We start from the raw sequence: 72,089 nt of genomic DNA, 5'->3' as shown, positions 1-72,089 counted from the left end.
CTCAGCAATAAAAAGGAACAAATTATTGGTAAACGCAACACCTTGGATGGATCTCAAAGGTATTATGCTGAGTGAAAAAAGCCAGTCTCAAAAGGCCACATACTGTCTGATTGTGTTTCTACAATCTTACGAAAATGACGCAATTACAGAAATGGAGAACAGATAAGCAGTTAGAGTTGGTGGGGACGGGCAGGTCTGACTATCCAGGGGTGGCATGAGGAAGATCTTTGGGGGGATGAGATAGTTCCATGTTTTGATTATGGTTATGTTTACATGGATCTGCACATATAGTAAAATGACATAGAACTATACATACTTTATACCGTGTTGATTTTCTGGTGTGATACTGTACTATGATTATATTAGATGTAGCCATTGAAAGAAACTGAGTAAAAGGGACCAGGGACCTCTCTGAACTATCTTTGAACTTCCTATTAATCAATAATTATTTCAAAATTTAAAAAAACCAGGCAGTCTGATTCTTTATCCATCAAATTAGAAAACACTTTAAAACCTGATTCCATTACGTTTTGGCAAAGTTCTAGAGAACAAGGATAGTCATTTTGAAGGGAAGTTGATAGTGTTTATTACAACTTAACACATGCACAGTCTTCCAAGAGATTCTAGGAGTTCTGTCTGAAAAAAACGTCCATGTACACTGGAGAGACACATGCAAGACTAGTCATTGTGGCATTGCTTGTAAGAGTGAAAAAATTAAAATAGCCAAAAAGTCCATCAAAAGAATAAACAAATTATGATATATTCATATAATAAAATATGGCAATTAAAAGGAGTTAATTAGATACACATAGCAGCATGACTGGATTTCAAAAACATAGTGTCGCATGAAAAAACAAGATATGGAATGATGCGTGAGAGGTACTACTTTTAGAACAAACACATAAAGTAGCAGTCTTCTATAGGTAAATATATACGAATTATAGAAATGTCAAGATCAAAGGTGTAAACACTTCACACAGAAGCCTAACCATGCTCACGTCTGGTCAGAAGAAGAGGGGACCATGAGATGAATATATTCATTAAGTATTATTTTGATGTTAAAAATTATTATGATCCTGCAGTTATTTTTAAAAGTTTATTTTATTTTATTTTATTTTATTTTATTTTATTTATTTATTTTTTTTGAGACGGAGTTTTGCTCTTGTTACCCAGGCTGGAGTGCAATGGCACGATATCGGCTCACGGCAACCTCCGCCTCTTGGGTTCAGGCAATTCTCCTGCCTCAGCCTCCCGAGTAGCTGGGACTACAGGCACGCGCCACCATGTCCAACTAATTTTTTGTATTTTTAGTAGAGACGGGGTTTCACCATGTTGACCAGGATGGTCTCGATCTCTTGACCTCGTGATCCACCCGCCTCGGCCTATTTTATTTTTTGTATGTACAAGTGGTTCATTTGAAATTAGCGACTATTAATATGTGGATATTTTCCCTTTGCTTTTCTTCTTGTTCACACTTTGATGTGTGTGTGTGTATGGAGGTTTGAATGCAACATTTTTAGAAACTTAAAGGTATAAAAGCTGAAAAGATATTATAATAACATCTCCATTTATTGAGCACCTACTATTTGCCAGGCTAGTGACCTATGTGTATTACAGACGTTACTCCTAAATCTCACTACAATCCTGTAAGTTACTGTTCCTTCCATTTTACATGGACAAACTGAAGATAAAACTAAGAATAGAAGAGGTGAAGCAATTTGCTCAAGGTCACAAATTTGGCCAGAGCAAAGAGCCTGGACCTGTCTCCAGGTGAGGCGCCTTCACAGCGCATGCTACTGCTCCAGCTGAGTCTAGCAGCCTTCGCCCTGTGCCGATATTTTGACAAACATTAAAGCTGGAAAATTACCACAAAGCAAATTGCAGAAATTCCCATGATTCCCTGCCAATTAGACAATAAGGCTGGATAAATAGCATTCTCCTAAAGCATCCATGAGTGCACAGCTTACCTCAGGAGAGAGCTGAAGGAAATGGCGGATGCTTCCTGAGAGGAGACCACGTCCAAGAGAGAATCTGGAAGAGCTTCTATTGACAGGCGCCGCTCAGAGATGCTTAATGAATAGTCTTGTGTCACTGTCCAAGTCCTTGGCCTAATGACAGCAGTGGCAGCAGCAACGATCCAGTGAATACTCACACACTGCCCACATGTGCCAAGCAAAGTTCAAAACAGTTATGTCAACTCATTTAATTCTCCATCATCCGACTTAGAGAAAGCATTAAAAGAGACAAAATGAGGCAGTAATTCATATGTAGTGAGGTACTGTCAGAAGCAAGGACTCAATCTCCAGAGGCAGGCATAATTTTTTTTTTTTTTTTTTGAGATGGAGTCTCGCTCTGTCACCCAAGCTGGAGTGCAAAGGCAGGATCTCTGCTCATTGCAACCGCTGCCTCCAGGGTTCAAGCAATTTTGCTGCCTCAGCCTCCTGAGTAGCTGGGATTATAAGCATCCGCCACCACATTCTGCTAATGTATTTTTAGTAGAGATGGGGTTTCACTCTTGACCTTGTGATCTGCCTGCCTCAGTCTCCCAAAGTAAGCCACTGCACCCAGTCTGGCATAAATTTTAAAAATGGGCCAGATTCTTTTTTTTTTTTTTTGAGATGTAGTCTTGCTCTGCTGCCCAGTCTGGAGTGCAGTGGTGCTATCTTGGTTCACTGCAACTTCCACCTCCTGGGTTCAGGCGATTCTCCTGCCTCAGCCTCCCAAGTAGCTGGGACTACAGTCGCCCACCACCATGCCCAGCTAATTTTTTGTATTTTTGGTAGAGATGGGGTTTCACCATGTTGGCCAGGCTGGTCTCGAACTCCTGGCCTCAAGTAATCTGCCTGCCTCGGTCTCTCAAAGTGCTGGGATTACAGGCATGAGCCACTGCGCCCGGCTGACCACATTCTTTTATTAGCTCAGTGACTCTGTCCAGAGTTCTACACAGCCAACAGTGATCCACAGCTCTATGAAGTTTGGGGGAGCTGGTGGGAGAAATAATGACACTGGTTTTCGAATGTGTGACTCCAGTGGTGTCATCTCTGCCTGACAGGGGCCTGTGCTGAGTCCCAGTCTGTGGAGGCTGACAAGCAGACATGATATTAATATTTACTGCCCCACTTGACATTTCAGCCAGGATGGCAATTCTGAATGATCTTTAACTGGGACACAGATAAATTGCTGATCTTTAGGCCGGGGTCAGTCCTGTGGGTACATGCGGTGCCTCTACACTGAGTGGGGGAAACTGGCCAATCTAATACTGCATGTCTTATCTACTGTATTTATGATTCAACTCCACACAAGTGCTGACTATTAGCAATGTGCTCCTTGCCCTGAAGAAATAATTATGCAAAAAGAGAGAGAAGGAGAAAGCAAAAGTACTCTTTCCATCTCTCCTGTCGTCTTACAGAAAATAAAAATGTATTTTCTATGCTTTGGGGGTAATTTTCTATTTCCCAGTCGTAGTTGACCCATAGTCGGTCCATTTATTTGGAGGGAATGTTAAATATTATGTGTTTTTCCCTCTTAACAAATGAGAATCTTACTGGCGTGACCTCCCTTATACAATGAAAAGTCAGCTCGGGTAGGTCATTGACCCCAAAACCAGATCTTTTCAGCTAAAGTTACGTGCAAAGTTGAGCAACGATCTAGCTTGAATTGGTACTATGCAGGCAGCCAGTACAGGTCACTGGAGCCAGAACTCCATCAGGATGAGAATTCCACCGGAACCTCAATCCCTGCATCCCTCTAAATGCTCCAGAAGAGTGATTTGAACTCCAGAAGATGGCTTACTTTGGGGACTAGGTATATCAGAATCTCTGGGAAAGGGAGAAAGTTTGAAAATGTAAGTCAATTTCATGATGCAATTGTATACATGAAAACGGAAAGAACATGCCTGTTGATTTCATACATAAAGATAAGTAATCAAAGTCAAAATCTCTTTGAGGATAGCAGGACATTTTTGTTTTCTCAAAAGGGGGAGTTTCTGATTTGAGAAATGTTTCTATAAAGTTTAAACTTTCCAGTCTAGATTGAACGCAGTGTGTAGGAAGCATAGAGATTAGGCGTGCATGCTTTGGAGCCAGGCTGTCTGGGTTCAAGTCCTGGCTCTACTGTCTGTGACATTGGCAATTTGCCTTAAACTTTCTAAACCTCCATTTCCTCACTTGTAAAGTAAAGATGCTGTAATAAGACCTCATTATAAGGTATCGTGGGAATTAAATGATATAATTTATGTTAAGTAGAAAAGTGTTGGACACATAGGAAATGTGTAATGATGGTAGCTATTATTGAACACCATTCTTGATTTTCCACTTTTTCCTTGTTCTATTAAATCTTTCTAGGAACTTCAGGTCCTTGGCACTTCAAGGTCTTATAAAATGTTCAGTGATATTCAAAATGTGTTTTCTCTAGTTTCTTTTCTTTTTTTTTTTTTAAGAGATGTGGTTTCACTGTGTTGCCCAGGATGATCTTGAACTCTTGGACTCAAGCAATCAATCTTCTCACTTCTGCCTCCCAAGTAGCTGGAACTATGGACACATGTCACCAAATTGTCCTTAATTCTAACGAATATTTAAAATTGTAAAGTCCCTCAGACAAAATTCTGGAGATCTAATAATATATCTTATATTCTCTGAACCTCCTCCCTATTTATAATGAACAAATATTTGGAGCAAAAAAATGTTTAGTTCATCACCATGGAGTACATACAGTTAGTCGCCTATCCAACATGCATCCAATCCCTACCCTTCTTAATGGAAACTCTGATCTTCCTCCCATTGCTGTGTACTTCAGGGAAAACTGAAACTCATCCTCGCTATAGGGAATGAATTCTGGGTAGTTTAAGCCAATCATGGTAAACCCATTTCCCATGCTGATTATTGGTTTAGAAACAGACATGTAACATGCTAAGAAGTTATCTGGATCTTCTACTTTCTTCACTTCTAAGAGAGGTACATTGGATGGGACGCCATTTCTTCATTGCTTTGTTTGTGTGTGACACCTAGAACTGCTGTTGCCATCTTGAAACCATGAAGATAGACCATGTTGTCAGGGCAAAACTGAGGGATGCCTAGTGGGAGGATGTCACAAACCTGGGTCCTTGGTGACATGTGAAGCTCCTGATTGCTCCAGCATAAAGCCCAGGCCCACTGCCAGATTGATTCCTGTTCTAGATCACAAATTTCCAACTATTTAAGCCAGCTTGAGTTGGGCTCTGTATTATTTACAGCCCAAAGTGTACTAATACACAGCGTTTAAAATCCACATTAAAATGCCTTAAAGTAAACTAGGAAAAGATAAGTCTCTTTTGTGGTCCCAACATCACCCTTAACTTCCCTCAATAACTTCCTCTCTTTACCTCAACTCTAAAGTAATCCTATCAGCTCTACTTTCAAAATATCTCTGAATCCAAATACTTCTTCCCATCCCTGCTGCTGTCGCCCAAATCCAAGCCACCATCATTCTCTCCTGCACCAAGCAATAGCCTCACAGCTAAACTACCTGCCTTCATGCTTACCTGAACTTCCACAGTCTATTCTTAATCTAAATTAAGACAACATTTACATAAGATAAAATTTATCATTTAAATCACTTTAAGGTGTATAATTCAGTGCTTATTAGCACATTGCCAGTGTTCCACAACCATCACCACTACCGACTTCTAGAATGTGATCATCACCCCTGCAAAACCCCATATCCAGTAAATGATCACTTCTCATTTCTTCCTCTCTCCAGCCTCAGACAACCAGTAATATAATCTATTCTGAGCACAGTAGCTGAAGAAATATTTTTCAAAGATAGATCATGCCACTTCTCTGCTTAAAACTCTCCAATGACTTTGAATAACATTTAAATTCCTTAGCCTGACCTAGAAAATCATCCACAATTTAGTCCATGTTTACCTCTTCAGTGCCGTCTTGTGCCATTCTCCCACTTGCTTTCAAGATTCTGTCCACACCAGACTTCCGTGTGTTTCTTGGACACAACAGCTCATTCCTCCTTCAGGGCCTTTGCCACGTGTTCCCATTCCTCAGATGCTGTTTCCTGCTTGGCAGATTGGTGCCTTCTCATCATTCAACTTGCACCTCAGCTGTCCCGTCCTCAGCGAGGCTTCCCTGGCCAAGACAGCCCTCCCCAACATTGTTGCTCCTTAGCTGACTTCTTCTTACTTTCCTTACCACATTGATCACTATCGGACACATTCGGTTTTTAAAATTTAATGAAAGTCCATAGTTGACTCAGATTTCCTTTGTTTTTACCCAATGTCCTTTTCTCTTCCAGAATCCCATCCAGGATACTACATGACACGTACTTGTCTTGGCTCCTTAGCACCTTCTGGGCTGTGACAGTTTCTCCAACTTTCTTTGTTTTTGAGGACCTTGATGGTTTTGAGAAGTACTGGTCAAATATTTTCTCCTCTATTGGAATTTGTCTGATATTTTTTCATGATTACACTGGAGCTGTGTGTTTCCTGGAGATAGAGCACAGAGGTAAAGTGCCATTTCCTTGCATCATATCAAGGTGAAACATTCATTTTTTTTTAGTTGCTTACCTGTCTCTCCTACTGTTAGAATATTAAGTTCCATGAAAGTAGGAACATTGTGTGCTCTGCTCATAGCTTTATTCCCAGAACCTAGAATAGCGTCCAGCACAGAGCCTCATTAATTATCAGTTGATTGAAATCATGAATAAACTAGAAAACAAATGACCAACATACTGCCTACTCTTTTTGCATGTGAAATGAAATATGGGTCAAAAGGATTCATTGAGCATAGGTCAAAGGCACTAAAACCCTTTCAAATAATCTGGCATGTCCATGAGATAAATCTAAACCCTCAAGCAAATAAATAATTAACCCAAGGCCAATAGCACATTCAAAATCATTAATGAAAATTGATTTTCCTTCTCTTTGGGGCTGCATCTGTCTGCTACAACACAATCGCATTTGCAGACTCAGCCAGGATGCATTGTGTTTCATTTTATTTCTACCCAGGGTCTTCTATTTCCTGAATGGGGCTAGCCTCTATGAACTTTTTTTCTTTTTAAATATTTGGCTTGGTCAGCCTATGCATGAAGAGGGTACAAGTGACTTTATGTAGGTAAGCTTTGGAAGATAGCAAGCCCCTTCAGAACAAGGAGTTAACACACAAGGAAAAGCCAGGCTTGTTCAGGAGAGAATGCAGGGAGGGTGACCGGGCCCTGGGGCTGAATGGAGGGCTCTGCCAACTGACTTCAGGGTACAGGGGACCAGGGGGAGGAGTCTGCTAGCAGCCGGCTAAATGCCTTTCCAGGAACATGATGGAAACTGATTAAATATAGATGCAATCACATGAATTGAAAGAGGGAACCTAGGGGATGTCTCCAGCCATTAGAACACCAAACACCAATGGGAGCTCCCTAGCGGTCATGGAGGAAGTTCGTTTTCTGGCATGAGCTCCCAGAGAATGAAGTCCCTGGAAGGAAGAACTATTTGTATTCCACTCAGATTTCATGTAACCTTTTCTTTTGGAAGCTTCAGTAAGCAGAGGCACATTTGTCAAGGCTTCAGGATGAATGCGGAAAGCTTTTCAGCACTGAACTTGGAGATATTCAGAAAGGCTTACTGGAAGGCCTCCCTGGGCTGGGAGCAGGGAGACATCCACTCCAGCTGGCCAGGCAGTGTGGACCTCAGCTGTGATCACCTCCAATGAGCCAATTTCCTGACTGTGTGTAACCTCCCAATCAATGTATTTGAACATGAGTTTCCCTCGGTAATGAGCTGCATTGTGTATCATTGGTCAGAGTATTTACCTTTCCTAGCATGCATCAGAGTAAGTGACTTACAGGTCAAATACCATAAGGTTACATGAGAAGTTTAACCAGCATGTCTCATTTCATTCATCAATACTATCATGACACATTTTGTGTTTCCTTGAGCCTATGGTGCCATTGATGGCAGCACTACGGATTGAATGCATAGAGTTTTGGGGACAAAGAAAACAATCACAACAAGGCATGTTCTAATTTCAGAAAAGGAATGTGTGGAAAATTTTACAAGATGGAGCTGAGGAAATTCGGGATGTCAAACACCAAGTGAGTGCTGGTAGACACTGAGAATTCCCTGGTGACTTCGTGGGACAGAGCCCATTAATCTCACCAGTCCCTACAATGCTTCGTGGACGCTGGCATTAGTGTTTCGAGTTCCAGCTTTCCCAGGACTCCTGCACGTGAGCTGGTTTGAGGAAGCCTGAAAGACCCCTGGGCTTCACCCTGCCTCTGGCCCCTTTGCTTGTTCAGTCTGGGAAGTGGTGGTGGTCCACTACCCACTCCTCCCTTCTGAGATAGGGTTTCGAGAGGACACATGAATTCTATCCTGCTGCCCTGCTGGGCAAACATTTCTGTTCCCATCTGTCAGGGTTGCCATCTGGGCCAACATCAGTTCCCACCCCCATGAATTCCCAAATTCCCAAAGGTCCCCTGGGCCTGTTCAGTCCTCAATCCCGACCATTCTTTTTTTTTTTTTTTTAGACAGAGTCTTGCTCTGTCACCAGGCTGGAATGTGGTGGCGTGATCTTAGCTCACTACAACTTCCGCTCCTGGGTTTAAGCGATTCTCCTGCCTCAGCCTCCTAAGTAGCTGGAACTACAGGCACATGCCACCATGCCCAGCTATTTTTTGTATTTTTAGTACAGACAAGGTTTCACCATGTTGGCCAGGATGGTCTCGATCTCTTGACCTTGTGATTCACCCACCTCAGCCTCCCAAAGTGTTGGGATTACAGGCGTGAGCCATCGTGCCCAGCCCCCTCCGTTCTTTATATTCAGTCCTGTACTCTCCTCTTATTACACTTAATATTGACTTGAGATATGCATTGTTCCTGTTACCACCAAAGAAGAACTGGGTTTTTCTGTGTTTGGTCCTGTATTCTAAAACACCACTAACACCACCTCATCAACAACTAGCACTTAGTGAGCACTTCCTGTATGCCAGGCTGAGCCACACTCACACACAATGCCATGTTCATATAATCTCATAATCTGCCACAACCACCTCTGGGGCAGGTATGATTATTATCCTCTCTTACAAGTGAGGCAGATGAAGCCCAATGCTCGTTGATCAAGCTACAAAAGGAAGAGCCAAGACTCCGCAAGGCCTGCATGGCCTCAGCGCACAAGCTCACGGCCAGTGCTAGTGAGGCCTCTCCTTTGGTGAGAGGTGCAGAGCTGCTATACAAGTCACCACCACGAGTGGCCTCCTTCGTTGGATGGAGGGGTGAAAAGGAGGGAGACAATGAGGATGAATCCCAGGTTCCCAGCTTGGATCACTGGGTAGACAGTGGTACCTCTCACCCATGTTGGCCACACGGGAGAAGAAGCTGTGGCGACTTTGGCAGCAGCCTTCTGCACCTTGTATCCTGTCATCTTGAAGAACATCAAAGGCCAATGCACAGATGGGCCCAACACTCCAGCCAGTATTTTATTGGCTCCCTCTACTCCAGTGGCCTTTGCTTGGATTCCATTTCAGCCAGCCACCCTCTTGGCTATGCTTGTTCCACGCATTCCCCAAAACTCCTCCATGTGAGAATTCTCACGTTCAAATGACCACTTTCTGTCTGCACTGGGCCTGTTGGACTCCTGCTCCAGTTATTTGCACCATGTGTTTTCCTGCCTCCATAAGATTCCCAAGCCTTCAGCCTGTCTTCCCAGCCACCAGTGTATATACTCCATCCTGTCCTTGCTCTTTTGCAAGCCTGCTTGCCTCCATGAACTATGACCTGTGTTTACCTCTGCAGCCCCCCTCCTGCCACAGCCTGGTCTCTCTTTGCTCCTTGTTCCAGGAAAAACCATGACCAAATATTTCCCTGATTCTAAGATCCCATTGGTTGAAGATTCTAAGATCCCATTTTGTTGAAGAGGCAATAATGTTTAATAACAGGTTTCTAGAAGAAAGAAAACACTACCACATTAAATGTATGCAGTTATTGGGAGAAATATTTGTATTTAAGAAATGATACAAGTGCAGACAAGTCTGCTTTAGGATGGTGCAATTACGCCACTATCAGTTCTTCAGTCTCTCATCCCCAGGTCATGGGCACACAGTTTCCTCTGACCAGAATAGAAATAGTATCCCATTTAACTTTTAAACAATGCTGCAAACTAGGTATGCTCATCACCCTTTTATAAACTGGAAACACTTTTAGAAATGTAAAGTTACTTTCTCTAAGAAGGTTACACAGGTAATAAGGGAGAAAAATTATATTAGTCTTCTTAGGCAACCGTAACAAAATACCATGGCCTGGGCAGCTTACACAACACACATTTGTTTTTTCACGGTTCTGAGGGCTGGAAGTTTGAGATCTGGGAGCCAGCAGGGTTGGGTGCTGGGGAGGGCTCTCTCCCAGGCTTGCAGATGGCCGCCTTCTTGCTGCATCCTCACATGACCCTTCCTCAGTGGGTGCTTCCTCTTCTTGTAAAGCCGCAAATCCCACCACGCAGTACCCAGCCTCAAGACCTAATGTAACTCTCAACACATCCCAAAGGTCCCATCTCCAAGGAGTCATTACCTCTCAAGTTCTCATCACATTGGTGGTTAGGGCTTCAACATATGTATTTGATGAGTGAGGGATACAAATGTTCAGCCCATAACAATAATCAATTCTTAAACATAGCTCTTCTCACTTCAATTTCCATTTTCCTTTTATCCTGCTATATTATAGCTGGATTCATTACTTCCTACTTGCCCTCTGAAACACAGTCAGTGTGACCACCGTGAAAAGCCCTGCTTGACCCTGTCTTCCAGGGCTGGGCTGGGCTCAGTGCTCTCATCTGGGCTTCCCTCGGGTCCTGTGCATTCCTTTAGTCCTTCCCACCATGTTAGGGAACAACGGACAGGTCAGGCCTTAGTAACTTTCTATCTGTAGAACCAACGAGACTTGTTCCATGGTGGCACCACCAACAATATTTGTTCTCTTTCCTCAGAGCAATTTGACATAGCCCATCGGGCACTGGAAATGGCTTGATCTGTTTTTGGACCATTAGAATTTCAAGAATCACACAAATGTTATTGGTTTTTTTTAATACCTTCAGAAACTCCCAAGCCTATGCTTTCAGGAGGTCTTAGATTTTCATCTTAGAAAATTCTAATTAGTATTGCAAATTAAATGTATGCTCTTCTGGTCTGGCTATAATACAAATGGAGGTGTTTTTTTCAGTTGTTTTAAGACAGGGTCTCACTTTGTCATCCAGGCTGGAGTGCAGTGGCGTGATCATGCCTCACTGCAGCCTCGACTTCCTGGGCTCAAGTGATCCTTGTAAGAGTTATTGCCGAGCTTAAAATGAGGAAACTGAGGCCGGTATAAGAAAATTAAATGCCAATTTATTCAGCTCCCGGGCGAGGTTCCATGGTCCCACGGAAAGGGGCCAGGGAAGTCACGCCTGATTTCGCGAGGCCTGGGGTTTTTATAGCGAGTGAGGGAGCCTTGATTGGCTATGAGGGAACAGGACGTCGATGGGGCAAGCTGCTCTTGGTAGGTAGGTGGGATTTCTGACACAAGCCGCCCAGGGGGAGTGGGACCTGGATGGGGCAAAATGCTATCGGGCAGGTTTTGGCGGGGCTTCTTTCAAATTTTGGTGGGGTTTTCCAACAGCGGGCTAGGTGCCCAGTGCAGAGTCTAGTGTTGAGTGCAGATTCGGGTGCGGAGTGCAGAAGTGGGCGTTGGGGAAGCTACCTGGCGGAGCTAGATGCTGAGTGCAGGGCTTGATGTCGAGTGGGGACTGGTGAAGCAGTTTTCAGGCGCGGAGAGGGATGGGCGTGTCCGAGCTCCCTGCGAGGCAACCGGCCTTACAATCCTCCCACCTCAGCCTCCGGAGTAGCGGGGACCACAGGCATGCACCACCACACCCCAAATGGAGATGTTTGTTTGTTTGTTTAGACGGAGCCTTACTCTACCGACCAGGCTGGAGTGCAGTGATACGATCTTGGCTCATTGCAACCTCTGCCTTTTGGGTTCAAACAATTCTCCTGTCTCAGTCTCCTGAGTAGCTGGGATTACAGCCATGCACCACCATGCCAAGCTAATTTTTGTATTTTTAGTAGAGACGGGGTTTCGTCATATTGGCCAGGCTGGTCTCAAACTCCTGACCTCAGGTGATCTGCCTGCCTCAGCCTCCCAAAGTGCTGGGATTACAGGTGGGGGCCATCGTGCCTGGCCCCAAATGGAGGTTGGTTTTTGTTCACACCAGACCTGAAAACCCATTTGTTGGGGAGAATCGGAACATCTAAGTTGTTTGATGTTTGGCTCAGACTTTTAGAAAATCACACAAGTAAATTTTACTTGGTAGGAGCAGTGGGAATCAAACTCATCTCTTTGAAAGGCTTGATGATAGCAAAGTCTCCTGAGACACAAGTAGTGATATGGGAGATGGAACAAAAGAACTTAATCCATATCTTTCTTCCTTAAAAGAATTGGCCGAGGAACGGCTTGGATGACTCATTGATCTCTGCCTGTGACCTGTGCCAGAGCCTTGCCTGCTGGGTTCTCTGGGCTTCTGGTGAAGCATTCAGGACTCCATGCAGGAAGTGAGGTCATGATTGTTTTGGCAGTTTGGGTGGCGTTTATCCTTTGGTAGCAGCTGAAGTTTATCAGTAGGTTTAGCCTTTGCACTTTGAGAAACCAACTATTATCTCACTCACAATTCAGAATAATAAAAAGTCCATGGCAGAAAAACGTGCAGTAAGTACAGATAAAGGATAAACGAGGGAGGACCTGGTGTTCCTGTCCACATCAGCCCCCAGGGCACACAGTCTATCTGCGTTCTGATAGAGTCAGTGAGAAGGCGCCACCGGCGTTCTTGCCTTTTCTAGCTGGTATTAGCTGCAAGTGAAGACATTTCTTGGAGAGCAGTTGGGAGTAGAGAAAACACGTTAGATCTTTAGTTAATTTGGGTTCAGTTGCATCCTGAAGTGACCTGTAAGGAGGACACTTAGGTTTAGGAGGACTACACATTCCTCCTCTTAAAGGTTTGTCTCCTCCCTGGAAGCTGTAATTAGAGCAGTTAAAAGATGGGCTAGGCTAAGCCTCCGCTGTTTGTTGTCAGAAGTGGGTGAGAAGGATCTGGTGACTGCTGTCAGGAACCCTGCCTGGAGGCTTCCTGCACCCCACGGGACACCGACCAGATTTCCAGTGTGGTTCTAAGTCTGAGATGCTACAAGCTTATGCATTTACAATTACACAGAGAAACAGGGTTCTTCTGTAATACTTTGGCCATGAGGACCATCCCAAAGACTAAAAAGTACGGAACTGCAAAAACAAACGAACAAGCAACTTTGTAAATCTTGCTTTAAATATTCAAAGCAGGAGAAAAGTAACACGTCACCATTGAAATGATCTTAGCTTATATCTGAGCTGCTACACTATTACTAACTGGGAAAAAAAAACAAAACACCTGGATGAAGATGTTGAATAATTCCATAATTCACTATCCTTCATCAAGCAAGTAAGAGACTTTTTATGCAAATACAGATTCTGGCTTGACTTCTTCAAATGTTTTTCTTAAGTTTTGTTTCTTATATATGGAAGGTGCTGTAGGACTTTGAACAGATGGCTATAATCCCAAAGCATATATATATATATATATATGCATTTATAGTTTTTAGGAGCTAAAAACGATAATTAAAAATGATTGCATGCACACAGCGCTGAAAGATTTTTAAAACAGAAAGAAATGTGGACCTTCTAAGCCACCCTGTTACTTGACACTCTGTAGACATGCTCTGGGTGACAGGATCATACCTCACAGTGGGATCGGCATACCCCAAAGGGAGACTGAGTCTTGTAGTTGGATCAGTTTGGCCTGGTTCACACTTGGAACTCTCCCTGCTGGTTTCAGTTACATAGACTGGAGTTTGCACATTACCCAGAGGTAGAAGGGAAGCTGCAGTGTCTGTGGATGTGTATAGTGGTGCCTGAAGCGCTAGATTTAGAGTCAGACAAAGCAAGTTAAAATCTCCAATCTGCTTCTTATTAGCTATATGACCTTGGGCAAGTTAATCTCTTTAATCCCCGGTTACAATGTGGGATAATTGTGAGTTTTAAAGGTACCCACAGATGGCCACTTCACTAACTCCCTAACTCCTATTACCCATCAGGCCCCATGTTCTCTTATCCTTCCTTTTATGGCTTAATTTGGTTGACTCCATCTTTACAAGCAGCCTTAAAGCTCTCTTCCTTCTCTCCCTCCACTGTACTGACCTGGAAAACCCGCAGCCTGAGATGGATCCACCAAGCCACTCCTCTGGAAGAGAAATCGTTCATGCCAACAAGATCCCAAAACACACTTTTCCACCCACATCTGCCTTGCACTCACAGTGCCGTTTGACCGAGTTGGCCCCCATCTTCTTGGCTTCTTAACACCACCGCAACTTCTTAGCACTTCTTGGCTTCTTTTTTTTTTTTTTTTTTTAATCTTTGGTAAATGAAAAGCAAACTTCTTTATTAATGCAGCTTGGGAGGATGCACACAGCCCTGCGCAGGGGAAAGTATTTCAAATCAACTGGCAGGTTAAAGTCTTTTTGCACTGTAGACTTTCCACACTCTGGAAAAGCAGACAAACAAACCCCAAAGAAGCTCCCCCAAAAACAAAAACCATCCGGGAGGTGCATGAGTCCAATGGGAATGCAACAGAGATGCCACTGTCCTGTGTCCGGTGACAGCACGGGCCACATAGCTACAGCAGGAGAGGGGTAGCTCAGCCTACAGAGGATTATTCTCATATTGCTAAAACAGCATAAAGCCATTCAAAAAAAAATCCAAACCAGGATAAGTAAAGAAAGAAAAACCAAATCTATACAGCATTTCCAACAAATAAATCTCTAGCCGGCTGGGGGTAAAATATGCATCTATGCATAGAGTGTAGGTTAAGAAAGCTATAAATATGGTTTAGAAAGTCCTTGATTTGAGTACTCTAATCAAAGCACTTCTTGGCTTTTTAACACCACTTTGAGATGTACCTTAAAGTTCTTTGCTTTATTGTTTAGATTAAAATTTGAGGGATTTTTTTCTTGTTCAAAGGACTGCAATAATACTTTTTATAGAAGCTGGACACACTGATTTTACTGAAGAGACTCCAACCCTGTCTCTAATCAGAGGACCTAAATGATCACCGCAAATCCTGGAGCCCTGGAGCTGTGTTCCCTGAACACCTAAAGGCAGAGGGGTGAGGCCAGCAGTCTCCTTAACCCTTTGGGTTAGCCTCAGAGAAGGCCATCAGCTGACTCCTCTTTTTTATTCTTCTAGGGTTGAGAGTTGAAGAGAGAAGTCAATTGATGCCACCGCTGAGTTTTAGTACTTCAAAAAGAAATGTATAAATAGCTGTTTGGTTTTCTTCTAGTTTCCACTGAGATCTAAGTGGTTGGGGTGAGGCAGGGTGTTGATGGACAGGGAGCAGCCATGATTCACGGGCCTCTCCCTTCGGGTAGAGAAGCTCACTGGGCTATCGCTGGCCTGCACTTTCACAAATGCTCCTCTGGTGCACTTTCCCGCAGTAAATGACTGCCTTCACTTGGAGAATTACCTTTTCTCAGTGTCTTTCACAGCTTTTGTAACTTCTAGCTCTAGGAAAGGGTATGAGGAGTTCATGTCTTTGTCAGTCATCCTGGAAGAAAGCAAACTAGTCCTCAAAAATGTGTTACTCACCATGTGAATTCATTGGGTAAATAAAGGCTGAATAATGGGAAGAGTTACTCATATACCGTAACAGACACTCACGGCCATCTGGCTGTCTGGCCTCCTTTTCATACCCACATTACTCCTTACTCTAAATGAGGTTAATGGGAATTAATACATATGTATTAGGGAAAAGAGACATCCTTGGGGACCTGAGCTCGTGCTCATCAGTATAGTGCTCCTCTCAAGGTAGACAACAGAGTACTTGGGGAAACACTTAGTAATGGTTGAAAGATAAATTACATATAGCCTAGTCAATATCTTGCCAATTAAGCTTACTGTATTCCTGAATATAACATTTCTGAGAAAAACACTGGCATCTAAGCAGTTCAAACGGTTGCATTTTATTGTCCTGTTTCATGGGGCAATCTTTCTACATTGACTTTCATACACATAAACAGTGGAAACAGTTTTTTCTAAGCTTACAAATAAAATACTTCAAAATTGTATGTGTACAACTAGCAGTCACTGAGAAGAAAAACTCGCCATTCCACAAGACAATGCTTGATAAAAAGAATCTCTAAAACATTGATGTGCTTGGTGAAACATCCTACCCCACTCGGTAGAGTGGAGTATTCGAGAAGACTTTCTTGCATGCTGTCTCTCTCCTTCCTATCAGTGCTATCTCTAGTCCACACTATTAATTATTTATATAATGCCCATATTGTGAAATATATAGCATGCATTATGAACATTAGACAGTGCTTCTCTGTGGCTTGTATCATGGTATTCTATCAGCCCACTGCATAAACAACCTCTCTCATATGTAGGCTGCATGATTGTCCTGATGAATTGATCTTGTTCAGATCTTGTGTACATATTACGACAGTGTTTTATCACTACATAGATATACACACACACACTCAATAGTCACTGGCGTTAAAATAAATATTGTGACTTTGTGGAGAGAATGACCTCGCTGAATAACTGGCGGCATCAGATGGTCTTTATCAGTCATGCAGATAGGAGCGTGCCGGCTCATAGCTTGGTTGTCTTGTTGTTTGGGGTGATTCTCCTTTTCATCTATCCCAGGGAAGGGTTCTGTTCTTCATCATAGCAATCCCATGGGATGGTCTAATTCTGTGTGTACAGGATAAATCTAAAAGCACCCTGTTGAATCAATCAGTCTAGTTTCACTGAAGGTTTTACTCAACTGAGTAGCATTTATTGACTACTTAGCAGTGTATTCTGAGCACTATGTGAAATAAAAAAGAATAATGAACCTCACACCTGTAATCCCAGCACTTTGGGAGGCCGAGGCAGGTGGATCATGAGATCACGAGTTTAAGACCAGCCTGGCCAAGATAAAATCCCGTCTCTACTAAAAATACGAAAAATTAGCCTGGCTTGGTGGCGGGCACCTGTAATCCCAGCTACTCAGGTGGCTGAGGCCGAGAATTGCTTGAACCCGGGAGGCAGAGTTTTGTGGTGAGCCAAGATCGTGCCACTGTACTCCAGCCTGGTGACAGAGCCAGACTCTGTCTCAAAAAAATGGAAGAATCCTTTAAAGAATGTAAGCATGAGTGGCTTAAGATCAAAATTGTTCTTTTTTAGCAGCTTTAATAAGTTATAATTAACATATCATACAATTCATGCATTTAAAGTGTACAATTCAATGGTGTTTAGTGTATTCAGAATTGTACTATGAATCTGTTTTCTATCTTATGGATTTGCATAATCTGTACATTGCCTATAAATGAGATTATACAATATGTGGTCATTCAGTGGCTTCTTTCACTGGACATAATGTTTTGTTCATTGATGATAAGGCATGTATCAGTATTTTATTCCATGTTATTGCTGAATAACATTTCATTGCATGGATATACAACAATTTATTTATCCATTCATCAATTGATGGTCATTTGGGCTGTGTGTTATTATGAATAATGGTGCTGTGAACATTTATGTATAAGTTTTTGTATACATGTATTTTTCATTTTTCTTGCATGTGTATTCAGGAGCAGCATTGCTGGGTCACATGGTAATTCTATGCCTATCTCTTAGCACTTTCCAAAGTGGCTGCACTATTTTTCATTATCATTAGCCATATATACAAGGGCTCTAATTTCTCTACATCCTTATCAACATTTGCTATTATTTGTATTTTTTATTTAATTATAGCCATTTCTGTGGATATGAAGTGTTATTTTATTGTGGTTTCGATTTGCATTTCTCTTATGACTAAGAATGTTGACTATCTTTTCACGTATTTAACAGCCATTTGTATATCACCTTTGAAGGGATGTCTACTCAGATTCATTGTCCATTTTTCACCTGGGTTATTTTTTCTTTTTATTATTGAGTTGTAAGTGTTCCTTACGTATTGTAAATACAAGTCCTTTATCGGATATATGATTTGCAAACATTTTCTCCCATTGTGCAGGTTGTATTTTCACTTTCTTGATGGTCTTCTTGAAACAATAAAGTTTTTAATTTTTATGAAACCTAATTTGCATTGTTTTGGCATAGTCCTATTTATTTTTCTTCTTCTTCTTGTTTTTTTAAACACATATATTTTATTGCACTTTAGGTTCTGGGGTACATGGGAAGAACATGCAAGATTGTTGCATAGGTAAATACATGGCAATGTGGTTTGCTGCCTCCATCCCCGTGTCACCTATATCTGGCATGTCTCCCCATGTTATCCCTATCCAACCTCCCTACCCCCCGCTGTCCTTTCCCTAGTCCCCCACAACAGACCCCAGTGTGTGATGCTCCCCTCCGTTTCTACATGTGTCCTCATTGTTCAACATCCACCTATGGGTGAGAATATGCAGTGTTTGATTTTCTGTTCTTGTGTCAGTTTGCTGAGAATGATGGTTTCCAGGTTCAGCCATGTCCCTAGAAAGGACACGAACTCATCGTTTTTTATGGCTGCATAGTATTCCGTGGGGTATATGTGTCACATTTTCCCTGTCCAGTCTATTATTGATGGGCATTTGGGTTGGTTCCAGGTCTTTGCTATTGTAAACAGTGCTGCAATGAACATACGTGTGCATGTGTCTTTATAATAGAACAATGTATAATCCTTTGGATATATAACCAGTAATGGGATTGCTGGGTCAAATGGAATTTCTATTTCTAGGTCCTTGAGGAGTCACCACACTGTCTTCCACAATGGTTGAGCTAATTTTCACTTCCACCAACAGTGTAAAAGTGTTCCTATTTCTCCATATCCTCTCCAGCATCTGTTGTCTCCAGATTTTTTAATGATCACTATTCTAATTGGCATGGGATGGTATCTCAATGTGGTTTTGATTTGCATTTCTCTAATGACCAGTGATGATGAGCATTTTTTCATATGTTTGTTGGCCTCATATACGTCTTTTTTTGTAAAGTGTCTGTTCATATCCTTTGCCCACTTTTGAATGGGTTTGTTTATTTCTTGTAAATTGATTTTAGTTCTTTGTAGATTCTGGACATTAGCCCTTTGTCAGATGAGTAGATTGCAAAAATTTTTTCCCATTCTGTTGGTTGCCGGTTCACTCTAATGGTTGTTTCTTTTGCTGTGCAGAAGCTCTGGAGTTTAATTAGATCCCATTTGTCTATTTTGGCTCTTGTTGCCAATGCTTTTGGTGTTTTAGTCATGAAGTCCTTGCCTATGCTTATGTCCTGAATGGTTTTGCCTAGGTTTTCTTCTAGGGTGCCTTTTTTTGGTCACTTGTGGTTTTAGTGTCTTAAATAAGAAGGTTTTGCCTAACCTCAAGTCATTAAGATTCACTCACTTTGTTGTCTCTAGTAACAATTTTTGTTTTAAAGTCTGTCTTGTCTAATATTAGCATAGCCACTCTAGTTTTTTATGGCTACTGTTTGTATGATATATTATGATATATCTTTTTTCATCCTTTTACTTTGCATCCTAAATATATACAAGATATTTACAAAACAATCAGAAAATGGCAAACAACCAATATGCATTGGTTAAGAGCAATTCTATTCCTAAGTATATACCCAACAGAGATATGTGTGTGTATTTCAAGAAAAAGCATGTACTAGAATGTTCATAGAAGCAGAATTTGTAATAGCCTCATGCTGAAAACAATCCAAATGCCCATTAATAGCAGAATGAAGAAGTAATTTTTTTGTATGTTCATACAATAGGATATTATATTTCAAAGAGAATGAGTTATATACAGTCACACACAATAATATGACTGAATCTCACAAACATAATATTGAGTTAAAGAAAACCACAGGAGAATATGTATGTATGAGTCCTTTTAGATAAAATATAAAAACAGATAAAATTAGCCTATTCTGTTGAAAATAAGAGTAGTGGTTACCTTTTCGGGGGATAGGTAGCAAAAGAGGGAGTGTTGGAGATACTTGTTACTCAGCTGTGTTTACTTTGTGAAAATTAGTTGATATATATATTTTTCTATACACATATCAGACCAACTAAAAACTTGTAAAGAGCACTAAAATTTAAGTAAAATATGGAATTCTTTACATTTTCTTTAAAAAGCTAGCATATAGTGAAACCTGACAAAGATGGCATAAAACATTTTTGACCAAGTCTGCTTATGACTACAGACACAAAATATTTTTAAAAAACACTAGCAAATCTAATTTGGCATTATGTTAAAAGATTAATGCTCTAGAAAACCATGAATGACTCAATACTAGAAAATCTAAAAATGTCATTGATTACATCAATAGGCCAAAAGAAATAAACTTTATGTTCACTTTAATAAATGTTAAAAGACATTTAACAAAATTCAACATCCGTTTCTGATAAAAGTTAAACAAATTACATATAGAATAGTCCCTCAAAATGATTAAAATTATCTCAATCCAGTAGCTTACATCATATTTAAAAGCAGAACAATAGAGTAGTGTTTTCCAAATTTAGTTTGTCAAGGTACATAACTTAAATTATAATGTGCTGAACAGCTACCAGTAGGACCTCATGACATATATATAATACTATGTGAAGATGGGACTTTCCTGTTGACTCAGAGTTTCAGCTGAGGCCCCCAAACCTGAGGACAAATACAATAGTTGTTTAATATCTCCACATCCTGTACCTCTTGGTTGGTACTAGACTGTCTATGCAGGACAGGCTAACAAATTGTGAAACCCTCTGACACCATTGACCCATCACTCCCCTCTAGGATATGAAAGAGAAGACAAAGAATTCACTGTAATTGAAGAGGTCTGTGTTGAGGTTTTTTCTTTTCTTTTCTGTTTAAAGAATGGCTAATAAGCCATGTATTTCACCTATGGAAGAGAGAGAAAGTCTTCGAATTAAGAAGTAGGGTTTTAAGAGTACCATTTGAAAAGCTTGACATGGGTCCTCTGGTTAGAGAGAGACAGGACTGGTATCTGATCCATCCCTGAAAAATTAAAGGCAAGAGGCTATGACCAGCCAGGAGCTCCAAGATAACAAAGCCAAGGGAAGAAGTTGGTTAGAAAAGCTTGACTTCCTCAGTTGGGCAGGGGAAAGAATGTGTAAATTTCCTATGGGCCAAATATTGGACCCAAAGAATGAAGCTGAATTACATCATTTAGAGGGGGGACTCTGACCAATGTGACTCCTAACAGAGAGACAAACTCTTGGAAATCATGGTGCTGGTCATTAGCAGCCAGTAGGAGGAGCATTGCCTATATGAAGGTAGCTGTAGGTAAGGGATACTAGCCAATAGCCAAGGAGGATTACAGAGGAGAGGACCCTAAGGACCTCATGGAAATACCCCCCAAAAGAGTGCATCTTCATAAGAAGTCTACCATATGCAGAGGGCATCTACTCCAGGTTACAACTGCACCAACCAGGTAAGACCTTTCTGTCCTGTAGCTGTCCTTGCTATTTCTACTTTTCCCCCAACTCCCAGCTGGTGCCCAACTTTGGAGATGTTTAAAACAATAGCTTGCAAATAGGTGAGTTGGTGGAGCCAGACATGGGAAAAGAAATTGGCCAAAACACCTGTTTCCACTGCAGGTTTCCAAACCATGGGGAAGGAGACGTGTGTTAGGCCATTCTTGCATTGCTATAAATACCCGAGGCTGGGGTAATTTATACAAAAAAGAGATTTAATTGGCTCACGGTTCTGTAAGCTCTATAGAAAGCATTGTGATAGCACTTGCTCAACTTCTGGGGAGACCTTAGGAGCTTTCACTCATGGTGGAAACCAAAGGGAGAGCCAGTAGTACCTCACAAAGCAGAGCAGGAGCCAGGAGAGAGAGTGGGGGGTGGGGCACACACTTTTAAGCCACCAGATCTCATGTGAACTCAGAGCAAAAGCTCACTCATCATCAAGGGGATGGCCCAAGCTATTCATAAAGAATACACCCCCATGATCCAAACACTTCCTACAATGGGGATGTGGGAGTTGGGGCACCACCTCCAACATTGGGAATTACATTTCAACATCAGATCCGGGCAGGGACAAATACCCAAACTATATCAACATGTTTTTGATTAGGTAACAAATTGAAGCTATGCAATTATTATAGAGGGCTGAACTTTTATTATCTAAAAAATGACCAGATAAACTATAGATGTGCTTGTAATTAAGCTAGCAATGGGGAAAAACAAGTCAAAAGAATAGATCTGAAGGGCCTGTTGTGGGAAAGAATAAGGTGGCATTCTAATTCATTTGACAAATTCAACACATATACATGTACATATTTATGCACAAACAAGGCCTCAGCCTCATTAGTGCCACATTACTCATGCCACCCCTGGTTATTTTTTGCCCACCAGCAAAGTGAACTTTTTTGAAAAGCAAATCTTATCAAGTGATCCCTGCCTAAAATCCCCCAATGGCTCCTTATCATTCCTAGATTAAAGACCCACACCCATATGGTTAGACTATCCTTACCAAGTTCAACCTGTATCATGCTCCTTCTCATTCTATGTGCTCACATTCTTTTTCCAGAGACTTGTACTGCTTTCCTATCTCACCTTTGCATATAACTCTTTCCTCTGCCTGGAATATAGTTTTCTCTCTTTGAAGTCTGATCCTTCAGATGTCAGTTGTCATTTCCTCAGAGAAATCTGTCTTTACCTTCCTAGGTCAAATTTCCTTATTATATAATCTTATAGTACTATTTAATTCTCCTTTACAGCTTATATCACAGTTAAGTTTTACATTATGTGATGTTTGTTAGTATGCACATCCTCCACTTGACTGTAAATTCTATAAGGGCAGTTACCAAATCTATTTTTGTTTCCCATAGAATTACCAATACCTGCTACCAAAAGAAGGCCTGCTGCCAGGTAGACTATTAAGTATTTGAAGAGTGAATGTGTGGCAGCCAAAATATATAATGCACCTATGCGTAAGTAAAGAAATGTGTCCATATGAGAAAAACCTCAAGAATTTGCTGAGGAAAATAAAAGAAATGCTTAGGTATGAATTTAGCAAAAATGTTTGTTATGTATATGAGAAAAAAACTTTGATGAAAGAAATCAAAGAACTTAATAAATAGAGAGATATCCCATATTCATGGATAGGAAGACTCACTATTAGCAAGATGTTGATTCTTTCCAACTAGATCTACAGATTTAACCCAATCTCAATCAAAATCTTAGCAAATTTTTTTTTTGTGTGGCTATCAAAAAACTAATTCTAAAGTTTATACGGAGAGGAAAAAGACCCAGAATAAACAACGCAATACTGAAGGAGAACAAAACTGGAGAACTAACTACCAAATATCAAGACTTATTATAAAGTTACAGTAATCATCACAGTGTGGTGTTGGTGAAAGATGAGACAAATAGATCAATGGAACAGAATAGAGAGCCCAGAAATAGATGCACACAAATGTATTTAACTGATCTTTAACAAAGGAACAAAGCCAATACAATGCAGAAAAGAGAGTTTTTCAACAAATGCTGCTGGAACAACTGGAAATCCTCTTTAGAGAAAAAAAGAATAGGGGAGAGGAGGGGGAAAATTTTTTAAATTAAAAAATTTTTGAAAGAATCTAGACACAGACCTCATAAACTTCATGAAAATTAACTCAAAATAAATCATAGATCTAACTGTAAAATACAAAACCATAAAACTCTAAGAAGATAAAATAGGGGAAAATCTAAATGATATTGAGTTTGAAGATAACTTTTTAGATACAACACCAAGGCCATGATTCGTGAAAAAAATAACTGTTTAGGTGGACTTTATTCAAATTAAAAGCTTCCGCTCTGCAAAAGACACTGTCAAGAGAATAAGAGGCAAGCCACAGGCCAGGGGGAAATATTTGCAAAAGGCATATCTGATAAAGAACTATTATCCAAAATATGCAAAAACTCTTAAAACAACAATAAGAAAACAGACAACCTGATTTAAAATGGGCAAAAGATCTGAACAAACATTACAGCAAAGAAGATATATACATGGTAAATAAACATATGAAAAGATGATCCACATCATATGCTGTTAGAGAATTGTGAATTAAGACAAAAATGTATACTTCTACACACCTATCAGAATGGCAAGAATCCAACATACTGACATCAAATGACGGTGAGGATATGGAGCAACTGGAACCCTCATTTATTGCTGGTGAGAATGCAAAATAGTAGAGTCACTTTGGAAGACAGTTTGGCAGTTTCTTACACAACTAAATATACTTTTACCATAAAATTCAGCAATCATGCTCTTTGGTATTTATTCAAATGAGTTGAAAACTTACGTCCACTCAAAAATCTGGACACAGATGTTTATAGCAGCTTTATTCTTAATTACCAGAAATTAGAAGCAACCAATATGTTCTTATATAAGTGAACAGATGAACAAACTGTGGTACATCCATATGATGAAATACTTTTCAGTGTTAAAAGGAAATGAGGTATCAAGCCATGATAACACATAATGGAAACTTAAATGCACATTTCTCAGTGAAAGAAGCCAGTCTGAAAAAGTTACACACTGTATAATTGTATATACATTATAAAATGTATAATGTATGTAAAACCATAGAGCCAGTAAAAATATCAGTAGTTACAAGGGGATTGGGTGGGGTAGGAAGGGGAAAAAGGAGAGGAATGAGTGAGTATAGCACAGGGGATTTTTAGGGCAGTGAAATTACTCTGGTTATGATACTACACTAGTGGATGCATGCCATTATGTATTTGTCAAAATATAAAAAGCTGTGCAATACAACCAGTGAACCCTAAGGTAAATGATGGACTTTGGATAGTGATGTGTCAGTGAATGTTCCTCCATTATAACACATGTACCACTCTAGTGGAGATGTTGATACAAGGGGGGCAGGCAGGGGCAGGGGGGAGGGCTGAACGTGTGTGTATATGGCAACTGTGTACTTTCTGATAAATTTTGCAGAATCTAAAACTGATCTAAAATAATAATGCTTTTTAAAAAAATTTATGTTTGAAGAAAATTTTACAGTAAGATCAGTGTACAAGGCTTAGTGTCAGTTTCCTCTTACTGGTACCATTACCTTTTAGGAGTAACTAATCTTCTCTGAGTCTTTTTACCATCTCTCTGTATAATGGAATCAAATGGAACAATGTGGATAAAAGTATTCTGTAAATATTATAAAAAATTAATATAATCACAATAATAACAGAATCATTTGTACTCTACTGTCCTTTTGGCATATTTGTACCTAGATGAATACATACTAAGCTGAAATCAGAAGGCCTTACATGGTCGTTTTGTTTTTTGTTTTTTAATCCTTTTTGTTAAAAGCTTGTTTTGGTGAATATTTCAGCACTTTCTTCTTTTGTTTTTTTGAGACTGAGTCTTACTCTTGTTGCCCAGGCTGGAGTGCAATGGTACCATCTCAGTTCACTGCAACTTTCACCTCCTGGGTTGAGGTGGTTCTCCTGCCCTAGACTCCCAGGTAGCTGGGATTACAGAAGCCCGCCACCATGCCCGGCTAATTTTTTGTATTTTTAGTAGAAATGGGGTTTCACCATGTTGGTCAGGCTGGTCTCGAACTCCTGATCTTAGGTGATCCACCCATGTTGGCCTCCCAAAATGTTGGGATTACAGGCATGAGCCACCACACCCAGCCAGTACTTTCTTATTCACCAAAATCATAATCAGAATATATTAATGTGCATTTTTATGTTACGTATTTTAAGGTGATTCTCTATTTTACTAATTAAAAGATTATTTAAGTGCCTTATTGATATGATTATAGTAACTGTCATGACAAATCTGTTACCTTATGACTCAATCATATATAGAGCTCTGTAATTATCTAAAACCATAAAATTTTCAGATTTTTATATTAAAAATAATTTATATGCTCATTTTAATTGACATCAGACTGATCTGTGTTTAAATTTTGGCTCTGAAAATGCTGGCTATGTGATCTCTAGCAAGAAGTAATTTTAACTCTCTGAGGCTTGGTTAATTCATCTAAAAATAGATATCTATATATTAGATGAATAAATGCACATATTTATATTATATATTTAATTTAATGTCTATAAAAGTATATTGATACCTCATGAAATTGCAGGAGAAACTTGCAGAAGTAATTTTAAAGTTAATCTGAAAGAAAAAGTATGCAATAATGCTAAACATTAAAAAAATGTGAAATACAATAGTAAAATATTATTTCAGAGAACCACTTTATATTTTCAGTAATCAATAAGAAAACCAGCAACTTCCAAAACTTTTTTGAAGGTGAGAAGAATGAGGAGAAGAGAGATAATGGGAATGAAGGAAATAAATGAGAGTAGGTACAGAAAATCTTTTTCGGGCTGGCATCATAGGACTGTGTTGGACATTTCTGGGTAGATGGGCCATCGTGCTAGACAGCCTGGGTTGGGAGATGCAGTCAGTTCTCAAGCTAGCTTTCTGTGAATGGCCATTGATAGCCCTGTTTGGCTATGGCCCAATTAATTTCCTTTCCAGTAGCAATTTTTTGCTGCTTTTCTCCAAGATCTTTATAATAAGCTAATGAACCCATTAGGTATTCATGTTACTACAAGGCGAATCTCATTCCGCCCTTCTATAAGGATTATTACAAAATTCCTCAAAATTCAGATGTGCCTCACTCCTTAATAGCAGTTGTTTATATTCACAGATTGTCTCACCTTGAAAATTAAATTGAGCCTTGAAAAGAGGTATTATTTCTTTTCAGTAAGGGTTCATGTTATAGGGACATCAACTTGTTTAGAGCAATGGCTTAAAGACAAATTGTTGCTATACTTAGAAATTATTCTGACTTTAAGAGTTTAGTAACAATGTGTTAGTGACATTAAGGTACTCACCCTGACCTCCATTTCTAAGATTTATAAGGAAAATCCAATGAGGCTGTGACTCTCCAGACCCAGCATGGCAACACTGAACGATTGCTGAAAGAGCAGTTTCAAAAGCACAGTCTTGCAGAAATATTCTTATTTTCATAACATCTTCATAATCACCTTGAAGATTAAGAACAAATCTTGCTCCTCTGTGGCTTTTCTTTACTTGACAAGAATGTTGGGGTGCTCATTGATTTCCCAAAGTATGGGGGTGCTTCTTTCCCAGGGCAGTTCTCAAGCCCTCAGATGCAGTTTGATGAATTGGTGGAACATTTTTGCAACTTTTGTAATCTGGTATTGATTTACTCTCTTCATCTCAAACCCTTCCAAATTGTTATTTTATTGGGGAGGGAAATAGGGACCACAAAGTGACACATATCCTTAAGAAGCCTTGGCAGGCAGCCCTTTCTGACCAGAAAGTGCAGTGGCCCCCACCTGTCTCTCTCAGAGGGACAACATGTACCAGGGTTTCCTTGTACAGATACATTACAATCAAAGGCATGATTGTTCTTACTTTTTTAAATGTTTATTTTAAAAAAATCTAATGCTCAAAGCTTTCCCAGTGACATAGGTCTGAGAGCCTGTGGGATTTTCCTGCCAACCATTCTGTGACAGTGAATGACAAGGGGCTATCCTAACATAGTGTATGGTGACTGTGTGGTTGGGTCACCCATGGCAACAGGGTGAGGAGGAACTTTGAGACTGAGCTCTAGTGAGAAGTAGAGCCCCAGAGGATGATAAAGTGGTGAGTGATTTTCAAAGCAAATGAATTTATGACAATTCCCATCATGGTTGCTGTAAACAAAATGAAGGGTGGCTTTCAAACACTAGTTGGGAGGAGAACTAAGGATGGTGATTCTGCAAGATTTTCTTTTGAGGCTCCCAAGGAAGACATTCACAATCTCCCCTGCAGATGCTGGGGTGTTGCTAACAATTGTGGGGAACAGCATCACAGGTGGCAAAGGAATCATACGAATAACAGACCCTCATGGTGCTGGGAGCACTGAGAGAAGGAGGGAAAAGGTGTTCTGATCAGAAAACCCAAATGGGCTCTGGGAGTGGAAGACTCCAGAAGAAAAATTTGTCGTGAGACAAGGGCAATGGAGGAGCTATGGAAAGGTCTTTGAACTTAGGATCAAGGAGCCTCACTCACAGTTTCCACTGCCTCTAACTGACTGTGCGCATTTTGGCAAGCCTTGACCCTACTGAGCCTCAGTTACAGCTTGAGGAAGCTGATAATGTCAAGGTCCTCAGGAATGGTAACACCATGTCATCACTGGGACTGACTGGAAGCTCTCACTGCAAGGGCGTGGCATTGGTGGAACTACCCAAGAGGTTCTGATTGCTTGTAGAGTTCACAAAGTTATTGTTATCTCCAACTGTAGAATTAAAATGTTATTCCTGCTCCTGTCAAGTCAGTGGCCCAATGGCCTTCTTTCAGTATCTTAATATATGCCAAATGCTTTTTCTACCTCAGGGGCTTTGTCCATGCTAGTACCTGGAATGCTGTTTTCCAAAGCCTGAGCCTGGTTAACTGATCCTTGAGTTACTTAAATGTCATTTTCTCAGATTAGATTTGGTACCCCACTAGACAGTCCCAGGTCACCCAGCACTCTGCTTCAAAGCACTTATCACAATTATAATTCCATCCCTATTTGTGTCATTATATAATTTTCTCTTTTCCACTAGATTGGAGCTCCATGAGGATAGTAGCCATTTTCTGCCTGTTTCAATGTAATTTACTTCAATGGCCAATAGCCCGGACAAGCCTCTATTAAGCATGCAATAAACATTCATTATAGATTGAACCAAGGGGAACAATAATCACTTTTCTTGAGTACCTGCATATTTCAGGCCAAGTGACATTTTAGATTTATCCACTTTCTTCCACCAAAAACAAAACAAAAAAACCCAGCCACTGTAGTAAGACGCTTGCATTAATAGCATCGTTTGATGTTTTAGTTTGCATAGTACTTCCACTCTATCAGTGCACTCTACAACAGAAGCGCCTCATAATGTTTTCCAGAGAACCAAACATTTTCAAACATAGAGGATTAAGTCTGATGGATTGTAAGCTACTCCCAAAAGTTAGTTAGAACTTTGTGGAATTTCTTCATTAACAGTGTTGAAATCACTCTTGGTCAACTTCAAAGTGCATTTCCTTCTTCTGAACAGCCAGCAACAGATTACTCATTAGATTTGGAATAAACTAATGAGATATGACACGGAAGTATAAAAAATAAAGCAGTATGATTAACTGAAAATGTTGATTTTTATGAATTTTTAGATGTCAGTGGTTTAAAATAATTGCTGATGTGCAAGGTTGGCATTGGTAGTTTCTTTCCTACTGTAAAAAAAAAAAAAACTGTGTAAAAATCACAACAAACAATACTCTTTTCATTAATAAAGCAACAAAGCTCACAAATACCAGAGACTTAAGGTGACTAACCGTCCTGATTTGCCAGAGACTAAGGGGTTTTCTGAGAAGAGGGACTTTCGGTGTTAAAACTGTGAGAGACCCCAGCAAACCCAGATGGCTGGCCACCCCAGAACACAGCATTGTTTGAAAACCCCACCCTTGGGGCCTACTCCCAGCCCTGTCTGTAGGTTAGTCCTGCCCTGGGCAACTTTATGAGATCCTCTTCCCTGAACTGCACAATAAGGCCAGTCAAGGGGTGTCTGATGCTCCTGTGGGGTCTGAAATGAATGACATTCAATATTCTATGAAATGAAGAATACGGCCACGCAACAGCAGGGATGGTGGGGAAACTAGTGGAGATGACAATCTTCACATTAGCATTTGTGCAATTCAAAACCACCATGAGTCGCCACCTCACCCTCATCAGAATAGCTATTACTAAAAAGTCAAAAAACAACAGATGCTGCTGAGGCTGAGGAGTAAAGGGAACACTTATACACTGTTGGTGAAAATGTACATTAGTTCAGCCCCTGTAGAAAGCAGTTTGGAGATTTTTCAAAGAACTTAAAACAGAACTACCATTTGACCCAGCAATCTCATTACTGAGTATATATTCAAAAGAAAATGTTCTACCAAAAAGACACATGTACTCCTATGTTCATTACAGCATTATTCACAATGGCAAAGACATGAAATAAACCTAGGTGCCCATCAATGGTGGATTGAATAAAGAAAATGTGATGCAATCAAACAGCTTATCTATCACAATTAAGTTGGTTTCATCCCTGGGATGAAAGATTGGTTCAACATATGCAAATCGATAAATGTGAATCATCAAATAAACAGAATTAAAGGAAAAAAACCATGTAATTATCTCAATAGATGCAGAAAAGGTTTTTAACAAAATTCAATATCCCTTCATGTTAAAAACTCTCAATAAACAAAATGTTGAAGAAACATACTTAAAAATAATAAGAGCCATCTATAACAAACTCACAGCCAACATCATACTGAATGGGCAAAAGCTAGAAGCATTCTCCCTTGAAAATAGACACAAGACAAGGATGCTCTCTCTCACCACTCATATTCAATATAGTACTGGAAGAGGAAGTCAAGCTGTCCCTGTTTGCAGATGACATAATTCTGTACCTAGAAAACCTCATTGTCTCAGCCCCAAAGCTTCTGAAGCTGATTAAACAACTTCAACAAAGCTTCAGTATACAAAATCATGTACAAAAATACTAGCACTCCTATATACCAATAACGATCAAGCCAACAGCCAAATCAGAAGTGAACACTCATTCACAATTTCCACAAAAAGATTAAAATACCTAGGAATATGGCTAACAAGAGTGGTGAAAAACCTCTACATGGAGAATTACAAACCTTTGCTCAAAGAAATCAGAGATAACACAAACAAACGGAAAAGCATTCCATGCTCATGGATAGGAAGAATCAATATCAGTAAAATGACCATACTGCCCAAAGCAATTTACACATTCAATACCATTTCTATTAAACTACCATTGACATTCTTCATACAACTAGTAAAGACTATTTTAAAAGTCATGTGGAACCAAAAAAAGAGCCTGAATAGCCAAGGCAATCCTAAGCAAACAGAGCAAAGCTAGAGGCATCACACTATCTGACTTCAAACTATACTATAGGGCTATAGTAACCAAAACAGCATGGTACTTGTACAAGAACAGACACATAGACCAATAGAACAGAATAGAGAACCCAGAAATAAGACTGCACACCTAAAGTGATCTCATCTTCAACAAACCTGACAAATAAGCAATGGGGAAATGATTCCCTATTCAATAAATGGTGCTGAGATAACTGGCTAGCCATATGCAGAAGATTCAAACTGGACCCCTTCCTCACACCATATACAAAAATTAACTCAAGATGAATTAAAGACATAAATGTAAAACCCCAAACTATAAAAACCCTGTAAGACAACTTAGGCAATAATTCGGGACATACTCATGAGCAAAGATTTCATAATGAAGATGCCAAAAGCAATTGCAACAAAAGCTAAAATTGAGAAATGGGATCTAACTAAAATAAAGCACTTCTGCACAGCAAAGGAAACTATCAACAAACACACAACCTACAGAATGGGAGAAAGTTTTTGCAAACTATGCATTCAACAAAGGTCTAATATCCAGCATCTTTAAGGAACTTAAACAAATTTATAATAAAAAAAAACCCCATTAAAAAGTGTGCAAAGGACATGAACAGACATTTCTGAAAAGAAAACATACATGTGGCCAACAAACATATGGAAAAAAGCTCAACATTACCAATCATTAGAGAAATGCAAATCAAAACCACAATGAGATACCATCTCGCACCAGTCAGAATAGCTATTAAAAAGTCAAAAAATAACAGATGCTGGCAAAGTTGTGGAGAAAAAGGAACACTATACACTGTTGGTGGGAGTGTAAATTAGTTCAGCCACTGTGAAAGACAGTGTGGTGATTCCTCAAAGGCCTAAAGACAGAAATACCACTTGACCCAGTAATCCCATTACTGGGTGTATATACCCAAAGGAATACAAATCATTCTATTATAAAGACACATGCATGTGCATGTTCATTGCAGCACCATTCACAATAGTAAAGACATGCAATCAACCTAAGTGTTCATCAGGGATAGACTGGATATAGAAAATATGGTACATATATACCATGGAATACTATGCAACCACAAAAAAAGAACAAGATCATGTCCTTTGCAGGGACATGGATGGAGCTGGAGGCCATTGTCCCTAGCAAACTAACACAAGAACAGAAAATGGAATGCTGCATGTTTTCACTTATAAGTGGGAGCTAAATGAGGAGAACACATGACAGATAGAGGGCAACAACACACATTGGGACTTTTCAGAGGGGGGAGTGTGGAAGGAGGAAGAGGAGCAAGAAAACCAGCTAATGGGTACTAGGCTGAATGCCTGGGTGATGAAATATTCAGTATAACAAACCCTATGACACAAGGTGATCTATATAATAAACCTGCACTTGTACATTTGAACTTAAAAGTGAAAAAAAAATGTGGTGCATATACGCAATGGAATACTACAAAGCCATAAAAAAGGACAAAATCATGTCCTTTGCAGCAACGTGGAGGCAGCAGGAGGCCGTTATCCTGAGCAAATTAACACAGGAACACAGAACCAAACACAGGATGTTCTCCCTTATAAGTGGGAGCTAAACATTGGGTACTCATGGACCTAAAAATGGGAATAAAGATGCTGGGGCCTATCAGAGGGGGGACAAAGGGAGAGGGGACAAGGACTGGAAACCTTTTGGGTACCATGCTAACTTTTGGGTGACAGGATCATTTGTACCTCAAACTTCAGCATCATCCAGTATTCTCATAACAAACCTGCACATGCACCCTCTGTATCTAAAATGAAAGTTGAAATTATAACAAAGCAAACAAAACAAAAAAACCATTAGCATTTGTGAGCCTAGCAGCACCCCATTGTAAGCCTTAGTGGAGTTACAACTTCACGTTGCAGCACCAAAGAAAGGGGGCCTCTGCGTTCGGAGCAGAGGCTATGACCGGTCAGGGATTCGCTCAGCTAGTTCACTTTCTCCACAGACCGACTCCATGGGAGTATTCCCACGGCTCCCATTTTATAGGTGAGGACAGGAAGAAAAAAGAGGGTAAGTGAAAGTTTGCTTGAAGGTCACTCAGAGGGGGAGCTGATGGTCAGACCAGGTCAGCTCTTCTCTTGGCCAAAGTCTCCTGACCGCTGAGATGAAAACACTGAGGGGAGGGGGGGCTCCTCCAGGGAGGGTTTGGAGAGCAGAAGCTAAGTCAGCCACAGGTTCCTTTTGTGTTGAAGGAGTCACAAAGCCACGAGGAGCTGCCAAGTGGCACAAGATCCTGCACTGGGTTTGGAATAAGACCCCCAGCCCCAGCCCACAAAGGGTGTGCATCACGGCTCTGCCCTCTGCAAAAAGGCGAAATGCAAGAGGCAATTTAAGGCGGTTCTTCCACACAGAGCTGAAACATTTAAAACCCAGAGTGTGACTTCCCTGCAGCCCTGGCCCAGGCCCTCTCACAAGGAGGTGGCCAGGAGCACAGAACCCTGCGGGTGGAAGGCTCCCCTGTGAAAATGCAGGAGGAAAGGCACAAAGGTTAGTCCCGCTGGCTGGGAGAAGATAAGGTTGGGGGTGGAGAAGGAGAAAGGTGGAGTCAGCCAAAGGCAACAACAGGCCTTTCACAAACGCCTCAGAGCGGCAGTGGGGAGGAGGAAGAAATAAGCCCATTAATAAAGGAGAAGGGAAGGAAATGACTGCTTCAAGAATGTCTGCGGCACTAAATGATTTTGAAAATAAAACTAGAGAGGCCCTGCTTAAATGGCAGGGGATCCACCTCCACCTGACAGCCCTTGGAGCTAACGCTAAGGGAAGACAGCTTGCACCAAATGGCCTGGGGCCTGAGATACAGGAAGCCATCACCTGGAAGGAGGGGCCATCTGTCAAGCCAGTTTGTTCTTTTCCCCTCCCCCACTCCCTCCCCCTCCCCACCCCCTCTCTTCTTTTCTTTTGTCTTTCTACAGTCTCACTCTGTCTCCCAGGCTGGAGTGCAGTGGTGTGACCATAGTTCACTGCAGCCTCGAAACCCTGGGTTTGAGTGATCCTCCCACCTCAGCCTCCCCAGTAGCTGATACTACAAGTGTGTGCCACCAGAGTCAGCAATTTTTAATTTTTTATGTTTTGTAGAAACTGGGTCTCTTTGTTGCCCAGGCTGGTAGTAAACTCCTGGGCTCAAGGGGTCCTCTCACCTCAGCCTCCCAAAGGGCTGGGATTATAGGAGTGATCCCCTGTGCCCGGCCAAGCTCACTATTTTCTTAGGGAGAGGACCTCATAGTGATAAGAGATGTCTTGCATTGGTTTCCACAAGATTTGAACTTGTCCTACCTCTGTGCCCTCAGGTTATCTTCCTAGCCCCTCTACATGGAAGCATCCTCATCTGTGACATGTAGCAAAGAACAGTGCCTTCCTGTGCAGGCTGTTTTTGGGATTACACCAGAACATAAGCATGCTCAATAAATGGCAGCCATCTGCATTTACAGGCTCACAATCTCTTCTCTATAAAATCCCAGATCCAAAACAAATTGAAAACCGAAAGGGTTTTGGTAACTCATTTGACAGCAAAGACTGGTCAGATCTAAACTCATTTGACAGTTAAAGCTAAACTGAATTGATAGTAGACTATTTATGTTGTATACTTATAGTTAAATACTGAGCTGCAGAAATATAACTATGATTGATTAGGGGATGCTACTCCAGACCCCGATACGGGATGTTATCTAATACGCAGTATAGGCACATTTCTTCTCTGAAATCTGGACAATTCTAAATCATGTTGGTTCAAAGGTTTCAGAAAATGATTACAGACCTATACCATGGCAAATCTCAGGCCTGCATTCCTCATCAGGAGCAGCATGGCTCTTGCATGGAATCCTGACCTTAGAACCCAAGTAGAGGATGAGCATCAGAATGAGGCTCCCCGCTATTCTGTAGGGCCTTGGCTCCATCAACCCCGCTCAGAAAAATGGCAAGGAGGAGCCCGATTTATTAGCTGTTAATGCTGCTATGCAATAATCTTGATCTCCAAGTTGCAAAGACCCAGTTGGAAGAGATAGAAATGTAAAGCGATCATAATGACTACAATACCAAGCACAGAAAATATGAGTTTCATTTAAGTTTCAGGAGTCAGACTGACACTAAAGTTCATGAAATTTTAAGAAAAAGGATGCTGCTTTTATTTGGCATTAAGGTTTTTTTTTTCTATTGTTGTTTAATTTTGGTCCTATCTGAAGAAAAGCTGGACTGGAAGCCAGGATTTAGGTCATAAGGATATGATAATAGCGAGCCCCTGTGTCAGCAGCTTTCACAGAACAAGGAGAAAGATCGATCAAGTAGCAACTGGAAATCTGGGTGTACAGGCACCAGGAAAGAAGACGCTCTAACTGGGAGTCAGGAATTGGGGGATGAGGTGAGTGGGGAGGGCAAGCGGGGAGGTAAGAATGTTTAACCCTGAAATTGGGAAGAGGTGAACTTGGTAAAGAGGAAAGAGCTGTGTAGGGATAGGCAGGGCCATCCCTTTTGGGGTAGGTGGGTGTCTGTGCTACACACATACCTCACCGGTCCGCATTCCCCCCGTCTCCAAATCTCTCTCCCTCTCCCCAGGAACCCACTGGAATATCCACATCTGCAGCTGTCATGCTGAAGCAGGACATGCACTCTCCCCAACCTTGGTATATCTTGGGCCCAGGACAGGGCACAGGTAACTATTGCTCAAGCTCACTTTCAACACATCCCTGTGCCTTCTTTCCGGGTTGCTGAGGTCCACCTGCAGGAGGCTCAATAGCACAGTGGCTAGGAGCGTGACCCCAGAGTCCCCGTGCTGGAATGTGAATCCCAACCCTGCATGACCCTGATCAGGTTACTTAATATCCCCAAGTTCAGTTTCCCGTTTCATAAAATGGGATGACAGCCACTGCACCTGACTCCTGTGTTCCATGAGGGTCAAATGTGACAGATTCTGTAAAGCTGATGTGGGACCCAGCAGGGGGTGATTTCCCAATCCATGGACCCAGTGCCCACTGCTTGGTGGCAGCTCCAGGACTCCCAGCCATGCCAAGCAGCCCATCCTGTGCAGATATCCACAATCCCAGGGAAGATGACTGAACCTTAAGTAAATACAGCATTTTATGTTAGGGTCTCCCTGGCCAGCAGCTGTTAATTTGGAGACTCATTATTTTCTAGATCACAGTAAGCTCTCAGTCCCCAGGTCTCTCAGCCAAGTAGCTTTGCTACTTCTTCCTTTTCTACCCACAGCAAACTCACGCCTGGCTCCTTTTTCCAGCCTTCAGATGTGGCAGTATCCGTGAATCCCGGCTGGGCATTTTGCTTTGACAAGATTAACAGGGTGGGACAGGGACTGCAGTTACGGGCAACAAAGCGGGAGCACGTCTAAGATGCCTGCCCTTTTTGGGACTCTTTCAACACTTCCAAGTTTTATTGGTATAAAGAATTTTAAGAACCTTCTTCAACTTCAGATTAAAAGTTCTAGAAGAGAGGTCATTCAAACAATACCCTTTAGGATTCAAAAAATGCTCACTTTGCCTTTCCCCCCTTCTTAGTTATGTCTTGCTTCTTATTTATGTGTAGAGATGTTTCTTCGACTCTCTGAGCACTTGCCTTTATTTCCTGCTTCCAGCGCAGCTGCCTCATCCAAAACGAGTAAGGGCTGCAATCAATGGAAGAGAACTCAGAGGAGGGCTGGAGGCAGGACCTCTGTACCACCTGGGTCTTGGAAGCTGCCCTCCAAAGACTGGCCCGTACGCAGCCAAGGGATGACTTCACATGGCCTTGTCACTTCCGGGGCATGTGGAGCGCTGGATCCTAATTCTGAAATGAGTCCTGAAACTGCTTCAGTAAACTTCAACAGTAAGGACTTAAAAAATAGAAGGTAAGAAGTAGGAGATATGAAAGAATACATCTATGGAACACACATCACAGCTTTAGCAAAAATTAAAAATTTCTTCACTTTGACACTTACCTGAATGCCATCCAGAGAAAATTCAGCACTTTGTGCCAGGTACAACGGCAAGCACTGTATGGCATCATTCCATTGTGAATCCCACAAGGTGCCTGCTATGGCTATGGGGACCTGCCTCAGACGAGAGAAATCTGAGGCTCAGAGCTTAGGGAGGTAGGTCCGTGTAGGAGCCAGGATGCGAACTCAGGACTGTCTGTCCCCACAGCCTGCACCTCACTGTGTGCCTCCCTCAGTCAGCACAATTTTATGGGACCAAGTGTTTTAGTCATGGCACACAGCAACAGTGAATTTCTAAATGTAACTAGAGTTCCTTTCTTCTTTTTAAATTAAACTATCTCATATTTGCTCCTGTTTGATCCATTTTGCAATTTTTATTTATTTATTTGCTTATTCAGTCACTCACTCATTTGGCGCTCTCTCTCTCTCTCTCTCTCTCTCTCTCTCACTCACACACACACGCACACACACACACATGCATACACACACATACACACAGAGGAATAACTACTAAAGTCACAGTCCTTGAAAAATTTAAAGTGGAATCTGTTTAAAGTTTGCTCCAAGGTGTAGATTCATGCACTTTACCAGGAGATAAGAGCAAAAAGCAAAAGTGGAGGAAAAAGCAGTTTAGAGACACAAGGAAGAGATGGCATCTTACAAGTAGAAAGCCTGTTCAATAAAATGTGATTTCATGACTGTCATTTGACAACATCCCTGGTGTTTTTTCTGTTAAGTAAGGAAACGCATGACCATATCCCTGTTGTTTGTGTGCTGCACTGTGAATTCCTTCGGAGAACTGTGTAAAAACTTCTCCATTTACAGGATAGAGACAAATTTACTTTCCATTTCTGAGAACAACGGAGTCAGACTTCCTTGCTGCTGAAGATTTTTGAAACAGCGTGAATACTGCTCCTTTGCATTTCTGAGAGAGGGCAGAAACGGGTCATTGTGGTGCTTGACAGAGGGCCACGATAACTGTCTACAGATATTTAAAGGGTGTAAATGAAGACTTGATCGCTTTAAGACTTCTTGGTACTAACTTCATTTATTAAAGATGCAGAAGAGTTGGATGGGGTATTTCTCTCTCTCTCTCTTTTTTTTTTTTTTGATGTGTTGGTGGCCCGGGCACAGTGGCTCCTGCCTGCAATCCCAGCACTTTGAGAGGCCGAGATGGAAGTATTTCAGAGCCCAGAACCCCCAGAAACATTTTACGGGGCTGGGGGTATGACCTGCCTAGTGAGTGGAACTTGAGCACTGAGTGGAGAGTGACTTTGGGGACTGTATCCCGGAGGAGGACACGGAACCATGGAAGAGATCGGTCTCATTGTGGCCTCCGCAAAGACCTGGAAATGGAGAACAATCACAACTTAACAGCATTCCAGAGCAGGGGAAGGTATTCATTAGCACTCCAGTGAGGAGAGAGGAAAAACAGAAGAAGCACGGAGAGGAACAGACTCTAGCTCACGGAAATGGAGGTTATCCAGCTTGTAGACAGAGACCTCATTCCGCTTCGTTCTTGAGTCTGGCTGCCCACCTTTCTTGTGCCTCTCTGTTCTTTGCATCTTCCTTGGAAACGGGATGAGAACAGGGTGAAGGCTCTCAGAGCAGTTACATTGTATTCCTTTTTGGCAACTCCAGTGAAACCCTCTTTGATGACTTTGGAACTATTGATTGTGATAAAGTTATTAAGGTTAAAGTTTCTCAGAACACTGATGGATATCACTTATGCAGATAGCAGGCCCCCATTAATATGGATAATTGAATTTGGGAGATAAAGGCACTATTTCCGGGGGCATCTGTTGCAGAAGAAAATGAAAACACGTGGAAAGGAATCATGTCAAGCTTAACATCCAAGTTGAAGGACAACTATACGGAACTTAGATTTTTTACTAACCTGTAAATAGTCTCAGAGAAATGGTGAATTGATGAAGTCTTTTGATTGGAGTAAGTGACATAATTAAGAGATTATTTGTAATAGATCCAGTCCACTACAGGGTATTATTCAAAGCAGAAACCAAACCAAACCCTCCAGATCAGATGGCATGAAGATGTTGACAGCGTCTCTTTTGCCTTATGGAAGAAGTGCCTAATGATTTCTTTGCAAATTCTGACTAGTGTAAGCCCGAAACAGGAGGCAAATGTCTTAGTGTTGCCCAAGTGCTATAAATGAAGTTAAATGGGAACATACGGTTACCATTTCTGTAGGAGTGTACGTCTGCCAAAAGATTAATAATCACCTGTTCCTTAATATTCATAACATCCCTCTAAAGCAGAATTTCCCACACTGGGACTGGGAGGCCTCAGGGATGGCGGAGGAATTTTAAGAGAGTCATGGGGATTGGAGCTGTCATATTTCAAACAGCTCTCTGGTAGGGATGGAAAATTGCGGGCTGGATGAGGGAGGTATTGTGCTCCGGGCACCCTGTGTTCGCTGGGCAAGTCCCCCCTCCGAGGCCCGGGGCCCCTTGTAGGGACCGGACCTGCTTCGTTGCAGGAATCCTAGGATTCTTTTTCCACTCTCCTGTCTTTGAGTCAGTGCCAGCTCCCACTCTGCTCTGCAGGCTTCAGGACCTGTATTTGAATCCCAGATTTGGTCCTTGCTTGCTGGATGACCCAGGCAAGTTTCTTACCCTCTCTGAGCCTTGAGTACAACATTGAAAATGTTGGATGATCATTTACGTGGCGCAGTTGTGAATAAGATATCACCTTCAGCACATCATCAGCGTCCAGTGATTAGTAGTAGTAGTTATTTGTTCCCCTTGTCTTTCTAGGTACTTCTTGGATGTTTCAAAAAACAAGTACGAGAATCTTTTCATTTTGACAGCTGTCTTCGGAATCTCTGATGAAAGCAAATAGAAGATACATACCCGTGGAACAGTAAAAACAGATATTACAAAGATTTCAGTACAGAGTACATTGATATCATCAGGCTTACTCAACCTCGCACAGTTTATTGCTTCGGACTGCCTTGCAGACATAGGTCACTGAAAACTGCATTTGACCTGTGCCCCTGATTTTACCCCCAAGACTTCAGTTTTAACAGAGGCTGGACTTTTATTTTCCAGGACAGTCTATTTTCCTGGATAATATAATCAAAGTACGATAAGATTTTTTTTTTGGGGGGGGGGGTGGCCAGACAGTAGGGACTCCTTGTCCCAAAAAGAAAACCTACACCTTCAGGTATACTGACGGCCATTGCATCAGGACCCTGCCCTTCACACAGGTTATTCCGTTCTGAAAATGTCTTCACACTTTCTTATTCCCATGTTTTAGTCTTTAAACTGGATCGAAGGAGGAGATTGAAGCTACAGCATTCGATGAGAGTGACAATGAGGGCATGTGCAGCTTAACTGTAGTCTTTTACTGTAGAGTATCCCTGTGCTAAAGGAAAGCCTTGTGTGATTACAGTTCCAGAAGACTGAGGAATTCAATGACTCAGATACTCAGTCACAATTAAAAGCTTCATTATTTAGTATTTCAGCAAAGCGGGGAGAAGAGAGATTCCCTCATGTGCAGCCCTCCTTGTGTCTGTCAGTCCCTGCAGGAGGAGAAGCAAAACTAAAAGTTGTCCCTCATCCATACAATATTATATTTAAGGAGAATTCCTGCTTGCTTAGAATATAACTGGGCACCGCCCTCTTCCCCGTCCAAATGTCTTGCAGACAGCTACCTCAGAAAGCCCTGATCTGACTTAGAGATGAGTAGTATTCAAAAGGGAGCACACACAGTCTCTATAGACGAAAAGAGGATAAATGAAACAAGTAAACAAATTAATTTGGTTTAAAAAAGCTTCACTAGAAAAATATTGCCACAAAACGAGATGACATTTATGACCCAACATACTGTCATGAATGTAAAAATTTAAAAAAAAAAAAAACCTTAGTGAAACAATCACAATAAAAAACAGGAGCTAAAAAAAACCAAAAAAGATATACAACGGTTCAGGAAATATTTAGCAAGACAATAACAAATTGGCAGAACTTAGCTAAAATGACAGCCTAGAAACCAAGACCACAGTGGAAGCAGCAGAACAGAGACCTGGATTCCGCTGGAAACTGACCATATCCAAGTCCACAAAGAACATGTTACTAAACTTCAAAAATTAGACTGACTCCAAAAAAGCTTCTCCGATCACAAAGCAATTCATTTAAAAACTAATAATAAAAAGAGTAAAAAAGAGAAAAATTCTACCACTTGGAAATGCTAAAATATTCTTTCATGTGTAACTCTTCCATTAGGGATATATTTTTAAAAACAAAACTAATTAAGGGATATATTTTTATAAATGAAAATAATTAAGCTAGTACATATCAGAACCTGTGGGACAGAGCTGGGGCAGAATTCTGGGGAAATCTAAAGGTTTAATATTTATATTATTATAATGGAAAGAAAGAAAACATCTAGGTATAGTTTTTTTAAAGTAAACGTTTTGGTAGAAAGGAATGTGAGATGTGAGCAAAAAAGAGATAAAAAATAATTTTTAAAAGTGTAAGAGTAAAAATTTAACACAAAATATAAATTATATAAAATGCGACTTTAAAATGTTATTGAGGAAAAACATTAAAGAAATGGGAAGGCATACCATATTCCTAAGTAGGAAGACTTAAAGCAAAAAATGTAACTCTCCCAAAGTATCTATAAATGGAATGTGAAGCCAATAAAAATACAAGATTTTCAAAAACTAGATAAGCTGTTACTAAAACTTATAAGAAAAATCAACAGACATTACTCCATGTCTGGTAATAATGGACTCAGTTATTTAGATTAATTCTTCCACTTAAAACCATGAATATTTGGATAAAATATTAAACAAACTTGATTTTAAAAGCACTGAAAAGCTGACAAGATAATCAGGACTCGCCATGTAATTAGGTTTTGTCCTGATTGGATTTTGCCCATGGCTGATCAGGTTAAGTTGAGTTGGCTGTGGTTTTCATGGATTCTCAGAATGAAGAAGACAGAAGTCAAAGGCCAGGACTCACCCAAGGCAGGAAGGAGGGCCTCATAGGAGGCCCTTGCCCCACATTAAGCTGTGATTCCCAAGGTCTTCACCCTCAGGGTAAGGGCAAACCAAAGGTAGACCTGCTTCCCTTCCCTCCCCTCCCCTTTGCTTAGTGTCAAGGTAACCCTCTCATGGTCCCTGGGAACCATGAGATGGTTACCTTGACACTAAGCAAAGCAGAGAAAAGGAAAAGAAAACCTGTCCCTGATAGGATGTCATCACTGAATCATTGGCCGGGAGCATTTGCCCATGTGCTGCCCAAATACATGTCTTTGAAATGAGCCAAGAAACTTTGAGCTACGAATTTAAAGTGATATGCAACTATAGTGTCCCCAAGCAGCTGGCAGAAGCAAACGCTAATCATCTCTGGAGGCAGATAGTCTCATCCTAGGCCTTGGGGATGTTGTATGAATGATTTTTCAAGGGCAGTAGGCAGTACGGTTGAAGACTGCCAAGCACTAGAAAACAAAGCACCAATAGCTAATGCCAGCAAAATAGATACCAGAAGGGTGTTAGACAACTGCAGCTGTTTGAATGATCAGACACGGTGTACAAAAAGCTATGCTAATTTTATTTAAATAAATGAAAGATAAGATTTAAAATATCTGCAAGAAATAGAAAACAATAAAAATTGACATTGTGGGTTCGGAAAAGATCAACTAGCACTTCTAAAATTAAAAATAGAGTAAGAGAAAATGAAAAGTCTGTGAATAGGTATGGTGGCAGATTAGACACTGTGGAAGAGAGAATTAGAGAACTGAAGAAAATGTGAATAAATTATACAGAATTATAGTGTGGAGAGGCAAAGAAATAAAAAATACAGCAGAGTGGTAAAGAGACATAGAGGACAGAGAAAGAAGGTCTCTCTTCTCCAAGAAAGTCTTTCTTCCCTTTCAAAAGTATAATTATTATTTCAGAAGATGAGAAAAAAGTGAGGTGGTAAGTTATTAAAAGAATAATAACTATTAAAGATAAGTGAAAAGAAATTTGTATCAAGACACATCACAAAGAAACTGCAGAATGTATAAACAAAGAGAAAATCTTAAAAGCAGCTAGATTTTAAGATAATTAATGAAGAAGACTATCCTACCAGGTGTCAAAATACATTGTAAAGTGGTATTGGCATATGGGTAAGTAGACAGAAATATATATGGGAAATTAGTATATAACAAAAGTTGGTAGTTTGAATCAGTAGAGAAAAGGCAGCTTAAGTCAATAAATGATACTAAAATGTGTAGACCTCTGAAAAAATATGTATATACTGAGATTCCAATGGACCCAAAGTTTGAAAGAAAAAATCTCATAAGAGTACTAAAAGAAAAAATAGAATATACCTTAAAAATAAATTCAGAATAGTAAAGCCTTTTCTACTTATAATAAAAAACTGGGAAACCATAAAATAATATATTGATAACTTTCACTACCAAAAAAATTTTGTGTGTCTTGTATAATAATATTATATACACTTGTATAATAATATACATGAATTAAAAACAATGAACTGGAAAAAACTTGTGCAACTCATTCACTGGTTAAAGATACATTCTCTTTAGATGTGCGAAGAACTTGTACAAATCACTGTGCAAATACTAATCACATGTAAGATGTCCAAAATGTATAAAGCATTTCACCAAAAAAAATAAAATAAAATGAAACTATCTTTTAACCATATAAAAAGGTACTCAACTCCGTTCATAAAAAGGGAAATGAAAATTTAAACTAAAATGTGGTACAACTGCTCAATTATCAAACTGGAAAAGATGAAAACATTTGACAGTACCTGCATTGGCTGTGATGTAAGGAAGTGAGTTCTCTCATGCATCACTGGTGAGGATGTAACTTGGTACTATCTTCTTAGATCAAGATTTTAAATCGCATGCCCTTTGGCCCAGAAACTTTGCTTCTAGGAATTTATCTTACAGTTATATTCACAAATACATGAAATGAACTCACAATCATTCATTACAACATTGTAGGAAAGGAAAGCTTAGAAATAACCTAAATCTTTGTCTATGGGGAACTTATTAGCCTTCTGCCACAGCGCGTTTTTCATTTTCCGTCTTACCACTCACATCCACATTACATGGCACACTTATTCTACCCCTCAGGGTTCTGAACAGTACCAGGTTTCCAGGCTTGTAGGAAATCAGGAGAAGAGAGCGATGCTGCTGAAGGTAGAACCAGTGACAATGGGCAGCTGTTGGCTTGATGACGAAAAGACAGATAAACTACAGAAACAACCAAAGAACTTCAAAACTCCCACAAATCTGTAACACCATACAAGATTTGAATTTTTCTTCTTTTCTTCCTGTAAAATCTTTACAAGTTTTTAAAACCTCCTGACATGGAAATTTATCTTTATTTAGGAAACTACTCAAATGGCCCACTCTTCATTCTACTCAAACAGCCCATCAGAGACTCATTCCTGAGCTTTGATCTGTCACAGTGATGGACCCTGTCATCTCTTCTCCTGTGGCCACACCACTACCCCTTCTCTCTCAGGGCTCTCTCCTCATGTGTGAGGCTGGCATCCAGGGCCCCCTCCCCTTGGGATGCCCTGTCTCCACTATGCTGACGGCACTCCTGGTAGCCCCCAGGCTCTGCCCTCCTTTTCTGTCTTCTTCCTGGAGTCCCTCTCTCCTGGTGCTGCAGCCTGCTCCTGTGGCTTCACATGTCATTTGCAATGCACACATATCCCCAAATCCAAAGCACCCTCTCTCTGTGAATTTTACCTCTAATTTTAGTTTTCAATTAAAGACTGTTTTTAACCCAATCTTTAAAGTGCCTTGCAAATGCTCTTCCTCTACATGAAGGCTTCCATATTTTCACTGGTGGGGTTGTGGCAGCCCACCTCCCAATCCCTGCCCATGCTTTCTTATGGGTGTAATACTAACCCTTGGGGGTCAAAAATGGGTTCTTGGAAGAGGAAGCAAAAAAACTGATTCCTTTAATGTGTAAGCACAGGCTGCATACCCCTCAGAGTATGTATATCAACAAATATATAGTATATCTGTAATGTCAAAGTCTCCTGGGGGCAGGGAAATTACGAAAAAAAATTCTTGAAATGCTCCTTATGAATGGGTGAGCATGAAAAGAAAGTTTGGAAACATTACTCTTGACATTTGCACCAAGATGTCAAGGAGACATGCCAAGTCCAGCTTGTTCAAAACCTAATGAGCTCCCCTCCTTCATCTCACTCCTGATTCCCCAACCCACACCTCCCATACCATCATGACAGTTAATGCCATGGTCAGTCAGCCAGTGCCAATACCAGGTCATCAGTGATAGTTGGTGTACTTCCTGTCCTCACATTCTATATCTAATCATAGTGTATTATTAGTCCCTTTTCACACTGCTGATACATACCTGAAACTTAGTAATTTATGAAGAAAAATAGGTTTAATGGACTTACACACAGTTCCACTTGGCTGGGGAGACCTCACAATCATGGCTGAAGGTGAAAGGCACATCTTACATGGTGGCCAACAAAGAGACAATGAGAGCCAAGCGAAAGGGTTTCCCCTTGTAAAACCATCAGATCTCATGAGACCTATTCACTACCACAAGAACAGTGAGGGGGAAACCGTCCCCATGATTCACTTGTCTCCCTCTTGGTCCCTCCCACAACACATGGGAATTTTGGGAGCTGCAATTCAAGATGAGATTTGGGTGGGGACACAGCCAAACCATAACACATACTAAGCCCTCCAGGTTGTACTGCCACCATCTCTCTTGCATCTGTCCCTTGCACCATGCCAGCCACCTGCCTGAGTTTAGGGACAGGTCACCTCTTGCCAGGAGCACTGCAATGGACTTCCAAACTATTTTCACAACTTCCCCACTCCAATCTATCTGTCATTCTGCCACTAGAGATAACTGTCTAGATCACAAACTCATGATTTGATGTTCATGTATTTGAAGTTTGATTTCAGTTTGCTTCAAATAGAAAGTCTCTAGAATAAAAGACATCAGCATTTTTTCAGATCCCTTTCCTGTACTCCTCTACAGTCATGCTCTATACTGCCACAATTGACTGCTGTGCCTTCCCTGGAATTCATTCTATGTGTTCATATCTGTCTCTTTTTGTATCAAATCTCAGAATTTCTTTTTCCAGTCTTTTCACCTGAACTCCTATTCCTACCTCAAGGCCCACTCAAATGTTCCATTTCTGTTGAGGTTCACCTCATGTGATTCCTGGAAGAAACACTTGCTGCTTTCTTTCTGCTTCTGCAGTGCAACACACATGTTTATATAACAGGGAATGGGCCACACTGCTTTTCAGTTGACCCCTTTCCTATGTGAATTTGAAGGAGAAGGATACTTACCAAATCGACACAGTTTTTGAGAAAAATACTCCTACATGCAAAGTGTTGTGCTGGACATTGAAACAGCAGATGTGAATAAAGAAGGCTTGCCTTCATGAAGTTTAAAATCTGGTGGGAAAGACAGGTATTCAGCAAGTTAGTTTAACAAATAATCATTTAAATACTGCTGTGAAAAGGGCTACAGTGGAAAAATACGGGATGCTATGAAAGAAAAAACAGAAATCCACCTTCCCCCAAAGGGGCTGACAGAGCTTCTCTGGAGAAAAGACCTTTAACCTAAGACCAGAATGAGTTAGCTGGTGAAGAATATATTCCAGGGTGAATATATTTCAGGCAGAGGGAATGGCACTTGAGGATACGTTATGATGAGACAGAGCCTGAGATCACTGAAGGCCAGAAGTAACAAAACAAACAAACCAATATACAAACAAAAAGTGGGTGTCCAGGCAGTAGGAGAGGGGCGTGGCATGACACCACCGAATGGATTTATGACGAAAAGAGTCACTCGCTGAATCTGAAAGGGATCTTCATCTCTCACTCCTGGTGCCACATGGATAGACCACTGACCTGGGTCCATGTGACAGTGTTTTTGTCCTTTTGCTCGTATTGCCTGAAATATAGGTTCAGAAATATTATTTTCTATGACCAAAAAAAAAAAGTGCCACAAATTCTGATAGAATTGGATGATTCATGCACAACACCTTCTAGAAATATTCCAATTTCATTATGTGCTATTTTGAGACCCCACTTCTTACACAAGTGTCTAACAGCCATGCAAGGTGTGATTTTTCAGGGTATCATCTTGATGCATGGTAACACGGCCCCAAAACGAATAAGAGCATTTTACTGTACCTGAAACTCTGGGTCAAGTCATATGGATATGAATGTGGAGCAAAACAGTATGGAAACAATATGTTCAGTTTTATGACTGGTAACTCATTGGCTCATGGACAGCTTTCTCTTGGCTTCTTTGGGAGTAGTTTTCCTGCTGCATGGCACATATTTGAGGGGCACTGGAAGTCCCACAGTTTTTCCACACTACAGTATTCTGAGTGTAGCAAGTAGAGATGGAATGGAGAGTGGGTTTGTCAAAACAAGCCAGCCCCACATTGAAAAAGTCACGTGTGCATGGTGCTATCCACAAACATGAGTCACCCAGGGAGGTATGTAGATGCTTGTGACAAGAGAGGAGAGGCCTAAAAATAACAGTTCTACTGAAGGGTGGAGCTACAGGCTGGTGTTGTGTCATGCTTGGCTGCTGTTTCTGAAAATTCCTCCAGTTAAAGTAGCAAGTGGGATGACCACTGCAGATACCTGCTCTCAGCGGAGAAGTGTAGCAGGTATCCGTTGAGGGAGGGATTTCAGGGTCATGAAAGCCTCCTTATTACTTATTCTGTGAAGCTGATGCCTAAAAATCCATACAAGAACCCCGCATCTTTAGTTAAAGACTTTGATGTCCAATCAATCAGAAGCACAGCACATTAGGCTATTCTCAGCGACATATTTGAAGGTTGCTGGAGCTATAAGGATGCTCAGAGTGTCTTCTTTTACTTTCTTTTAACTTCCTCCTTTTGTTCCATATACTCCATGAGGGCAAGGACCTTGTTTGTCCTGTTTCAGTGTCTAGCACAGAGTAGGAGCTAAATAAATATTTGCTTAAGGAAAAATGGAAGGAATGTGTCTAGCCCAGCCCTCTTAGTTTGCAGGCAAGGATACTGAGCAGGGAGCAGAAATTCACCCAGGGTCATGCAACCAATCAGCAGGGGTAGGAGGGAAGCCAGCCTCTGACTCTCCTCCCAGTGTTCTCACCTCTCCAGCAAGCTAGCAGTGCTTCAGTGTGGTTAGAAGTGTCTTGTTGAGGACAAAGAAGACCAAACACATGGTCTCTGGCTACTGGGCTGAGGAAGACACTATGAGGCAGGAGTTCTGAGGGGGTCAAAAGATAGTGAACTTCACCGGGAGGAGGTGCAGACAAGGCTTGCCACTGGAGACTGCTGAGCAAAGTTTCAAGGGCACAGGATGCTCCTGTCTTAGCCAGTTATATTTGTCTAAATTTGTTTTTTATAAAACCTAGGAGAAAAGCACAAGCTCTTGGAGGAGGAGGGGCTCATGGCTTGTGGTCTGCTCAGGACCACAGACCTCACCTTATGCAGACAGCTCTATGGTCATTAATACTGATGGCATGTGCGCCTTTTTGTGTTTTATTTTTTTCTTTTAATAATCAGACAATAGTTTACCTCTGTGCACTGGCGAGGAGCCATGAAGCACAGCATCCAAAGATGGAAGAAGCCAGACTGGCACGTGGGCTGGCTGGAAAGGAAAAGAGGAGCCAGACATGGTACTTTGTCTTCAGCCTCTGTGGATGAAAGTGCTTACAGTTTACTGTAGGGAGAAGGGAGGGGAGGGAAAGGTCTTGAAGGATTCCCAGTGGATATAAACAATGGCCATTTTTAAAGCCAGTTTGCATTGAGTCTCACACTGTCATGTCTTAAAACTCTTCAGAAGTGCGAGGCTTCTGAGAGAGTGAGGCGGTCTCAGGGGCAGAAGGAGGAGGCTGCGGTGGGAGCGGGGTGTAGGGAGAGGCATGAAGGACCCTTCTGCCCCATTCCTCAATGGTGGCCCCACATTCCCCAAGCACCTAATAAGGAAGCAAAGCCCTACCTGGCTAGAGGTCCATGTTCCAGAATGGATGGGTTCTACCTCCATGCCCAGTGGGATACCCAGGCTTTGACTTTGGGTCACTAAAGATTGTTCCTAGACAAGGGTCCTAGCTCACAAGTCTGGGGGCAGCTTGGGACTTTGTTTACGCCAGGTTTACCAGCTTGGTGTGAGAATAGCATCAGATATTGCTTATAGCGATGCCTCTTTTCCAAAGGGGCTACATTCCAAGACCCTCAGTGGATGCCTGAACCTGGAGTACTACTGACCCTCCGTATTCATCTTTTTCCACTTGAGAACTGAGATGAATACTAAGCATCTAAGGGTGGAGAGTGTCCACAGTGTGGATATTCTAGACAAAGGTATGATTCACCACCTGGTCAGGATGGTGAGAGATTTCATCATGCTGCTCAGAATGGAATGTAATTTAAAATTTATGGATTGTTTATTTCTGGAATTTTTCATTTAATATTTTTGGACCATGGATGACTGAAGATAACTGCAACCTAGGAAAGTGAAATTACAGATAAGGGAGACTACTATACCGGTTTACGTTGAATCAGTCTTCCTACTATGGCTCGAACGTTTGTGTCCCTTCCGAAATTCATGTTGAAATGTTATCCCCAAGACAACCGTGTTAAGAGGTGGGCCCTTTAGGAGGTGACTAGGCCATCAGGGATCAGCCCTTACAGATGGGATTAGTGCCTTATAAAAGGGCTGGAGAAAATCAGCTAGGCCCCTTTTGCCCTTCCATCTCTTTCACCAGGTGAGGACACAGCAACAAGATGCCATCTTGGAAGCAGAGAGCAGCCCTCACAAGACACAGGATCTGCCAGCACTTCAGTCTTGGACTTCCCAGCTTCCAGAACTGTGGGAAATAAATTTCTGTTGTTTATAAATTAGTCTGTGGTATTTTGCTGCAACAGCATGAACAGACTAAGACACCACCCCAGTCTGTGTACTTGGGCATAGAATTAACAATTATTTGATTCTCAATCCTTGCCACACAGTTGCTGCCAGGGGACAGGGATAGGATGGTGTTAGCGATTCCACACTGTCTTTTCTTCTCTCTTTGGTGCTTTTTTCCTTGCTATGATGTTAAACACAGTTACTGTGATTGCTCACCTGACTTTTGGTTCTTATGGAGGTGTTTTCTTGCTGGATGGTGCTTCAACTGGGTGTTCCTTTGGCCAGGGTTGGGTGGGAACCAGTAGCTTTGATCAAGCTATTGCGTGGAAAAACCCACAGGGATCAACTTATTTCATGTTATAGCCAGAGTAGGTTCTAGAATCTAGTGCTCAAGCAGCTTGTAGGATTTCAATTTAGAGGTTAGGGAAGCTCCATCAGCTGAAGTGGGGTGAGGCTGGTTAAGGAATAGAAATAAAATGAAAGTAGTTCAGATCATTTCTCACTTTTTAAATTTTTAATTAAAACAAATGAACAATATTCAGGTTATCAAGGATGTGATAGAGTCTGAGAGGCATATTTATTTTGAATCCGGGTTGTAAAGAACAGACATCCAAACCAACAGAACTCCCACACACACTTCAGGAATGCAGAGAGCTTTTTTTTTTTTTTAATTTTACTAAGAACATTTTCTAAACATATACTGAATAAGGTTGTACTTGATAGTCCTGGTAATGGTAATAATGACTGAGAAAAAGTAAAGGAAGCAGAAAAAATTAAGGCAATCCTGACAGCAATTCAGATGGGCAACCTACATAAATTAGTCAGTTTCCTTATCAGAGATTTACATGTTAAACCACTTGATATAACCCAGCAGGAAATCAAACAAGTGATTCTATGTCCAGACTTGGAAACAAAAACAACCACTCAGGGTCTGCACACATTAGCTCGTTCAAACTTGCGCTGATAAAAGTCTTTTTGGCTAGAGCTGTAGTATGCAGTTTTAAGAGGGGAGAGTTTGGTTGGAGGATGATTGACACAGAAACAATTGCAAATGCATAATACAGGAAAACAGATTGGATGTCAGTTTCAACGAGTACCTGGAAGCCACTGAGATGATGCAGAAGCAGAGGGTGAGATGCTGCACAGGACTTAGCATTGTTCGCCCCATCCGCTCTGTAAAACACATCCAATCTCCTAGGCGGACTGACATCCTACATCTGACTCACTCACACAAAGATATTTCACATTCTCATTTTAAATTTGTACCCATTCCAGTGTTCCTTAGTGTTTCCCAGAGAATAAGAATGGTTTTGAAATTTGTGACTTGTCACTTTGGGGACAAACAGACACTGTCTGTCAAACTCTTCAGGCCAAGACCCCAAGGTTCCCCCAGCAGCCCTCAGACGCCTGTCCAAACAGCCTCTCTCGGGTCTCCAAGAGTTCCCGTGCATACCACATGCATGTTCTATTTATATGTTTCTTTGTCCTGAACAAGATTTGGCCCCATTGTGTGGGAGCAACACCAGAAAAGAAAAACAAAATCCATCCACTGAGAGAAAATGGAGCTTGTGAGAGCTTGGAGAAATTTACATACTTTGCTCATTTCATTTTCCTGTGATGTCAGAGTCAAAGAATATGCCTTTTTTAAAGAAAAAATCACACACACATACACATTTCAAAATGCTGGGACTCACAGCTCTGTCAAGTAGATTGTCATTAAAAGGAGAAATGTAAACACTCCTTTGCTTGTACCTCCACCCCCTTCTATTTCCCCCATCAGCCCCTAAAAAAAACTAACGAATTAGTCCAGACTCCACTGGACAGAATTAAGGGCCTGTCTGCAAAAGGGCAAGGGGTATTAATGGAGATGCCGGGGCTGGGGCCGGGGCCAGGGCTGGGCGGGGACAGTGTGGAAGTGGGAGGCCGGAATGTGGTACTTGAATCTGGGTGACCAGCTCTGGCATTTTATGGAGGCACAGAAAAGGGCCGGCTGACACTTTACGGATTGGGTGTAACATTCAGGGAATTTGGCATTTCTGCCACGGGGCTCTGGCTGCCCTGCTAACTGCTTTCCTTCTCCCTGCTGGTAAAAGTGCAAGAGAAAAGGGTTAAATAAATGTTTGTGATATGATAAGGTGCTTGTTTATTCAAGGAATGACAGATTATTGGCTCCAAAGGCAGTCCTGAAAAATAGTACAAAGGAACTGGCTCTGCCCTCGCAGATGATGTGATTTCCTCCTGAGATTCTGCTCTTTCCTAGGAACAATTTGCCCTGGGAATTAAGAAGGATGATTTCCCTGCCATCGGAGACAAACGTGCAGTTGGCGCTGAGGGCTGTAGCCCTAGAAGCTGGCTGGGAACTGGGATGGGCTTGTCTTGGGGAATGACTTTCCTGCAGGGATTTTTCCTCTCACTGCCCTTGGCCTGGCCCTGCACAGAGCTCAGCTTCCAGCATCCACGAGCCGTGCTCACTACCCAGAGAGGCTGCAGGGCAGCAGCCTGTTGCTACTTCCCAGAGCCTGGGAAAAGAAGTTACTCACTCAAGAGGGGGACTTCCTTCTCAGGAAATCCTGGTGCCAGGTCTGCCTGTAGCGCCAGACTGCTGTGTTCATCCCATGACCGTTCCCACATGGAATGGACGCATGTGCCCAGGATGGCATGCACATCTGTCCATTTCTAACCAACACACGCAGCACCCCATGAGCTCTGGCCTGTTGTCCTCTAGTGATTTCATGGCCAGTCCTGGGGGAGAATTCAGTTCCAGATCCCCAGACAATGAGGCTTTCACCTAAAGTCTGTGCACTTTTCTGAAAATCATGGAGAGCTGTCTGAGGGGGCCTGGGGCCAGCAAGCCTAGAAGAGCTGTGACACCTTACTGTGCCCTATGAGTTGTTCTGTCCATGTCCAGCTTCCAGATGCTGCTCTGAGCTGGCTCCTTCCTGTAGAGCAAGGGTTCTGAGCCCAGTATACTTCGGCCACAACTCTTCCTCTCCCGTCTCCTGGTCCTGCTTCTGGCATGCCATAGAGAGGTCATTCACGTACTTGCCGACTAGAAGGGTTCATATAAAATGTTTGGCATTGTTCTCTTTTGAAAAGAACACATTGCCAAAATCAAACACTAAGGGAAAAATAAGATGTGGTTTAACGGCTGTTTTTCCAGCATCATAGAAACTACTGTATGATTTTCACAATGGCCCAGTCACCTTATCAGCTGATGTGCTGCTCCTTTGCAAGACATAAGGCATCAGCCTGGGGAACCCAGTGCCCTTCAGACACAGTGACTCAGGTTTGAGCCGACGGCAGGGATGTTATCGAAGGTCCATGGTTGGGCTATTTTTATGATTGCATTCAGTACTAATAGGGCTGTGGAGTGTACACAGCCATGTGCTCATTCTTGAACTACACAAGATAAGATCCTTGTCCCAAAGAGCTTACTGCCTGACTTTTGCAAAAACCAGATGGCAGAAAATGGTTTCCCTCTGCCTATCAGCAATGATTGAGGGGGTGGAGATGAGAAGTGGCGCAGTCAATTCATAACTCTCCCGGGTGGGACCTCTGCTTTCACATTTATCCCATGTGATGTTTTAATCATCAACTACCCTTCCGCCGCATCTCCAGGCAGCTCTGAGCATTGAAGCTTATTTGAATATCAGCTTAATTAAAGCATCATTAGATCATAAAGCACCATACACAGACACACACATTATGCACATACACATTTGCAAAAATATCATGGATTTTGAAGTTTGCCATAAGTGACTTTTGGATTGCCAGTGGGGACATGAGGAAGGAATTGAAAATTGTACCTACCGTGGTTGGTCATATCTGAATCATATGCTTTGATGCTGGATTAGGAAGTGTCAGCTGCGATGCCCTAGTGCATCGACTGGGTCTGCCTGGTTCTGCCTGGTTCTGCCTCGGCTGGGAAATGTCCAGCAGAGCACTGGAAGAGGTCCCCAGAACCTGCACATCAGCACCACTGGCCCCAGAGGAGCTTCTCGGGACATAGGCATGGCAGCAACCTTATTTCAGGATAGCCCCCTAATTCTTCAAGCCATTTGCAACTGCATGGGCTTATTTGAAGGCCAAAATTCTATTTTTTATGACCCGTGAAGAATCTTGCCAAAGGTGTACACACTGGTTAAACCCTGGATGAGACAAGCATATTTACTCAGCACTTGCTTTGCCTTCATCTGGGCTCTCTGAAAGCAGACTCTTAGGCTGGGATTTGAGTGGCAGCACCAGCCGGGGAGTCGGGAGAGAAGCTAACGTAAGGTGTGGTGCACTAGCGTGGTGTAGCAGTGAAGGTCACTGCTATGAGCAGCTGAGGCTCCATCCCGCAGGGGACATCTGGGAGACGGTGTAGGACACATCCAGCTCTCTCCCTAGTGGCAAGAGAGCCAGGACATTGAACCATGAAGTCTTCTTCACCATTGGCTCAGGATTAGTCCAGGAACAACAACCCCCAGGCATTGCCTGCCCCACCGTATCTCCAGGCCCAGCAGTCCCCTTAACCAAAAAGTCCCTCATGTGGAGACCTACGGTTGCTGGTGGTAAGTGTCACCAGTATGACAATGGTGCGAGCCAAGGGACCCTGACGCAGGCAGGGACCCAACAGGGTCTGCCATAGGTTTCCTTCTTTCCTTCCTTCTTTTGACTAAGGAACTCTTAAGAGAATTTGGAAGTATGTACAAATTTGCCCAGCAAATGGAGCCAATATTGAGAAGTCTAGAAAAAGGAAAATGGAAGAAGAGGGGAGAAAAACAAAGGTTTCAGCTCAGCTTTCCTTTCCTCTGGGAAGTCTCCAAGCCCCTCCTCTCACTCTCTGACCAGCAGCCTGATGTAGGTGCACCCCCACTCGACACCCATCGCCCTGAATTGTAATTGTCTGTTCATGTGTCATGCTTGCAAACCAAGGCATTCTTTCACTTGTTTGTCCTTATTTCTGTACTCCCCATACTTATTGCTTGGCATTGACAGGTGCTTAATTAATCTCTGAAAAATGAATGAAAGATGGTTTATTTACATTATTTGACATTTATCTCTACCAAAATTTTTAAGATTCAGCCCTCAGAAAAAGAAGTTCTAACCTAGTTCCTTTGGATCTTTGTTGATTGAATTTTAGAGATCTTTGTGTTATCGTCCTAAACCAGGTGCCAGATGCCTACAGAGACTTTCCAACATCAGGATTCTTCCTACAGAGAAAAAAAGACACTCCCCATGAGGAGTTTGGAGCCCAGTGAAGAGGAAAGCTGACATGCTCAGGCTGAAAACCATCTTGAAAGTTAGAGGTCTAGCAGAAAGCAGTAGCTCATTAAACATTCATTTTTCATTTTTGCAAAGAGAAAGGTAGAAGGCCACTTTATCATTTGTCATTCCCTGAAGAGGAGGTAAAAGTACATGACAGGGCAAAACCTGGTCACCACTTCTGACCAAGCCTTTCCTCTCCCAGTATCTATGAGTTGGGCTTAATAATGGTTTTCTCTAGTACGAGATCTCTCCTCTGCTCTAGATGATCTGGTGATGTGGTGGTGACCTTGGCCTCCACCTCTCCTTCAGAACATTCCACCTTTCTGGTACCCAGAGCTGACCCCTTCCTCAGATGATACCTATACTGGGTTTCCTACTGGATGGCCAAGATCAGTGTTGTTCACAAGGTAAGACCGACCTGGGCTGTGACACGCACAGGGGACCCTGCAGACCCCTGTGGGAGGCTCTCGGGATCTTTCCTGTCATGGGCAAATGAGGGAACTCATTCTTCCACCCCAGAGTTTTTCAACCTATGGGCTATTGACATTTTGGAAGAGAACATTCTCTGTTGTGTGGGACTGTTCTTTGCCATGCAGGATATCTAGCAGTTTCCCTGGCCACAATCCGCCAGATGATAGCACCACCCATTCCAACCATAATGACTGTCTCCAGATATTGCCACATGCCCTGTGGGGTGAAAAGTTACCCTTGGTTGAGACCCACTGCTCTAGCCCAAGCCTGGTGACAATTAGTAATATTTTGGCTCAAAGGCTGCATTTCTGGGCTCTCTTGGGATCTCCTTGATCTTGTGGCAGGAGTCTCTAGGGTTAGTATCTTTACCGTCACGGCTATCTTCCAAACACCTATGATATGGCAAACATTGTTTTGGCCCCTTGGATAGAGCCGTTATGTGGAGTAAATGATCCTCTTTATTCAGATGAGGAAATGGAGGCCCAGAAAGACACTCATTCCAATGACACATGCTTGCAAATGGTGAGACTAGGATTTAAACTGGGGTCTTCTGACTTCAAAGCCTGTTCTCCTTCTACTTCCTTTCTCCCCAGTCTCAATACACATAGTCCATCCCCTCTGAGGAGCTGGCTAGAGAAAGTAATTCAGCAGAGAGTATATGTTTCCTAAAACGGCCACCTTTGTAACACCCAGTTCTGAAATTTGAGAAATAATACCTTCTAGAACACGCACATTTGAGTATTGACTCACTCACCAACATCTCTCATGAGTATTCTCTCTGTGCTATGGCCCCAAGGAAAGAGGAGTGAGGAAGAACTCCCGTGCTGGAGGAGCTGTTAGGCCAGTGGGAGACGTGGGACTGAGAAACTTCATTTGCAATACATCATGGAATATGCACTATTTAGAAGAGGTCTAGAAGGGCATTGCAGTATCAGATTGTTTGATCCCACAGGACAAGGGTTCTGTGGGCCAAATATGGCCTGTAGCCTGCTTTGTAAGGTGTAAACCATGACCTGCAGGCCACGTCTAGCCTGCAGCCCATTTTTATAAGACATGTGAGCTAAGAATGGTTCTTATATTTGTAAAGTTCCATTAAAAATCAAACAACAAACAAAGGGGGATAGGTGACAGAAACTATATGTGGATCACAAAGCCTAAAATATTTACTCCCTGGCTCTTTGCCAAGTCCACACTTAGATTGAAAGTAAGTGTCTTTGCAGTTATTAGTAGGTGTGTACTTAGAAGACAGGTTAGGCACGGTGGCTCATGCCTGCAATCCCAGCACTTTGGGAGGCTGAGGCAGGCAGACCACTCAGGAGTTAAAGACCCTGGGCAACACGGTGAAATTTCATTTCTGCAAAAATATACAAAAATTAGTCAGGCATGGTGGCACACACCTGTGGTCCCAGCTACTCGAGAGGCTGAGGTGGGAGGGTCACTTGAACCTGGCAGGTGGAGAGTACAGTGAGTCACGATCACGCCACTGCACTCCAGCCTGGGGACAAAGCAAGAACCTGTCTCAAAAAATAAAATAAAATAAATTTTTCTCTAGGTTCACACAATAAAATGACCAATGAGGATGACTGATCATTCTTTCTTCTTTGGAGGAACCCTACATAGATGATCACTTCATGAAGAGATCATGTTAAACACTACATTCTATGAGCCCTTCACTGCTCAGAGCATGGAAAACGTGTGGCATGGCTTAAAAGTTAAGGCAATTCTAAGTGCTAACAAATCCAAAATGTCTAAGGCTTCAGATAAAGGAAGTTTATTTCTTGTCCAGACACTAACTGGCTACGAGAGTAGGAGGGCTCTGTTTCACACATTCATTCAGGAACTTGGGCTGAGAAAGGCTCTTCTGTACATACTGTGTAGCTTCCCAGGTCATCCTGGATGTCAGCAATCTGCAGGAAGACATAGGAAGAGAGCGAACAGTAAGTTTTCAATGGGAGCTTTTTATGGGCCAGGCCTGGAAGTGACGTTCCTCACTTCCTCTCCTATGTTATTGGTCAGAACTCAATCCCACGGCCACACCTAGCTGAAAGGGAGGTGGTGTAGCTGTGGCTCAGGAAGAAGAGAAAGTGGGCTCCAGTGAACACAGGGCAGCCTTTGCCACCAGAAGAAATCTTGGATAAAACTGGAAACTGGTCACTTTTTAGTGACAAAGAGATTTGAACTAGTAAGAACAGAGCTAGTATTTGAATGTCATACTCAGAGCAGATAAAAACCCAGTTGTTGGGTGGGGTTTCAGGACGGCTGACTAGAGGTTCTGGTACTCATCACCTTCACAAAGAAGAACCAAAATTGCAAGTAGATAATCACATTTTGAATAGATCATCTAAGAGCTAAAACTGGAACTCAACAGAAAAGTGTCAGGAAACATCTAAGGCAAGGAAAGAGAAGTTTAACCCCACAAGATGCAAGAAAACAAAAGAAGGAGAAGGAAGTAAGGCAGCCTGCTCAGCTGGGATCAGCTGGGAGCCAGGAGAGGCTTCCCAATGCAGGTAAAAAAGGTAAGCAAACAACACTCCACATTCCCGCTATGGGCTCCTGCATTCTGAACCATGGAAAAGCTCCTCGACTCTCTCATGACCTGAGACAAACCTAGGGAGCTGCCTGGAAACTGCAGTGGCATTGCTCCAGAAATGGAGCTCACATTGGGCCCACACACATCTCAAGGCCTAAGCAGCTACAGCATGGCGCCATTTTGAAAACTTAGCCAAACTGCATCCCGCCTCAGCAATGCCTTCATCTTCACATTGACATCCCGTAGGTAGCTGCCATCCTTGCTGGCTGCCTCTGTTGGGGCCAATGCATCACCACTCCCAACAGTGAGACTGCTACCCATAGGCAAGTGCTCTAAGACCAGCTATTCCACCCAAAGCCACCACCTGGGGCTGAAGTTCATGCCTCCCAGCTGCCTGTCTGTGGCTACTGCCACTGTAAACAACCCTGCCCTCTCCAGCAGTGGGGCTGCCACACAGCCACTGCCACCCCTACCTGAACATTCCACTAGTGGCCTGGGGATCACCCCACTCCTTCCTATGACAACTGGTGCCTGCATTTATCACTGGGAGGCCTGAAGAGAAGCTCACCTGGCCACATACCATTTCTGCCAACGCCCACCCCCCACCACCCACCAGTGCCTGAGCAAACCATCTGGGGGTTTAGGGATTGCCCTAGCCCATTCATTACCATTGGCATGTGAGCACCCTTCAGAAGGCAAGAAGACAGGCCCACTCAATCTGCTGCTACCACTATAGCTGGCACCCACCACCTACCCACATGTGCCACCGAGGGCCTGGGGGCTGGCTGACCCAACCTATATCCACTGTCAACACCAGCGCAGACCACTTGGGAGTCAGAGGGTTGTCCCTTTGCTGCTACTGCCATTGCCAATACCAAACCAGCTGTCATGAAGCCTGAGGACCCACCAACCCACTAGCCCACTGCCACTGCTGGCACCCAAGCAAGCTACCAGAAGGCCCAAGAAATGGCCTGCCTGGGCCCACTAACACTGGGGCCAGAATATACTGTCCTGGAGCCCCAAAAAAGGCACACTTAAGCCCCCTGCTGCCTCTACTGGGGTCTGAGGACTGACCAACCTTTTGTCCTCATCCCAGTAAAACTTTACCAGCACATCTGGTAAAATAACTGCACCCTAAGCCACTGAGGAAATCACAGACATCATTGACACTGCTTACAGCTGAAGGAATTTTATGGAGACTATCCTACCGCACACACCAACAATCAGAATCAAAGCCAAAGTGCCCTACACAGCCAACGCCATAAATATGTCTTTAGGAAAAAGTCAGCCTCTATGAAAGTAAGTTCAAAAAATTGAGAGAAGTGACCATTACACTAGAGGTGCAGATGTCAATGTTGGAACACAAGCAACATGAAAAAACAAAGAAATATGATGCCTCCAAAGAAATGCAATCATTCTCCAGCAACACATTCTGATAAAAGAGAAATTAATGAAATCCTGGAAAAAGAAGTAGAATTAATGATATTAAAGAAGATCAGTGACATACAAGAGAACACAGACAAATGATACAAAGAAATCAGAAAAACAGGACTTCTGGGCAAGATGGCCAAATAGGAACAGCTCCAGTCTGCAGCTCCCAGTGCGATCAACACAGAAGGCAGGTGATTTCTGCATTTCCAGCTGAGGTACCCAGTTCATCTAATTGGGACTGGTTAGACAGTGAGTGCAGCCCATGGAGGGCGAGCCAAAGCTGGGTGGGATGTCACCTCATCCGGGACGCACAAGAGGTCAAGGAACTCCCTCCCCTAGCCAAGGGAAGCCGTGAGGGGCTGTGCCATGAGGAGCTGTACACTCCAGCCCAGATACTATGCTATTCCCACAGTCTTCACGACCCGCAGACCCGGAGATTCCCTCCAGTGCCTATGCCACCAGGGCCCTGGGTTTCAAGCACAAAGTTGGGTGGCCGTTTGGGCAGACACCAAGCTAGCTACAGGAGGTTTATGTTTTTGTTTTTTCATACCCTAGTGGTACCTGGAGCAACAACGAGACAGAATTGTTTACTTCCCTGGAAAGGGGGCTGAAGCCAGGAAGCCAAGTAGTCTAGCTCAGTGTACCCTACCCCCCATGGAGCCCAGTAAGCTAAGATATATAGGCTTGAAATTCTCACTGCCAGCAGAGCAGTCTGAAGTCGACCTGGGATGCTTGAGATTAGTGGAGGGAGGGTGTCTGCCATTACTGAGGGTTGAGTAGGTGGTGTTCCTCTCACAGTGTAAACAAAGCTGCTGGGAAGTGCAAACTGGGCAGAGCCCACCACAGCTTTGCAAAGCTGCTGTGCCAGACAGCCTCTCTGGATTCATCCTCTCTGGGCAGGGCATCTCTAAAAGAAAGGCAGCAGCCCCAGTCAGGGGCTTATAGATCAAACTCCTATCTCCCTGGGACAGAGCACCTGGGGGAAGAGGCGGTTGTGGGCACAGCTTCAGCAGACTTAAATTCCTGCTTGTTGGCTCCGAAGAGAGCAGCAGATCTCCCAGTACAGCACTTGAGCTCTGATATGGGACAGACTACCTCCTCAAGTGAGTCCCTGACCCCCTTGCCTCCTGACTAGGAGACACCTCCCAGCAGAGGTCAACAGACACTGCATGCAGGAGAGCTCTGGCTGGCATCTGGCGGATGCCTCTCTGGGAGGAAGCTTCCTAAGGAAGGAATAGGCAGCCATCTTTGCTGCTCTGCAGCCTCCGCAAGTGATATAGGCAAACAGGGTCTGGAGTGGACCTCCAGCAAACTCTAGCAGACCTGCAGCAGAGGGGCCTGACTGCTAGAAAGAAAACTAACAAACGGAAAGGAATAGCATTAGCATCAACATCAACCAAAAGGATGTCCACACAGAAACGCCATCTGAAGCTCACCAACATCAAAGACCAAAGGTAGATAAGTCCACAAAGATGAGGAAAAACTAGCACAAAAAAAGGCTGAAAATTCCAAAAACCAGAACGCCTCTTCTCCTCCAAAGGAACATATCTCCTCGCCAGCAAGGGAATAAAACTGGACAAAGAATGAGTCTGATGAATTGACAGAAGTAGGCTTCATAAAGTGAGAAATAACAAACTCCTCTAAGCTAAAGGAGCATATTCTAACCCAACTCAAGGAAGCTAAGAACACTGAAAAAAAGTTAGAGGAATTTCTAGCTAGAATCACCAGTTTAGAGAAGAACATAAATGACCTGATGGAGCTGAAAAACAGAACTTCATGAAGCATACACAAGTATCAATAGCTTAATTGGTTGAACAGAAGAAAGAATATCAATGATTGAAGATCAACTTAATGAAATAAAGTATGAAGACAAGATTAGAGAAAAAAGAATGAAAAGAAATAAACAAAGTCTCCAAGAAATATGGGACTATGTGAAAAGACCAAACCTATGTTTGATTGAACATGATGGGGAGATAGGAACCAAGTTGAAAAACACTTTTGAGGATATTATCCAGGAGAACTTCCCCAACCTAGCAAGACAGGCCAACATTCAAATTCAGGAAATAAAGAGAACACCACAAAGATACTCCTTAAGAAGAGCAATCCCAAGACACGTAATCATCAGATTCTCCAAGGTTGAAATGAAGGAAAAAATATTAAGGGCAGTCAGAGAGAAATGGTAAATTACCCACAAAGGGAAACTCATCAGACTAACAGCAGATCTCTCTGCAGAAACCTGACAAGTCAAAAGACAGTGGGAGCCAATATTTAACATACTTAAAGAAAAGAATTTTCAACCCAGAATTTCATATCCAGCCAAACCAATGAGAAATAAAATCCTTTACAGACAAGCAAATGCTGAGAGATTTTGTCACAACCAGGCCTGCTGTGCAAGAGCTCCTGAAGGGGGCACTAAACATGAAAAGAAAAAACCGGTATCAGCCACTGCAAAAACATACCAAACATAAAGATCATTGACACTATGAAGAACATCAACTAATGTGCTAAATAGCCAGCTAGCATCGTAATGACAGGATCAAATTCACACATAATAATATTAACCTTAAATGTAAACAGGTTAAATGACCCAAGTAAGAGAACAGACTGGCAAATTGGATAAAAAGTCAAGAACTGTCAGTGTTCAGGAGACCCATCTCACTTGCAAAGACACATATAGGCAAAAAAAAAAGGGAGGGAGAAAAATTTAAAAAAGAAAAAAAAAAAAAAAAAAAAAAAAAAAGCAGAAGTTGCGATCACTGACAAAACAGATTTTAAACCAACAAATTCAAGAAAGACAAGGAAATTATGTAATGGTAAGGGGATCAACGCAACAAGAAGAGCTAACTATCCTAAATGTAGGAGCACGCAGGTTCATAAAGCAAGTTCTTAGAGACTTACAAAGAGACTTAATGTAGGAGCACGCAGGTTCATAAAGCAAGTTCTTAGAGACTTACAAAGAGACTTAGACTCCCATACAATAATACTGGGAGACTTCAACATGCCACTGTCAATATTAGACCAATCAACGAGACAGGAAATTAACAAGGATACTCAGGACTTGAACTCAGCTCTGGACCATGCAGACCTAAAAGACATCTACAGAACTCTCCACCCCAAATCCACAGAATATACATTCTTCTCAGCACATCACACTTATTCTAAAACTGACCATATAATTGGAAGCAAAACACTCCTCAGCAAATGCAAAAGAATGGCAATCATAACAAACAGTCTCTCAGACCACAGTGCAATCAAATTAGAATTCAGGATTAAGAAACTCACTCAAAACCACACAACTACCATGGAAACTGAACAACCTGCTCCTGAATGACTACTGAGTAAACAACAAAATTAAGGCAGAAATAAATAAGTTCTTTGAAACCAATGAGAACAAAGACACTGTGTACCAGAATATCTGGGACACAGCCAAAGCAGTGTTTAGAGGGAATTTCATAGCACTAAATGCCCACAAGAGAAAGCAGGAAAGATCTAAAACAGACAACCTAACATCACAATTAAAAGAACCAGAGAAGCAAGAGTGAACAAATTCAAAAGCTAGCAGAAGGCAAGAAATAACTAATGTCAGAGCAGAACTGAAGGAGATAGAGACAAGAAACACCCTTGAAAAAAAAAATCAGTGAATCCATGAGTTGTTTTCTTTTAAAAGATCAACAAAATAGATAGACCAGACCAGTAGCCAGATTAATAAAGAAGAAAAGAGAGAAGAATCAAATAGACATTATAAAAGATGATAAAGAGGATATCACCACCAATCCCACAGAAATACAATCTACCATCAGAGAATTCTATAAACACCTCTACACAAATAAACTAGAAAATCTAGAAGAAATAGATCAATTCCTGGACAAATACGCCCTCCAAACACTAAACCAGGAAGAAGTCAAATCCCTAATAGACCAATAACAAGTTCTGAAATTAAGACAGTCATTAATAGCCTACCAACAAAAAACATCCCAGGACCAGATGGATTCACAGCTGAATTCTACCAGAGGTACAAAGAGGAGTTGGCACCATTCCTTCTGAGACTATTCCAAAGAATAGAAAAAGAGGAACTCCTCCTTAACTCATTTTATAAGGCCAGCATCATCCTGATACCAAAACCTGGAAGACACAACTAAAAACGAAAATTTCAGGCCAATATCCCTGATGAACATCAATGCAAAATATCCTCAATAAAATACTGGCAAACCGAGTCCAGCAGCACATCAAAAAGCTTATCCACCACAATCAAGTCACTGGCATCCCTGGGATGCAAGTCTGGTTCAATAAACACAAATCAACAAAGGTAATCCATCACATAAACAGAACCAATTACAAAAAACAAATGATTATCTCAATCGATGCAGAAAAGGCCTTTGATAAAATTCAACACCGCTTCATGCTAAAAACTCTCAATAAACTAGGTATTGATGGAATGTACCTCAAAATAATAAGAGCTATTCATGACAAACCCGCAGCCAATATCATACTGAGTGGGCAAAAGCTGGAAGCATTCCCTTTGAAATGCTTCAAAGAGGCACAAGAAAAAGATGCCCTCTCTCATCACTCCTATAGTATTGGAAATTCTGGCCAAGGAAATCAGGAAAGAGAAAGAATAAAGGCTATTCAGATAGGAAGAGAGGAAGTCAAATTGTCTTTGTTTGCAGATGACATGATTGTATGTTTAGAAAATTCCATATTCTGGCTCTTATTTTAAAAGAAAAAAAAAAAAAAAAAAAGAAAGAAAACTCTATTGTCTCAGCCCAAAATCTCCTTAAGCTGATAAGGAACTTCAGCAAAATCTCAGGATACAAAATCAATGTGCAAAAATCACAAGCATTCCTACACACCAATAAAAGACAAACAGCCAAATTATGAGTGAACTCCCATTCACAATTGCTACAAAAAGAAAATACCTAAGAATACAACTTAAAAGGGATGTGGAGGACCTCTTCAAGGAGAGCTAGAAATTGCTGCTCAAGGAAATAAGAGAAGACACAAACAGATGGAAAACATTCCATGCTCATGGATAGGAAGAATCAATATCATGAAAATGACCATAGTACCCAAATTTATAGATTTGATGCTACCCCCATCAAGCTACCATTGACTTTCATCACAGAATTAGATAAAACTACTTTAAATTTCATATGGAACCATAAAAAAGTCCATATAGCCAAGACAATGCTAAGCAAAAAGAACAAAGCTGAAGGCATCATGCTACCTGACATCAAATTATACTACAAAGCTACAGTAACCAAAACAGCATGATATTGGTACCAAAACAGCATGATATTGGTACCAAAACAGATATATAGACCAATGGAACAGAACAGAGGCCTCAGAAATAACACCATACATCTACAACTCTCTGATCTTTGACAAATCAAGTAATCTGATCTTTGACAAAAACAAGTAATGGGGAATGGATTCCCTATTTAATAAATGGTGCTGGGAAAACTGGCTAGCCAAATGCAGAAAACTGAAACTGGACCAATTCCTTAAATCTTACGCAAAAATTAACTCAATATAGATTAAAGACTTAAATGTAAGACCTATAATTATAAAAACCCTAAAAGAAAACCTAGTCAATACCATCCAGGACATAGGTATGCACAAACTTCATGACTAAAATACCAAAAGCAATGGCAACAAAAGCCAAAATTGACAAATGGGATATAATTAAACTAAAGAACTTCCACACAGCAAAAGAAACTATCATCAGAGTGAACAGGCAACCTATAGAGTGGGAGAAAATGTTTGCAATCTATCCATCTGACAAAGGACTCATATCCAGAGTCTACAAAGAACTTAAAGAAATTTACAAGGAAAAAGCAAACAAACCCATCAAAAAGTGGGCGAAGGATATGAACAGACACTTCTCAAAAGAAGACATTTATGCAACCAATAAACATGTGAAAAAAAGCTCATCATTACTGGTCATTAGAGAAATGCAACTCAAAACCACAATTAAATACAATCTCACACCAGTTAGAATGATGATCATTAAGTCAGGAAACAACATATGCTGGGGAGGATGTGGATAAATAGGAATGCTTTTACACTGCTGGTGGGAGTGTAATTTAGTTCAACCATTGTGGAAAACAGTGTGTGATTCCTTAAGGATCTAGAACCAGAAATGCCATTTGAACCAGAAATCCCATTCCCGGGTATATACCCAAAGGATTATAAAGCATTCTACTGTAAAGACACATGCACATGTATGTTTATTGCAGCACTGTTCAGAATAGCAAAGACTTGGAACCAACCCAAATGCCTATCAACAATAGACTGGATAAAGAAAATGTGGCACATATACACCGTGGAATACTATGCAGCCATTAAAAGCATGAGTTCATGTCCTTTTCAAAGACGTGGATAAAGCTGGAAATCATCATTCTCAGCAAACTAACACAAGAACAGAAAATGAAACACCGCAAGCTCTCACTCATAAGTGGGAGTTGAACAATGAGAATACATGGACACAGGAAGGGGAACATCACACACCGGGGCTTGTTGGGGATGGGGGGGACTAGAAAGGGATAGCATTAGGAGAAATACCTGATGTATGTAATGGGTTGATGGGTGCAGCAAATTACCATGGCACGTGTATACCTATGTAACAAACCTGCATGTTCTGCACATGTATCTCAGAACTTAAATATAATAATAATAAAATAAAATAAATTAGAAAAAATATTTAGAATATAAATGAGAAATTTACCAAATAGATATCACAAAGAAAGAGCCAAACAAAAATATTGGACCTGAAGAATTTATTGAGTGAAATATAAAACATATTCAAAAGCTTAGACAATGTGCTGGATTAAGCAGTAGGGAGAATTTCAGAACTTAAATACAGGTCTTCTATAACAACTGAAGCAGACACAAATAAAGAATAAATAATTACAAAAATAAAAACAAAGCCTACATGACATATGGGACACCATATAGGACACCATAAAGCAATCAAATATTTGCATTTTTGGTGTTCCAGAAGGAAAAAAATACAAAAAAAAAAAAAAAAAGGGAATAGAAAGCCTATTTAATGAAATAATAGATTTAAATTTCCCAAATCTACTAGAGAGTTAGACATCCAAATATAGGAAGCTCACAGATCCCCAAACAGATACAATTTTCAAAGGTCTTCTCCATGTCATATTGTAGTCAAACTGTCAAAATTCAAAGACAAAGAGAAAATGCTAAAAACAGCAAAGAAAAGCATCTAGTCACTTACAAGTGAACCCTCAAGAAACAGTGGATTTCTCAGAAGAAACCTTAAATGCCAGGCAAAACTAGATGATACATTCAAAGGGCTGAAAACAAACCTGCCAGATAAGGATACGTTACCCAGTAAAGTTATCCTTCATAAGTGAAAAGGAAATAGTCTTTTCCAGATAAGCAAAAGCTGAGGAAATTCACCACCACCAGATTAATCCCACAAGAAATCCCTAAGGGAGTCCTATGCCTGGGAGTGAAAGGACAATATCTACCATAAAAACACACAAAAGTATTAATGTAACACCCATTGGTAGAGCAAACACACAAGAAAGAAATAGAAAGGACACAAGTGTTATAATCACAGAAAACCACCAAATGACAATGATAAACCATCAGAGAGAAAGAAAAAAGTTTACACAAAATAACCAGAAATCAATTAATAACATGATAAAAAAATAAATTCTGATGTATCGATAATAACCTTGAATGTAAGTGAATTCAACTTTTCATTTAAAAGATATAGACTGGCTAAATGAATTTTTAAAATGACCTAACTCTATGCTGCCTACAAAGAAACATGTCTCACCTGTAAAGACACATATAGACTGAAAGTAAAGAAATGGAAAAACATATTCCATGCAAATGAAAACCAAAGAGGGCAGGAGTAGCTATATTTGTATTAGGTAAAACCAACTTTAAGTAAAAAGCAGTAAAAAGAGCAAGAGAAGGTTATTATATGATAAAGGGACAAGTTCAGCAAGAGGGTGTAACAATTCTAAAAATATATGCACGCAGCACCAGAGCACTGAGTTATGTAAACCAAATATTACTAGGTCTAAAGGGAGAAATGGAATTCAATACAAAAATAATTTAAGAGTTCAATACTACACTCTCAGTATTAGACAAATCAGTTAGACAGAAACATTGGATTTAAATTGCACTTTAGACCAAATGAACCTGACATACATTTACAGAACATTTCATCCAATAGCTACCGAACATACATTATTCTTATTGGCACATGAAACATTCTCCAGGATAGACCACATGTTAGCACACAAGAGAAGTCTCAACAAATTTTTAAAAATTGAAATCAAATTAAATATCTTCTCAGACTACAGTGGAATAAAACTAGAAATCAGTAAAAACTTTGGAAACTGGACAAATACATGGAAATTAAACAACATGCTCCTGAATGACCAATGGATCAAGGAAGAAATTGAGAAGAAAATTTAAGAAAAAACACTGAAACACTTTAGGCTAAGACTTCAAAATTTTATGGCTAAGACTTCAAAAGCACAGACTACAGAACCAAAAATAGACAAGCAGAACTATATTAAACTGAAAAGTTTAATATAGTATAGTATATGGTATAGTATACGGTATATGGTAAGGTAATTTTTTGTTACATTTTTGGAATGAGAAATCACCTATTGTGTAGGTGATTTGGACAGGGAGATCAATTACAAACAGTGGCAATGTGACAGGCAATGCCAGCCTGCGTTACGGCCATGGGTGATCACATGGGAAGAAGGAAATGGAACCAAGAAATGTTTATAAGGCAGATACATCTCAAATTAATGCCTGATTAGTTGTGATGGAAAGAAAAATGGGCTCTAGGTTTTAAGCCTAGCCTGTAGGTTTTCCAGTTGGGGCAGGGAGTAGTTTGGGAGGAAATGTGAGACTTCCATTTTTGGAGCATGTTGATTTGAAGGAAACTGTCTAGGACAGACAGGTGGAGATACCCAAGCTTTGCCTACCACTTCATTAGTTCCCATTAATGCTCATTTACTTCCATTATTCTTTCTTCCTGGAATATAGCCACCTTAGCTTCTAGCACTGATCAAACTTGAGCCATCTTTCTGAGCCCAGTTGAATTCCCACACTTCCAAGAGGCCTTGCAGCTCTCTTTTCTTCTGACCTCCAATAGCACTTGCTACCTGAATTGTCTTTACAGGAAAGACTTGAAGCCCTTTATGTTATGCTATCTTCTTGTTTTATCTGATAGGTGATATTCACCTACTTACTCATTTAGTGAATATTTAGTGGGAACATCCACACATGCCATGCTAGGTGATGGGCACACAGATAACTCAGACACGGTCCCAGCTCTTAAAGAGTTGACTGTGCCCTGGAAGAGGAGATGATGTAACACAGGCAAGTTACTCTGTGTCCCTTGAAGGCACACAAGGTTCGTTCTCTTCTTTATTGTTTACTTTCATGGTGGCTTGCTCAGTCTGCATGCAGAGCCAAGCCTCGACAAACAGCGTATCAACTGGCAGACTATCCATTCTACCTTGCAGAAGAGAAATTCCATAACAAACCCCGGTGGATGAAATCTGATCTCTCTCTGAGCCATCCAGATTCACTTCATACGCAATTTGAGTTGGGACAGTGTATAATGCCTGTCCCTAAAATGTGGCTTTCATCTGTGTGGCCATGTTTCTTGCTCAGATCACACACCAAAAGGGGCAAAATCTTATAAGAAGCTCCAATATGATGGCAATGTTTTGCTTTTCTAAAGTGGACTCGATTTTTCACAGCAGTTACGAGACATCTCAGTCACGGCAGGCAAAGGCCCTTTTCACTCAGAAACGTGAAACCTGAGAAGCAACCTGACAGCATTGTGCACAGCAGTGAGCTGTCAGTCGGAAAAGAATCGGTTATCTTCTGGGATCTGCCCTTAACTAACTGCTTTGACTTGGGTAAGCCAGTAAACTGCTCCCTGTTTTGGGGCCCTAATTCATGAGGGAAGATGGCTAGAGAGGGGATTCCAATGTCCTTTATGTTCTCCTTCTGATTTATTTTATGCGATTTTTTTTTTTGCTTTTTTTATTATTATACTTCAAGTTCTCAGATACATATGCAAAACATGCAGGTTTGTTGCATAGGTATACATGTGCCATGGTGGTTTGCTGCAACCATTAATGGGTCATCTACATTAGGTATTTGTCTTAAAGCTATTCCTCCCCCAAGCCCCCACCCCACAACAGGCTCCAGGGTGTGATGTTCCCCTCCCTGCGTCCATGTGTTAGTTTGCTGAGAATGATGGTTTCCAGCTTCATCCATGTCCCTGCAAAGGACATGAACTCATCCTTTTTTATGGTTGCATAGTATTCCATGGCATATATGTGCCACATTTTCTTTATCCAGTCTATCATTGATGGGCATTTGGGTTGGTTCCAAGTCTTTGCTATTGTGAATAATGCTGCAGTAAGCGTATGTGTGCATGTATGTGTTTTTATAGTAGAATGATTTATAATCCTTTGGATATATACCCAGTAATGGGATTTCTGGGTCAAATGGTATTTCTGGTTCTTGATCCTTGAGGAATTGCCACACTGTCTTCCTCAACGGTTGAACTAATTCATGCTCCCACCAATGGTGTAAAGGCACTCCTATTTCTCCACATCTTCTCCAGTGTCTGTTGTTTCCTGACTTTTTAATGATTATCATTCTAACCGGCATGAGATGATATTTAATTGTGGTTTTAATTTGCATTTCTCTAATGACCAGTGATGATGAGCTTTTTTTCATATGTTTTTTGGCTTCATAAATGTCTTCTTTTGAGAAGTGTCTGTTCATATCTTTTGCCTGTGTTTTAAATGGGGTTTTTTGTTTTTTCTTGTAAATTTAAGTTCTTTGTAGATTCTGGATAAGAGCCCTTTGTCAGATGGACAGATTGCAAACATTTTCTCCTACTCTGTAGGTTGCCTGTTCACTCTGATGATAGTTTCTTTTGCTGTGCAGAAGCTCTTAAGTTTAATTAGATCCCATTTGTCAATTTTGGCTTTTGTTGGCATTGCTTTTGGTGTTTTAGTCATGAAGTCTTTGCCCATGCCTATGTCCTGCATGGTATTGACTAGGTTTTCTTCTAGGGTTTTTATGGTTTTAGGTCTTACATGCAGGTCTTTAGTCCATCTTGAGTTAATTTTTGTATAATGTTTAAGGAAGCGGTCCAGTTTCAGTTTTCTGCATATGGCTAGCCAGTTTTCCCAACACCATTTATTAATAGGGAATCCTTTCCCCATTGCTTGTTTTTGTCAGGTTTGTCAAAGATCAGATGGTTGTAGATGTGTGGTGTTATTTCTGAGGCCTCTGCTCTGTTCCATTGGTTTATATATCTGGTTTGGTACCAGTATCGTGCCTTGTAGTATAGTTTGAAGTCAGGTAGTGTGATGCATTCAGCTTTTTTCTTTTTGGTTAGAATTGTCTTGGCTACACAGGCTCTTTTTTGGTTCCATGTGAAATTTAAAGTGGTTTTTTCTAATTCTGTGAAGAAAGTCAATGGTAGCTTGATGGGGATAGCATTGAATCTATAAATTACTTTGGGAAATATGGCCATTTTCGTGATATTAATTCTTTCTATCCATGAGCATGGAATGTTTTTCCATTGGTTTTTGTTCTCTCTTATTTCTTTGAGCAGTGATTTCTACATCTTCTTGAAGATGTCCTTCACATCTCTTATAAGTTGTATTCTTAGGTATTTTATTCTCTTTGTAGCAATTGTGAATGGGAGTTCACTCATGATTTGGCTGTTTGTCTATTATTGGTGTGTAGGAATGCTTGTGATTTTTGCACATTGATTTTGTATCCTGAGACTTTGCTGAAGTTGCTTATCCCCTTAGGAGATTTTGGGCTGAGATGATGGGGTTTTCTAAATATGCAATCATGTCATCTGCAAACAGAGGCAACTTGACTTCCCCTCTTCCTATTTGAATAGACTTTATTTCTTTTTCTTGAGTGGTTTCCCTGGCCAGAGCTTCTAATAATATGCTGAATAGGAGTGGTGAGAGAGGGCATCCTTATCTTGTGTGGGTTTTCAAAGGGAATGCTTCCAGCTTTTGCCCACTCAGTATGATATTGGCTGTGGGTTTGTCATAAATCCCTCTTATTATTTTGAGATACATTCCATCAATACCTAGTTTTATTGAAAGTTTTAGCATGAAGGAGTGTCGAATTTTATCAAAGGCCTTTTCTGTATCTATTGAGATAATCATGTGGTTTTCACTACTGGTTCTGTTTATGCGATGGATTACGTTTATTGATTTGTGTATGTTGCCTTGCATTCCAGGGATGAGGCTGACTTGATCGTGATGGATAAGCTTTTTGATGTGCTGCTGGATTTGGTTTGCCGTATTTTATTGAGGATTTTTGCATCGATGTTCTTCAGGAATATTGGCTTGAAATTTTCTTTTTTAGTTGTATCTCTTCCAGGTTTTGGTATCAGGACAATGCTGGGCTCATAAAATGAGTTAGGGAGAATTCCCTCATTTTCTATTGTTTGGAATAGTTTCAGAAGGAATGCCTCCAGCTCCTCTTTGTACCTCTGGCAGAATTTGTCTGTGAA

At 41.4% G+C, this 72,089-nt stretch overlaps 2 long non-coding RNA genes across 2 annotated transcripts in view; one reads left to right on the top strand and one right to left on the bottom strand.

Moving 5' to 3' along the window:
* Window positions 1-11,635, bottom strand: part of LOC116561438 — a 14,841-nt gene extending 3,206 nt beyond the window's left edge. The window contains exons 1-3 of the long non-coding RNA XR_004273428.1: window positions 11,554-11,635; window positions 8,529-8,532; window positions 8,208-8,212 (exon numbers count right to left, since the gene is read on the bottom strand). This is a non-coding gene — a long non-coding RNA (uncharacterized LOC116561438). The remainder of the gene's footprint in view (window positions 1-8,207; window positions 8,213-8,528; window positions 8,533-11,553) is intronic.
* Window positions 11,636-48,021: 36,386 nt separating this feature from the next.
* Window positions 48,022-49,226, top strand: LOC116561437. Its single transcript, XR_004273427.1, has 3 exons — window positions 48,022-48,151; window positions 48,495-48,607; window positions 49,145-49,226. It is a non-coding gene; the product is annotated as an uncharacterized LOC116561437 (long non-coding RNA).
* The last annotated feature ends 22,863 nt before the right edge of the window (window positions 49,227-72,089 follow it).

The sequence above is a fragment of the Sapajus apella genome, unplaced genomic scaffold, assembly GCF_009761245.1.
Source record: "Sapajus apella isolate SASKATOON/1434 unplaced genomic scaffold, GSC_monkey_1.0 scaffold29, whole genome shotgun sequence".
In the NCBI taxonomy this organism is placed as follows: Eukaryota; Metazoa; Chordata; class Mammalia; order Primates; family Cebidae; genus Sapajus; species Sapajus apella.
The sequence above is the reverse complement of the archived record's forward strand: the minus strand, read 5'-3'. Positions and strand labels throughout refer to the sequence as shown.